General features: G+C 47.1%; 1 long non-coding RNA gene across 2 annotated transcripts; it reads right to left on the bottom strand.

The window, feature by feature from the left end:
- Nucleotides 1–2,311: 2,311 nt before the first annotated feature.
- LOC118628826 lies at nt 2,312–41,207 on the bottom strand. 2 transcript variants are annotated; one of them, XR_004959316.1, is made up of 3 exons: nt 41,066–41,207; nt 40,224–40,391; nt 2,312–2,980 (listed from the first exon to the last, which is right to left on the bottom strand). It is a non-coding gene; the product is annotated as an uncharacterized LOC118628826 (long non-coding RNA). The 2 variants fall into 2 exon arrangements; XR_004959315.1 differs by lacking the exon at nt 2,312–2,980 and adding an exon at nt 22,520–22,683.
- Between the last annotated feature and the right edge of the window lie 17,477 nt (nt 41,208–58,684).

Below are 58,684 nucleotides of genomic sequence, written 5' to 3'. Positions count from 1 at the left end.
AACCGCGGCACCCTGGGGAGCCCTGGGAACACAGCACGGGGTACTGGCTACCCCGAGGGGTTTTCAGGCCTTCCAGTCGGAGACCCCCAGCTCGGCTAGCCTAGAGCCAGGGCACCAGCAACTTCCTCTTGGCAGCAAACATTTCCGGAGGCTTCCGGGATCCCGTGAGTCGATGAGTGCTTAGTCATGGAACATTAGGGATGACAAAGCCCTTAATCTAACCATCCCGTTTTATAGGTAAAGAAACTGAGGCCCAGAGGGTTGACGTGACTAATTTAAGATGGCCCTGTGAGTCAGGGCGAGGCTGGGGCAGGAACCCTGGCTGCGACCAGCCAGCCTGGGGCTTTTCCATTACTCAGAGTCACAGAGCCCACCCCAGGACTCTTACCTAAAAAGGGCTGGATTCTGGGAGCCGGAGGGTGGGGGTGGGGGCTGCGACCGAATCCAAGGGCTGCACAACTTTGAAAGACTTGTCCAAAACAGATCATGGGCAACAGTGATGGCAAAGACACGGGGGCATGCTCACTCACTGCGTGCAATGAAGAAGGAACAGATTCCCCAACAGAATTCACCCCGTGGTCCCATTTGGATGAGCACACACACGTGCGCACACAGAAAAATGACAGGAAGGAAAAGTAAAACATACTTCTAGGAGACAGGTGTCCCTTTGTCTCTTCTTTTGTCTTATCCACAATTTCTCAATGCCGTACTTTGAGACTATTTCGTTTTGTGGCAACCATGTTGAAAGGATACACAATGACAGACCAGGGTCAGGGTCGCAGCACCCTCCCTCCTTCGGGCTTGGTTGCCGAAGCTCCCAGCACAGACGCAGCCCTTGCACCAGGCAGGGCGTTTTCTTCCCGGTGAAGCCGGGACGAGCTCAGACCTGAGGACAGGCAGTCACGCTGCGGCTCTGCTGCCGCCTGGGAGCAGCAGCGTGGGCTCGGGTGCTCCTGAGCCTCCAGTGCACCCGGGACCAAGGCCAGGTGCCAGCCGCCAGGCCGCCTGCAGCTGGCTCCGCTGAGCCTGTCTGAGTCTGAGGCAGAGGCCAGCGAGGTCCGGTGCGTGGAGAGTGGGGAAGAGCAACCGAAAGGCCAGATGGCCCTTCGGGGAACCCTCCCAGCCCCAGGCCGCACCTCCAGGAAATCTCATGGCCCAGTTTATCTTTCAGACATGCACATCTCCTGCCCTTTTTGTTGCTACTTGCCCACTTTGATGCCAACGTCCTTGAGACCAAGCCACCTTTCTGGGTCACCCCATGAGGGCCGTCTGCCATGTGGGCCTACCAGCCTTCTTCTTGCTGAGTACAACTCTGGGAGTGGTAGGTCTTGTCGCCATGGCCACGGAGCTCAGAAGGGGTTGTGCAGACAGAACCATTGCCCCATGCCACACACTAAGTTAGGACAATGGTACGTGCCCAGTGCCCAGATGAAATGCCATCCCACATTCAAGGGGCATCCCCATTGGACAGCTTACCCTGTCCCATAAGGGTGGATCTTATATCTTCACACGTGGTGACAAATGCAGAGGGACCCAAACACCCAGCCCCGAGGGTATCGTGGAGCAGTTGGGCAGAGCAGAAGAACCGAATCCCAGCGCTGCTGCCCAGTAGCCGGTCTCCCAGCCGGCTATGGGGCCCCCCGAGCCTCAGCTTCCTCCTGAGGGTCAGCTGTGCTGGTAGGAGTCATTGACTCTATCCCCCTCCATCTGGGGTCGGCAGACTAGCGCCCTGCGGTGCCTGGCAGGCCGCTAGGTTTCATATGCTTCTCAAGCCAAGAAGGGTCTTTACATTTTGAAATGGCTGACGAAAGTAAAAAGAAGAGTAACATTTCACAAAACAGAAAAACGAAATGAAGTGCAAGTTTCCGTGTCTGTAAATACAGCGTTAGTGGAGCAGAGCCATGCCCTTTTACTCACGAACTCCCTAAGGCTGTCTTTGCACAACAGATGGCGCGGCTGTGAGAGAGCCCAGATGGCCCCCAAGGACTGAAATATTTACTCTCTGGCCCTCTGCAAGGGAAAGTCTGCCGGCCCCGTCGAATGGGCTGCTACGTGGCAGGAGGTTAACATACTCTCCCTTCTCATCATCTTTTTTTTTTTTTATCCTCACCCGAGGACATTTTTGCATTTTTTGTTCAGACAGAGCGGGAGGGAGAGAGAGGAAGAGAGAGAGAGAGAGAGAGAGAAACATCGACGTGAAGGGACACATCGAGTGGTTGCCACCCGCACGACCAACCAGGGCCGGGGACAAACTGCAACCGAGGTACGTGCCCTTAGCGGGAACCGAACCAGGGTCTCTCTGTACCGCAGGCCGACCCTCCAACCGCTGAGCCAAACCGGCCAGGGCTCCCTTCTCATCATCTTTTAAACCCTGCCCACCGGCTGTCTTTTTGTCCTGTCTAAATGGCAAGAAGTAGTGCCGTTTGGGGGGATGGTGAATGAGGGGGATCCCTCCTCACTGTGGATCATCCAGCTCCAAGTTGGAAGATCACTTACAAGGTTGGATCTTCCTTCTGCCACCAACTGGTTCTGTGACCCAGGGAAGGTCGGTTCACCCCTCTGAGCCTCAGTTTCCCTCCCCTGTGAAATGGGGGAATAGTGACAGCTAACGTTTACCTACCACTCGTCATGTGCCGGGCACTGTGCCAATCATATCGGTCACGTATCGGGTCACAGCAGTTCTGCGAGGCAGGTACTGTCATCACCCCGCTTACGGGCAAAGAAAGCTGAGGCAGTCACCCAGGGTTTCTCAGTTGGTCCAAAGCCTTGGCACTTGGGTGCGTAGACATCTACGTGGCGGGGCCTGCGTGCTTCATAGACACCCCGGGAGATGGAGCTGTGATAAGGAGCCTGGATGCTTCTAGCCGGCTGTCAAGTCCCATAGTTGTGTAACTAAACGCTGCTTATCTTGAAGGAAGAGGAAGGGATCCTGTTTCCACATCTCTCACAAACGGTGGCATTTCAGAGGCCGTGGAGGCATCTGAAAGGAGAGGAGATATTTGTGGGTGACAACACGCCTTCCCTGGGTGGCTTCTAGTTCCTAGCTCTCAGAGTAGGAGAGACACGCCAGAGCATAAGACATGCCAGTCTTATTACGATCTATTCTCTTGATGACTAGAGAAGTCACCTTTCTCCTCGGGTGGTTGGGTAGCTGGTGGCCAGTCTGTCTGCCCAGGTTCTTCAGCCAGGGGTGCGGAACCCGCTCCTCTGTGTCCGCCCAGGCTGCTGAGCACACCCCTTTTCCACGGAAGTCTCCCAGCTCCCTCCGCAGCACTGCCAGCCTCTCACGCCTGCATCAGCATTTGGACGAGGGTGGATGTTGAGAGTTGGGGCAGGCAGTGTCTTGCCCTTTTGTCTACTTGATCCCTGTGACAATGTCTTGCCCATGCTATACACAGGCTCCTGTGTGGCTGGGAGGGTGGGACGCTGGCACTAAAGATGCACCCTGCATGGTCAGGGGTTAGTAGCTTGCACCTTGCAGTTGAAACTCCTTCACCACTTCCTGTCTATAGGACTTCGGGCACGTTGCTTAACATTTCTGTGCCTGTTTTCTGAGGAACAAAATGAAGAGGGCACAGACCATATAGGGCTGTTGTGAGAATTCAGTGAGATAATACATACAAAAAGCCTTCAGTAGTGCCTGGCATAGATTACTTGCTCAACACACAGGGGCCACTATTACTTCTCTCCCTCTCAGCAAGTACCCGAGCTTAAGGTACTTCAAGAGTGTGACCCAAGCTTTTCCACATGCGTCTGCAATGTTCTGCGCCATAGTGCATCCTTGATTCACCCAGTCTGTACTGAGGGCCTGCTAAGTGCACTGCTGTAGCCCTAGAGAACGCAAGGGTCTCACAGTCAGGGGAGGGAAGAGAGAGTCGTGTAAGCAGACACGTACATTGGAGCTGTGGGCGGTGGGGACAGACCCTCCCAGCTCTGGTGAGCAAGTGGTGGTGGTGGGGGGGGCATGGGTCGGGAAAGACCTGCCAAAGGAGTGAGAAACCGAATCACACGCTGGCCTTGGCAGGAGCCGGAAGAGCACTGCAGCTGCAGGAACAGCGGTGGAAAGGCCCAGCGCAGCATCCCGGTCCACTCAGACCCCACCACGAGCCTCCGTGAAGACCCAGCCTGGTGCCTGAGCTCAGTGCCCAGGTGCTGGTGCACGCAGGGAGCATGAACGTCCCTTTGGGCATCCATGTCGAGGCCACAGCTGCCAGGCTGAGCAGGAGGAGGAAAGCTCTGTGGATGCTGCAGCTGGGAGGAGTGAAGGAAAAGCGAAAGTTCAGGGCATGGCCAGGGCCTCGCCCCGCGGAGGTGGTTCCAAGCAGCTCCATCTTGAACCAAGGGACATGCAGCTAATGGCCAAGAAGGCCCAGCAGGAACTGAGAGCGAGAAGGAACAGGAACCAGGCCAGCCTTCCCAAGCCCTGCACAGAGGGAAAGGAACCAGCCGGGCCTGACTGAGAGGAGGGGATGAACCAGGCCAGAGAGGTGCATCCCAGCAGGCGAAGACGGGAACTCCTTTCTGAAGCCTCTGACTGTGGGGAAACCACCACTCTTTCCCGTTGCAAGAACTGGATGAGAGCAGGGCAGGGGGCCAGTCAGACCTGGTGGAGAGCAAGTCTGACTGCACCAGGGCCTGCAACCCTAGCACGTGCCGCCTCTCCATTCCTCCCTCCACCCGAGGGAGGCTTTCCACTCTGTCCTGCTCAACACAGGCAGCTCTCAGGTATCCACGCCAGGGTGGTACATGGCCCCGGAGAGGAGCGAGCACTGGTCTGGGAAGCAGAAGCCCAGGATCCTCGTCCAGTCCTTGCCCTTAACCAGCAGACTGGCCTTGGGCAAGTTTCAACCCTCTCTGGGCTCCTCCGTCCTTATCCACGTCACACCACACACTCGCTCTCCCTTGCAGTTTGCTCAGAGGAGTTAAATCGATGTGCGAAAACAACATTAAAGGGCTTTCACTGGGAATGGTGGTGCTTTCTGATCCCTACTCTAAATGTGAGGTCGGGGGAGGGGCAGAGAATGTGTGGGGCTCCTGTTGCACCCCAACACTGAGCACCTCTAGCATGCTTGGAGGGCCTTCTGCCTGAAGTGGTGAGAGTCGGGGGAATGATTTCAGGCTTCACTGTGTCCCTGTAACCTGCTCCAGCCTTGTGATCAGAGTGAGACTCGGTCACGAGCTACAGAGGGAACCATTGGGGTAACGGTGCAGGGTTGAGGAGTCAGCTCTCACTTCCTCCATCGACCCTGACCCCTGGGACCAACTGTCGTGATTGCCTCCCCTGTTGCCACTGGTCGCCTTTCCGACTGAGAGAAGTCCAGTTCAGTCTGAGCTGGCAGAGTTTAGAGCCAAGACTGATGTTTCTCACCCTCCTGGCATCTAGAGTACTCATGGGACAGTTGAGGCCAACGAGATAAGGCGGCACTGGAATGACACTCTGGAAAACCTCCAATAGGGTCATCTGGCCTTTTGCCATCCGTGTTTCCTCTTCTTACTGCCTAGGAGATAGGATTGATGCCTGGACATTTAGCAGCCATTTTGCAACCATGAGGACAAGATCCACCTGCTAAGGATGACTGAGAAAAGGCCTCTGAGCTGTCTAACTGCTGAACTGCCTACTTCTAGAAATATGAAATTTCCTAGTTGTTACCCCTGGGGAGAGGTTACGGTGAGGTGGGATCGGCTATTTGTAGAGAAGCACAATGATAACTAATACAGGCTTTCCTCCAAGGACTAAGTCAGTGCTACCTTGGGTGCTTTCTAAGATCCCACAAAGGACTTATCACACTGCTTTGTAAGAGCCCGACACATGTATACAGTCCCTACGAGACTGCTATTTTAGGGAAGCTAGGCTCTATCTGCACGTGGTGTGTGATCACGAGAGCGTCCCCAGAGTGTGACAATTCCTGGGAAACATTCCACACCCTGTGTGCTTTTCTTGAATCAATGACAAAAGAACCCTTTGAGTTCTGGTTCCAGATGCAGCTAACCTACCTTAGATCTAGGAACCAACATCCTGAGCCACTTTTGAAACCTCCGTTGACACATCTTAGAAACAGTCAGCTTTTAAAATTGGTTTGCCTGAAATACTCAAAGCCAGAGTGCGTGAGCTTTGTAAACAACTCTGCCTGCCTCTCACGGAACCGCTGCCTTTTCCTAACCCACCCGCAGCCCATCACGGCTGCCCTGCACTTACCTCTACGTGACCCAGAAGGCAGCTCATGCAGACCCTCCGGCAGGTTCTGGAGCCAAGTGACCATCATAGCTGAGAAACAGCCCATCCCCCCCCCCCCCCAGTGGGCTGGATGGAAAAAACATCAGTGTGTACATGGAAACATTTACACACGAATTTGTCAGGTAGTGTCCTGTCTTAAACACCTCTGTTATATTTAGACTTGTAAAATTACTTTCTCCATGACTTCCGCAAAATTGCACCGTCTCCTCCTCCTCCTCCTTTCCTTTATTGTCACTTGCTCCTCAACACCTGCTGTTTTCACTAGGTCCCCCAGACAGTCATGCTTTCTCTGTATCCAAGTCATCCAACTTGGATATCCAACTACTAAACTACTTCATTTGCCTTCCTTTTGAAAAGCGTGGTGACTCCATTTATTATTAATGAGAATGCAAAGTCCATGTATTTCCAACACACTTGGAGTTCATTTGTTCAAATGTGCGTTGACAGTCACTTGAAAGAAATCACATATAATGTATCAGGGTGGCCTGCTAAAGCCCGCTCAGTTTCTCCTTTTTTGGGTTCGCACCTTCTCCTGACATTGGGTGGAGCCACACGACCTGCGGTCCTTGCTGTCTCCCCTCACCCTCCAGCTGAACGGGGAAGACTCCGAGAGCTTGAAGCCAAGACGGAAGGAGCTTGGTTCTCCTGAGTGACCGCATGAAGCCGAGACCTGCAGATCTGCGTGGGGCTCATACAGGAGCCAGAAAGAAGTTTGGTTACCAAACCAGTGCTTTAGACCTTTATCTGTTACAGCGTCTGGCATTATTTACAGATTGCTCCTTACTTACCCACAGCACTTTTGCTTAGTGCCTTTATTTTATTTTATTTTTTTATTTTTTTATCCTCACCCGAGGACATTTTTGCATTTGTCTTCAGACAGAGCGGGATGGAGAGAGGGAGGAAGAGAGACACAATGAATGGTTGCCACTCACATGACCCCAACTGGGGCCGGGGACAAACTGCAACCGAGGTACGTGGTCTTAGTGGGAACCGAACCTGGGACTCTTTGGTCCATGGGCCGATGCTCTAACCACTGAGCCAAACCGGCCAGGGCTAGTACCTTTATTTTAAATGCTGTCGGTTTGCTTTTCATTAGAGCTGCTTACACCCATAACTATACCATGATTATACCCAAAGCAAGCATCTAGATCAACCTTGGCTGCTCATCAGAAAGTCTTTGGGGAGTTTTAAAAACTCCCACTGGTTGGGTCTCAAACCCAGAGACTGCGATTCAATGGGTCGGTGGTAAGACCCTACTTCTGCTATTTGGAAAGAGCAATTCTAAAGGGCAGCTGGAGTTAGGAGCCCCTGTCTAGATCAGGGGTTCTCACACCGGAGTGTGCACCAGAACACTGGACAGACTTGTTCAGACACAAAGGTCTAAGATCCACCCACAGAGTTTCTGATGCAGGGGGTTGGGATGTAACCTGAGAATTTTCATGTTGACTAATTTCCCAAATGAGGCTGATTATAATGGGGCAGGGACCATATCCTGACGGCCGCTGGGCCACCCCCTTCAATCCCCCACAGTAACAATCATATCACTGGTGTCACACTGAGAGATCACTAGTCACTCAGTAATTGAGGGTGTCACTGGATTGAAAACGAAGATGCATAGGCTTTAATACCTGATAAAACGTCGGGCTCTGTCCTGTGGCGAGCTGTTACAGAGGCAGCGCACCCCGAGCAGCGAGAATCACCCCTCCCAGCTGGGAACCGCACGCAGCGTGGGGCCGCAGGCTGCCAGCGCACTGCCCTGTGTCTGTGGGCCTCTGGGCTGCTGGAGCCTGAGCGAGCTCGGAAAGGTGTTAACGCTTAGCATAAAACTGGACAGAATTCAGTGTGTTTGGTATGATTTGGTCGGTTATTTTGGGGGTCTGGGAACACTCAAAGATTTTTCCATCTAAGTTCATGGTAATTGCTTCATCACTTTATGTCACTTCAGCGTATAAACTGTTTCACGGGAACCCTCTGCTTCCAGAAAGCAGGAGTAACCTGTACTCGCCTCTGCTGTCCTAACAGAAGCGCAGCCATAGGCAATATGCAAGGGAAAGGATGTGAACAGACTGGACCCCCAACCATAATTTGCCAAGCTCAGGACAGGACAAGCTGGGGGTCAGGGGTGGGGAGGATGTCAAATACAGAACCTGAGGACCTGAATGACGAGCAGGGGCCAATCGCAGGTCTCGGAGAAGAGCACTCCAAATGGGTGGTTTGCCCTTGAGCAGGCCCTGGGGGACGGGGGCAGCACCTCCCAGGGACACAGAAGGCTGGTGCACGTGGACTCGAGTGAACCAGAGGGAGAGAAGTGGGACAGGATGTCACCGAGGGAGGACGACTCTGAGTCTGGAGTTTTTCTAAGTGTGGCAGGAAGACACTGGAGGGTTTTAAGCAGAATGGTGGTCTGAGAGGCCTGTTTCTTGTCTGAGAGGGGAAAGAAAATACAATTTCCTTACTTACAGATACCTGGCCAGATGGAAGTCGCTAATAATGTCTTGAGTATCGTTGATAAAACACTGTGCTTTCCAAGCTTCATCAAATCCGGGAACAGGCAGGAATATAGAAACCAGCCAGCATATCTCCCGTGATTTTAAAGACGCGTACATGGAATCCCAGAGAGGTTAAATGTGCTGCCCGCGGTCACTCAGCAAGTTAGCAGCAGAGCGGGCCTGGACCCCTAAGGGGAGAGAGCGTGTCCGCAGAGAAGCTTGGCCGATAACAAGGCACCGATACTGGGAAGGGCAGGATGGCTCTGGATCCAGTGTGGTGATGTCACTTGGCCATCTCAGTGAGCCCAGCCCATGTGGCCTCAGTGCAAGAGTCCAGGGCAGAAGCAGGCGGTGAGAGACCCTGAGCAGCAGAGATGTGCAAGGCGACGGAGCAGCGTGGTGGCCTGCAACGCACGGACAGTCTCGGGTGTGGGCATTCCCCCAGGGGCTGTTGGCTGAGGAATTGTGGGTGTGGGACTCCCCTGGAAGAGGCCAGGGGACAAGAGGACAACAGCAGGCACCCAGTGGAGATGACAGGGCCTGTTTTTGAGTGCATCGAAACACCCCCGAGAAAGCTCAGAAACACTCGCGTGACCCTTTGAGAAGGGCGGGACCAGAGCAACGGGACTGTGGCTGTCAGCTGCGTCCCAGCTTTGCCGTCCTGGCTGGCACAGTCTCAGGAAACACAGGTCACCTTTCGAATTCATGTGAGAAGACACAAATCCATATCTCTCTCCATTCAGCAAATATACTGCCCCACCTTAGATATCTACAGGCTCTTCCAAATCATTGTTTTTTCTTGGAGCGGGTGCACATAGTATCAGTGACCTCGGACGTGTGCCCAAAGCAAGCTTTGGCAACTGAGCACGCTGGTCTGGGCAGGAAGGCGACAGGTGGAAGGGTCACACCCTTCGTGTGGAACACAGCAGGGCTGGGCAGCAGAGGGTCTTGAGTCAGATCTCAGGAGATGGGGCTCCTTCCGAAGTAAGGAGGTGGGGTCACACCAGGTTAAGACCTTGCTGACCTCCAAGCCAGGACAGGCTTCCATTCCTTCCTGGACTAAGTCCCCAAGTCCGTCCATTTGCACAGCAACGTTACCTTTCTATTTTTAGGGAGGAAAACCTGCTATGAAATGTACTTGCCAATTTTAGGGCTCTTTCCTGGGCTCTATTTCCAGTGACCGACTGGAAACAAATTCTCTCTTTCTGAGTGTACATATTTGAAATCTGGCCAGTGGCCTCGGAGTCCACTCCCTAGAGAGGGTTATCAAGAGACAACTGGCTCCAGACCATGACTGGGCCATGCTTTTAGGAGAAGGTCAGCCTGCATCATGCAGAGAAGATGGGAACCTCCGCAGCACCACCCCACTACCTTCAGCCACAGGAAAATTTGAGTCATGTTTTGTTTCTCTCAAAGATGGAACTATGGCCTTGGGGTTTTCTGTTGATGGAGATGATGAATCTTTAGGCTGAAGAAATAAGAAAAGTCAAAGTCCCCAGAAAAGAGTGCTGGTCCTTTTATGACTTTCTCCCAGCAGGTTCCGTTCCCAACAGGTAACGTGGACATTGCTAGAGGAAGAGCTTGGTGCTTTACTGTAAACAAAACTAGACATGGGAGGGGCTGCGTGGGTTCCGAGCTATATGCACTAGGCAGGGTCTAAGCCTGCATGGAAAGGGGTGGAGAGAAAGGAGCCATGGAAACCAGCATCAAGTGAAATACTGGGAGATAATCTTCGCAGAGGGACTGGTGACTCTACGGCAGTTAAGTGGGGAGGGGTCAGACTCATTGGCCCAATTAGTCACATAGCTGGCACTATTCGAACTGTCTGGGTCATGCTTTCACTCTTAGGGGGTAAACACTATACTCTTTCTGGGGATGGTGACTCACCTCTCTCCAGATAGGGGAACTGAGGTCGCCCAGAGAGACTATGGGACTTGCCCAAAGAATATGCAGGTGGAAGGCAAGAGACAAGTGTTGAGACTGAGGCATCTTCATCGAATTCTACGCTTTCTCCGCCTCACGCAGTGGGGCAGGTGCTCTGTTTCCCAGTCTTGTTTTCCTGAAGAGTAAAGGAAATTGAAACCCAGAGAACAAACCAGAGGACAGCTTTCCTGCCACCCTATCCAATGATCCTTCTCTCTAAACTTGTCCTGTCTGTGCCAGGTGACCGGATCACTGTGGCCCAGTGGGACAGTCTGGCAGGTGTGGCTCTGCTTGGGCCCCGTGGCTTAGGGTGTTGAGATCCTCCGGCTGGAGAACCGGCGCTGTCATAGCCAAGTGTAAACAGCCCTTGGCCAGAGCGCTTTGGCTGCCAGGATGCTGTTGGCTTTGGCTCGAACAGCTCCGGTTTCTCCTCCCCTGCCCGCCCCTCTCATCATGCAGTGTTACAATGGCCTGGGCCTCACATACACACTGGGCTTTGTCTGCAGTGACACATGCCAAAAGGGGCCTGGAAATAGGAACTGAGCTGCTGAGAAGGCAGCATATTCTTTTGGAAACATGAGCACCGCCACACGGCGTGTGTTCACAGGGCAGGGCGAGGCAGGGCTGGGGAAAAGAGGGACGACCCAGGCCCACAGGGAGCCTGTGCCGGAGCTTCTGGCCACGGGGAGTCGGAACCCAACACTGCTTTTGAGTAGAAAGAAGAGGCAGAAAGGAGATGAGGTGTGATCTGCACCTCAGGGATGCTGCAAAAGGGTCTGGAGCTTCATTGCTAATACTTATGGCCATCATTTATTGAGTACCTACTCTATGCCAGCCTTCCTATTGAGCACCTCCAATACTCATTCTGTTTTCACAAAGACCCTGAGAGGTAGGTCCTATTATCATTCCTGTTTTTCAGAAGAAGACCCCGAGGGTGAAGGCACATGTCTAAATTCACAGCCGTGGATAATGGCAGAGATTTGAGACCAGATCTTGCAGATGACAAAACCCATATTCAATGAAGTACTTATGAAGAACTCAGCCTTTGAGTTCTAGATGGCTCACCAAACCAGCAGACTTTCAGGAACAGGATAGAACAGTGGATTTTAAGTCTTCTCTCACCCCACAGTTGTCTGAGTACCGTGTGTCTAAATCTAGGCCGAGCTCCTCAGCGGGGCTCCTGAACAGGGTTCACGCCACTGGGAGCTACGCCCAGCAGTGCCCAGTTCCTGCCGACTTGCCAAGGCTGTGGGAAGATTAACCACATTCAGACTAGATAAATACAAGTAACCCAACTGGGTTGCATTTTCTTTATTTTGGGGTCCATGTAATGCCAAGTCAGTATGAGCTGGTAGATTTCAGGGCTTCTCTTCAAGGCTGGGTTACAGGCTCCCACACCTCCAAACCCTATATTCTTCTTCTGGAAGAAGGTAGAGTATTTTTTGTCACTGCCTATGGTTTTCTCATCTGCACCCCACGCCACACCATCCCCCTTTCCAACTTATAGGGGAGGAGCGGAAATAGATACAGAGAACATGTCATGCTCCTTTGTTTGTCGAAAAAGACTAATGCTAACACAGAACCATCTTCTTCAGCATCGGTTCTGTCCTTTGTCACTCAACCATGGCAGGAGGCGGCAGTGCGGGATGGACTTTACATATATTACATGGAAGTAGCCCAGTCCATGGGTCTACAACCAGATGTTATTATGGAGGAAGGACATAAAGCGAGGCCACCAGGATTATAAATAGGTGGCCAAAGCAGACATCACTAGTCAATCACACCTCTGAATCAGGATGTGACTTAAATGCTCCTCAAGAGAGTGTTCTAGGCAGCCATGACCTATCAATCAGAGAAAATAAAACCTATTTTTAATTGGGAACTTTATGAAAGCATTTGTCTCCCCTCAATGTAATCTAACACAGTGTCATCCAGATAGCCCTCAACGTTTGTTGAGTTCATAAATGAATGTAGCTATTTAGACGGATGTGAGGAAAGTTTTCTTCTCTTGCATACACTATCTTTGTTCTATCTTTGGCTGAAGTGCTGGTATCTTCTGGGTACCAAACTTTCTATCTGTGTCTTCCTTCAATTGAAATATTCTCTGCTGGTGAGTGAGCTTTGGCCTTGGTCAGTCTTCCAGGTTTTTCTCAAGGACCTCAGCACATGAAACAAAAATGGAGCACTTCCCTAGATAGTCCAAGCTGCTTTAAGGTCCCCAGTCACCTCTGTGTCCTGAAAGTCTACTTTTGTATCCACATGACACAGACAACTGGCTTCCTGTCATGTGCTGTCTCCTGGCTCCTGTACCAAGCTTGGCTGGCTCAAGCTGGGCACCCCTCCACTTGCTTAAATTTCCACATGTGCAGCTGTCATCATCTGGTGGTTTTGATGCTGTAGGTGTCAAGAGTGGGAGTGAGGATTCATTTTTGGTGCTTCCAGAAATTTGCTTCCTATTTGGTTCCAGGTTCTTCAGCCAAAGTAAGTTCTCAACCTCAACAGGGAAAACATTTGGAAAGCCCAGGCCGATGATATCTGTGGCAGTTGGACTCCCTTCACCCCCATCATGGAATAGCTGAGTCCTGCTAGAGATGTGGTCATTCTTGTGGGCTGGGCTAAAAGGCCCTGCAAGGATTATTGAATGCAGCAAGACTGCAAATAGGCAATCACCTTTTGGGGATCATCTCAACTGGAGAGATCTGAAAAAAAAATCAGTTCTTTGGCAGACTTTGCATTTTTTGGTCGGGTACCTGCTTCATGGGTGAGCAGTAGGGTTCTTAAGCCCTGCTCCCTGATTAAGAAGACACATGACAAACCTCAATTTCCTCTATCCTGTACCCATGAAAAAAACCCAAACCAATTCCAGTAACCTTTCCCATGAATCCAGGAGGTCAGTTTACGACCCTTCTCTATGCAGCACCCCAAGTAATCACTCCAACTGGTCAGAGCTGGCGACTGAAATGAGGAAGGTTTACCATAAGGACGGACCAAAGTAGAAAGGAGTGAAATGGATTGAATAGTGTTCCCCCAAAACTCATACACTGAAGTCCTACCCCTCAGAATGTGACCTTGTTTGGAAATAGAGTTATTGCAAATGCAATTTAGATGAGATTATACAGTTAAAATGTGAGGTTATGCTGATGCAATAAGACCCGAGTCCTTATATAAAAAAGAGAGAGATTTGGTTATACATGCACCCAGGAGAACAGCACACGAATGTGGAGAGAGTGCTATATAAGCCAAGGGATGTCAAAGGTTGCCAGAAAACTACCATAAACTGAGAAAGAGGCATGGAACAGGCTGTCACAGTCCAAAGGACGAGCCAACTGTACAACACCTTGACCTCGGCCTTCTAGCCCCCAGAACCGTGAGACAGTCCGCTCCTGCTGTTCAGGCCGTTCAGACTGTGCTGTTTGTTACGGTGGTCTCAGAAAACGAACACACGGGTCAGAGGCTCTTGCCAATGGAGCACAGATTACTTCTAGGAGGTTCAAAGAGACAGGCAATTGAAAACAGAAAGGCAACTTGGAAAACAGATTGACAACTTCCCTCCCCTCAGGCACAAATGCATTTTACAAATAAAGAAATCAAAACCCAGAGCAGTCATGGGGCTTCACGACAGTCGCTGGCCACCTGGTCAGAGCCGAGAGTTAAAGGTAGACCTTTGGCCATGTCTTTCCCGTGCCCGATTTCTATGCACACGATTTCTACGTTGTCATCTGCTTCCATGTATATCTCCTCTGATGTCTCATGACACCTCGAAAGCAGGGACGACATACCTGGAGTCTGACGTGGTGCCTCACATAGAGCAAGCCCTCAATAGTACCTGTTCATAATACCAGTTAACATTTCAGGATCTTCCTCAGGATAATCTTCATGTTGGCCCAAGAAATGGTGCTTTTCGAAAAGCAGTGTCAGTGGTAGAGAACGGGAAGCAAGGCTCTCTGTGTGTCAGGCTGCGGACAGCAACTCCCAACGGACAGATCAAGCCCTGTCCACAGCCAGCCTGGCCCAGCAGCCTGCAGCTGACAGCATGGTGCTCAGGGTGGAGTAGCCACTAACTAAGGCCTGCCGGGCACCCATGATCTTGGCCAGCTTCTTTCAGCAACTACGAATTTAGATCCCTTCCTCCACTCAGGGTCTTATATGTATCTTAGAGGCAGGGAGGGACCCTGTTATTTATCTCTACACCTTCTGTATTGCCCAGGGCCCAGGGTTCAGCTCAGATGGTGGCAGATGCCCAGTGAATGTCTGTTGGCTTGTTGGCTTGAACCAACCTCGCATGCAGCTGCCTAGCTGTTGAGTACAAGGGGAGGGACATTTACAAGGTGTTATTTTGCTAAAAACACACCTCCGAGGGAACCTCATGCCTTGTTATTTGCAACTCTTCCTTTCCAAAGCTGGAGGAGTGTTGAAAGAATCATTATCAAAATGATACTTCTCAACACTGAAAATGTCTGCCCCAGCTAGAGAACAAGGCTTCGGTTAGCCCAGTCTCTGGGGGGAAAGTCTCCCACCAGGCCCACTTCGGATGTAAATTTTACATTGTACTTGATTGTCCGTAATAAACACATGCTTGTAAAAGGTTAAGATGTGGAACACATTTTACACAGATACTAAGTTCTCAAGATCATGATTACATTAAGTCTTGAATATATCAAATAAATTTCACTCACAGAGTGACTTCATAGGGCTCATATCTTACTTTTATAATCAATTTTGGTGTTTTTATGGTCGGAATGGGTTCCAAGAAACAGAATACCATTTGTTTTTCATTGAGCTGATAGGAAATCGGGGTTGGCTCCCACCGGCTGTATTCATGACCTGGCTTGATTGACAGGAGGGAGTTGCTGGGGTACATCTGGTCTGGGACATAACCGAGGGGTCGAGTGCAAAATGGGAACGTGGCCGGGAAGTTGAGAATCGACCCTTTTTGCTGCCTGCTGCCTCAGCCCACCCTGCCCCCTGGGGGTTACAACCTCCAGCACACACTGGAGACACGGCTGGGGCAGGGGAGAGGCGCCCACCAAGTCAAATGCACCATGGCACTGCCAGCCCAGGGCAGGGACAGCACTACCATGATCCTCTCCAAGATGCTATGGGTGCACACCAGCCATGACACTCCCTACATCTGCTCCCAGGTCTCCTACAGGGAGAAGGCAGAATGGGGTCTTCCTGCCCACTGGCAAATTGCTAGTCAACCTAGGAAAAGGTAGCATCAGTCATGGAGGTCAGGTGAGGTTTGGAACACCAGGATGGGGTTGTGGGTGCAGGGCCACCAGTGAACTAGCTTTATTGTCCCATCGGACTTCAGTTACAAAAGGCAAATTCAAAGCTACATTAAGAAATGCAAGACAGCTATGCATTAAACCCTAAGCAAGGCCTGCTGAGCATGCGTCGTGGGCGACAGCCCTGGTGCTCATCCATGAACCCTTCCCCGCCTGGAGCATGCACAGGGTCTCAGTCTTTCATGTGGGTTTTAACAGATGTGCTGGTCACGGGTTGAGAGTGTGCTGCTCTGTTTGCTGCCATGTCATCGTTTCGCTAAAGTAGATCACAAGATGCTTGGGGGTCAACGATCCTTTTATTCTTGCTCCTCCCCAAGCACTTAGAATGGTGCTTTTGACACCCATGCACTAACAAACACCACATAAATCACAAAAGTCACAAACTGAGATGCTGGGAGAGAAAATATTCTGTTGCACACATGTGGAGCTGAATTACAGTTTTAATGATGGCAGCACAGGCTTCGTCCCTGACCACGGAGTTCCAGGCAGCGTTTGAGGCGGAAAGCGGATCATGTCAAGGCCCACTGTGAGAACGGGGAGCGAGGCGGGAGGTTTCTGAGAAAGACGTTGTTTACTGGCTCAGGGCCTCGGCTCGCATCAGTGATGCTTATGCATCATAAAGCAATTTGGACTCTTTGGGGAGAATTAGGTAATGATGTGCCCTTGGAAACTATAAGAAAGATGAAGACCTGCCTTAAATGTTGTGGTTAAAGGCTGGGAACCACAACCTCTCAGCTCCTTTCTATCGAGACTTCGGAATAACAAAGTCCCTTCCTGACTGTGCATAATGGCCTGGAAAAGGGAGCTGATGAGGCCTTTCCATCCTGCACGGTTCTGGTACCTACCGGGCTGGTCACTGGCTCCCTGCTAGTTGAAAGCTTCATGCCAAATGGCTGCTGGGAGAAGTCACGAAGCCAGCAGATGGAAATAGCCCTGCCTGCTGGGAGAAAGAGGATCTTGGAGCTCTCTCTTCTCAAACCTCACGCAAATACCAATGAAGCATTTTTGCACCTCTGCCAGTTGCTATGGAGACTGTGTGGGGAACACATGTAAATACTCGGCATGTGTGAGACAGGCTGAGGTCCTCCGGCACAATGTGCTTGGTTTCTCTTCTTGGTTTCTCTCGTTCTGGCCCAGAGCTACAGTTCACAGCCATAACAGTAAGCCCTGTGGTTTCAGGCCTCAGACTTGTGCGGCTCATTTTTAAGAAACTCATTTACCAGGAAGGACTGGGAAACGGCCACGGTTTGGGACACGAGACCCGGCTTTGAAATGCTCTCCTGTTGCTTTTGTAGTAGCAGCGATTTACTCCACCTCCACGTTCCCGTCTGTAAAAGGGGAGACGAGAAAGCCTGGAAATGGGCGAGCTTCGCAGAGAAGAGCGCACTCGCTGTGCCGGCAGCACTGTTCTGTAGTCACTGTACACTCTCAGGGGCTTGTCCAAGGGGCTTGATTAGACACTGGCATGTGGAACCGGGGCAGTTCGTCACCAGTTAGCAGTCAGACGGCACTGTTCCTTCTCGAGGTTTGGTGTGAGGTTTGGTGTGAGTGTCTCCATGCATCACTTTGCTCTGCTGAAGGCCGCGCTCAGCGGAGGAATCCGGCCGCGGGGCCTTGCTCCCGGCTCATCTCCTTCCACTATGCTGGTGCCTCCGTGGTGACCAAGGGCATCAGCCTGCCATCCAATGGAAACAGAATAGCTCAGTCGCCAATCTCTTCTGCCCCTTGTAAAACCCAGGTGTTTTCTTATGATACAAATACACACCTGAGGCTTAGAGAAGCTGGCGGATCCAGCAAGAACCTTCTCATCAAAGAGACGCCGAGACCAGAGCACCTGTGAGCAAGCCCTGGTTTGAATTCCAAGCTTCTTTTGGGGTGTGGAGGGAGGGGCGGAGCCAAGGGTTAGGGTGTGGTCCTGATGACTGCTGCCACCCACGCTCTGGAGGGCCTCTCCTCAGAGTGTGCCTTCCTATCTCCTTGGTAACCCGACACTGCGCTGTGGCGACAAGAGGATGTTGCAAATAGACTCAGCTGTGAGGGGCCGGGCCTGCTTGCTCCTTCCACCATGATTATCGTTCAACCAAAGGCACCAGCCACTCGGAGCTCTGGCTCTCCGAGGAAGCAGCTAGCCTGCATGCTTCCGATGCTGCACACTCCGTCAAGGAGGGACGCGGGGAGCCCAGCCTGCCGGCCCCAGCCACCCCAGCCCAAACCCCACCTCTGCAGAGCAGAACTCAGCAGGCAGGAATGTGACAAGTGTGACTCGGAAGGGCAGGGAGGATGAATGGGGAGCTGGGAGAGGGGCAGGGCCCTGTCAGGACAAGAATTCTCCAAGTTCTCTTCCCCTGATACTCCACACCCGAACCTCCCAAGGAAGATGAATACATTCGTATCAGAATTTCCATGCAGTTGGGAAGGGGAGACTGACCGCATCGTGTGGTATTCTGTCTGCTTGTGTTTGCTTTGCCAGGAAAGGAAGCCGAACTCAAGGGAGGCTGAGCGAAGCTTGGTGCTGACAATAACCGAGCAGCGGCCCAGGGTCATTGTCCCGTGAGTCAATACTGCTCGAGAATCCGACTGCCAGGCCCCGTCTTAGACGCTGGGGAGACAGCAGTAAACAAAACAGAAATGTCGGACCCCATGGAGCTTAAAGGCAAGTGAGAGAGGCAGGAAATAAAGATGACAAACTTACAAAAAATGACAAAATTACAACAAAATATCATGAGTAAGTAAAACGTATTGTGCACGCGCGCACACACACACACAGCAAGGACTGTGGAAGGGATCTGCCATGTAGGACAGAGTAACCAGAGGTGTCCTCCCTGCGAAAGTGACATCCAAATCCAGCCCTGGCCCACGAGGACGTGAGCTGTGCTGGTATCTGGGGAAGGAATATTCTGAGACTAATCAGAAAGCTACTGTGGCCAACACAGTGAGTGGGGGGTCGCAGAGAGGCAGTGGGGAGCAGCAGGTCAGCTGGAGACTTGAGGGTCTCTGAAGGTGGTTAGGTTTTCCTCTGAGTTAAATGAGGAGACATCGGAGGGACTTAAATAGAGAAGTGGTCTGATTTGACTTCTAAGGATCACTGTGGCTACTTCATGAAGAACAGATTCGGGGTCGGGGGGCTGCTGGTAACCCAGAGTCTGAAGTCTGCTCTCATTTTGTTGAAACGGGGAATTGGAAAGTGTTAGGTTGGAGGCAAGAACACCACCCAAACTTTCTGTTAAGTTTTAAGAAGGGCTGAGAGAAACTGGAAATGGGATACTGCGGGTGTGATTCAGTGTTAATTAACGGTGTCCCCACACAACCTGAAATCATCTTAGCTGTCACCGGTGGTTTATCTCCCACCTCTTGGAAAATGTGGTCTAGAGAGAAGCCAAGCATTCACCACACGTGGACGCTATAATTTATCCAGTCCACGAGGTTCTCGGCAGGCAGCTGCTATTCAGATATGACTTAAGAAACACGAAGCCTGGCCCTCCTTCGCTCCACAGCTTGGACAAAAATCCAAAATGTAAAATATTTTATGTAAGTGTGGTGGGGTCACTAATTGATTCGCACACTCTCAGACAGGCAGAGATAGGCAGCTCCTTTGTTTTCCATCAAATCTTCCTCGGAAGCCCCAACCCCATGGAGTATGGGGGAGACCGACTTGCAGTCGGTCGGCATATCTTGGCCTCTGCCAGCGTCCTCTGGCCTCCCGAAGTCAGCACCTGGGTCTCTGGTCGGCAGTGGTGTCATTACCACGTAGCTACGAGCATGGGAATCAGCCTGGTGACCTCTGGTCTCCACGTTCCCCTGCTGGGTGTTTAGGTCCTGTGCTAGTGTCCCCTGAGGTGCCCACTGGCATGCAATGGCATTCATAGCCATAGGATGCTGGCACCACCTCTGGAAATCAAGCTCCTCGATCTCACTGACCTCCGCTTCCCAACTTCAGGCCTCTGCGTTTCCAGTGATCCCTGAGCCTCCCTGACCTTCACCAGGGCACAGGGAATGTGGGGACAGGTACATCGCTAACTACCAAGGTCCCTCCATCTACCAATGCTGCACTGCCCCCCTCGAGCCCTGTTCAACATGGTGGGGCTCCTCCTGGTTGCTTTCAGCCCCCCTCAGGCCCTGTGCGGGAAAGGAGGCCACATGTCCCAGTAGCCCCGAGTCTCCCCCACGCTTCTGATTGCTTCTATAGTTCCCTCCCCCAGGCTTGGCCCCAAGAGAGGCGACGCCAGATCGTGCCGTGCGAAGTGCTTCTCCTGCCTCCACCTCGTTCCCCATCCCTGGACTCCCCTGAACAGGAGGGGGTGTGTGCCTTCCCCCCTTCTCTGGTAAGAACGTCTCCCTCCAAATTTCTTTTGTCCTTGCTAGAATGGCACCTGTCCTTGCCACTTCGCGGGGGTCACGATGGCTGTGCCAAGCGTGCCCTCAGAGAGGCAGGCGCTGAGGCAGGGTTGGGAGTGCAAGGGTTTTGCTGGGGGTGTAAAGGGAGTGCAATTGTGAGGATAAAAGGGAGCACGCAGGACTGGACAGGGCTCAGACCCAACGCATCCTGTATCTGAGTAGGTTGGTTAACCCAGTGGGGAATTCCAGAACCAAGATTGCTCATTAGAGGAGTCCCGTGTTGAAAAGAAATGTCGAAGCCCAGCATCCGCTCTGTGCTTTGGCCATTGGCTGGGGGCTGCCCCAGGAAGAGCGTGGCCTCAGTTCAAGGGCTGAAGCAGATTCTAAGGTGTTAACAGCTAGAGGCTGTAAGCCGACTGCACACCTAACAGCTGAACAGCAAGGCCTCTCTTGCAGGTGGACCAGAGGGGCGCCTCCAATACCGCCCCCATGATGGGAAGGTTGCTGAGGAAATGATTGATAGGGGACATAATGAAAATCACATTTGTTTAATATTTTTTGCATATTTTAGGTATTAGCCAAGCTCTTTAAGTCATCATAACATTAGCATAATATTAGCCCACATTCTCCTCACTGCAGGTAAGCTGTATGCACGGCAACCACAGCATAGAGCGAAACACATAGATTTGACCTCTGAACCTTTCCTACAGGGCTGGCATAATGCTTTAAAACCATGCGTGTGGCCTTCACCAAGCTTTCTGCTTCTTATCTGAGGTCTTCTATAATCCCAGACATGTCCGTTTGAATCCAGTGTTTGCATCCAGCTTGCGCCCAAACCCAAGGCTTTCCCTGAGACCATCTCTGTGCCGCCAGAGAAACTTCAGTGGTTTGTTGATAGTAAACGGATGGTGATGGATGGCTAGAAAACTCCAGCAAAGAGACTTCCTGTGAGTCAGAAACCGATCATCCAACTGTCTCTTCACCAGGTTTCCTTCCTGTGAGTCACTCTGAGATGCTTGACTTCTTCTTTCTCAGTCTTCAGCTCTCTTCTGGTTTAACCAATGGCAGCTGAAGCCGTATTGTAATTCTTGGAAGCGCTGATGGATGCAGTGGCCCTTGGAAAGGAAGTGGTGGAGAGGAGATGAAAGAAAATGAGGAAGGAATCTGTATGTGCAGGGAAGGAGAAGCAAAGAAAGAAAGAAAAGGAAAAAAACTGGAGGAGTCAACAAAGGACGTGAAACTTCTTACTGTTCCAGGAGTCAAAATACTGCTTACTTTAATCACAAAGGTGACCAGTATCCTGGGCTAGAAAAAATGCAAAATTGAACATTTAAATGCCAAATAACGATTTTTAGTATAATGCAATATTTCAGACATACTTATAGCAAAATGTTTTCTTTGTTTATCTGAAATTCAAATGAAACTCAGTGTCCTGTATTCTCATTTGCTAAATCTGATGATCCTATCCTGGAGACATTCAATCTCGTCGCTTTGGGTTGATGAGGGTGATAAGATATCACTCTGAAGAGGAAATGGAGAGGATAGCAGCATCCTCCTCCTTTCTAGCAGAACGATCCAGGTTATTTGGACTTGATAGTTCCTTCCTTTGGGGGCAACTTCTGCCTTTCCTGCTCTGCTGAGCACTGAGCACTTCAAATTGACCACTGCTTCAGACCCACCAGGAAGGTCACTGAAGTTAGACTTGCTGTCCTCGACTTGGTTCTTCCATGACTAAGATAAACTTGGATCCCACAAGTTTACTGAGACTCATTCTCGCCTTAATCCCCACCATGTTTGTCCTGTCAATAGGACTGAGCTTTTGCCTTGGTTTCTGGCTATACCTGAGGTCCTGAACCCTAGATCATTCAGTTGTGGCGTTGACATCCTGCCTCGACCTTACCATTTTTCTCTGCTCAGAGGTTCCCTTTAGCCCATGCCTAGGGTGTGTCTTCAAACCAAACACATCACCTAGGACCACAATGCTGGCTCTAAGCCTCACCATCTTATAGAACAGGGGATGCCAAACATTTTTTGTAAAGGACCAGATAAAAACAATTTTGGCTTTGTCACAACTACTCAATTCTGCCATTGCAGAATGAACCGACATGCGTTCCAATAAACCCTTATTTATAAAAATGGTCATGGGTTAGATTTGACTGACCCCTAATTTGCTGACTCTTGTTCTAAAAAATTCTGTGATCTTGTTCTTCCTTCCCAAAAGGCTCCACTTAGATATAGATGTTGGCCTATTAGCGCATGGGGGCCACACCTTCTCTGCTTGACGTGATGTTGACAGCTGCTCCATGCTCCCGGCAAGAGCCCATTCTATTTCACAAACTTGGTTCCCTGGTCTTGGGCCTGGCAGGTCCAGCTTTCTTCTTTCCTTCCACCAGTCTCTGAGGTCCCAGCAGGTCTAGAGGATAAGCACACTCAAATGATCCCACTTCTTTCTGCTTTTGTTTCCACACTATAACCAGGATCCACCCCCTTTCTTTACATAAATACTACCTTAGTTTAAGACCTAGCTGGTAATGCTTTGGACCAATTCTGTCTCCTCTGTGGATTTTTTCCTGAGGAATCTTCACTGGTCTATTACTGCTGCTTAAGTTGATGAGACTGCCCTCCAGAGCTGGGCATTGTGTGTCTTATAATAACTACAGAGTTAGAGAAAACCATCTCTCTTAGGTGATTAAAAATCCCAGCAGAACCACGTAAAGGCAGCCAGTGCAAGGCTCCAGGGCTACACATGTAGTGCTTCAGCATGAAGAAAAATCAACATTATCAATTGTACCGATGATCTTATTAAAAGTAATAATATAACCTTAGAAAGACCTTATTATAGTATGAAAATGCAAAGTAGATTTCACAAGCAACTGAATACATGTGTAAATAAATCCACTCATTCACCAGGGCAGGACTTTGGGACCTAAAAAATTAACTTCAAAAATAAAGTTTTAAATTAGAAAAGACAACAATTTTGAAAGAACTCCACAGAAACCTTTTCAAATAACATTGATTGACACTGACTACTGTTCTGGGTCAGTGTGACCAACTTTTTCTACACATGCTTTTTCTTGATGGGATACGCATTTCTCTCAAACGTCGAATGCATTTGAAGGTTCTATAAGCCAGACCCTATTTTAAATAGATAGAGCTCACTCTTTAATGTTGGAGTATTCCTTTCCTCATTTAAAAAAATTATTTTCTATTTATTTTCTCTCATGATAACACATTTCTGATAACAGTTATACCTCCAAATTGAAACTCTCTACAGTTGTTTAGGAAGAATGCTTTTGAATGATCTGAACTCCTTCAAACCAGTCAACTCTTCATAATTTAATTGTGTCAGAAGGGATATGCACACTTGCTTGTAATATAAAATCAAGTCAGGTTGAGATGAGGTCTTTGAAGAGCCCATTGAAACATGTAAGACTTTAACTATGCAAAGTAAGATATAGTTAGAAGCATGAGAAAGGCACCTGGGGTTCATAGGTCTCTGTGAAATATGATTACTCACCTCCCATCTACCAGGCAGAACTTTCGTTGTAAATTATCAAAGATCAAGAAAATAATCACATGTCCAGGTTGCCACAGATGAATGGTGGCTCTGGGTCCTAAGAAGAGGAACTGAGAAGTCAGAGGGCTTCATTCTCTAAGTCCAGGAAAGCAACAACATAACAAGAGAAAGTGTTACCCCACCTCGCTTCCTTTGGACTCATAACATCATCTCTCTCAAGGAGATAAGATGATCCACATTTCCTCCAAAGAAGTGAGTTTGGACCATTCTCTCAGGATCTGTCTCTGTCACAAAGACCTCCCCATGCATATATAAGAGCATGGAAAAGGGGTGGGCACATAAGGAACAGCTGTGGGGTCGATAACTAGTAGTGTCTGTTGCTGGAGCAATTGGGTTGTTCCTCTCCTAGGAGGCAAAGTCACATCACTTGAAAGGCATTTTAAGAGATGGGAGCTACCTTCATGAACTACCTTCATGAGATATGGATACTACTGGTGTTCTAGTTCAGGGGCAGGCGATTCCATTTTTAATCTTGCTGTGACTCTCCAAAAAAAAAAACATTTCCTAAGTTACATGTAAAAGCAAGTCGTTAAAAATTCAACTTGTGTTTATTTCTATGTTTAGCATGCAGTTCATCAAACCTCACCCTCTGGGCTCACAGCCCACAGATATCTCATACACTTACTAAAATGTGTAATTATTTGATTTTTTTTTATTTTTTTGCCTCTCCCATCTCTTTTACTGTAAGTCTCATCTGCCTTCCTCTCCATTCTTTTTAAAATCACACAACACCAAGCCTGAGACATAGCAGTTATTCAATAAAATATATTGAATGAATAGGTGAGCGGATGAAAAGCTTGGATGGGTAAACTATGAGGTGAATCTGTACAGCAGAAAAGGCGCCTAGTACTGTCAATATCTTCACCAAAAAACAAGTCATTAAAAATTCAACTTGCGTTTACTTCTATGTTTAGCATGCAGTTCACCAAACCTCACCCTCTGGGCTCACAGCCCACAGATATCTCATACACTTACTAAAATGTGTAATGATTTGATGTATTTGTTTATGTCTTTGCCTCTCCCTTCACTTTCACTGTAAGTCTGATCTGTCTTCGTCTTCATTCTTTTTGGAAGCACACAGCACCAAGCCTGGGCTACAGTAGTCATTCGCTAAAAAGATTTCGAATGAGTAGGTGAGAGCATGAAAAAGCTTGGATGCGTCAACTATGAGGTAGATCTTTAGAGGAAAAAACGTGCATAGTACTATCAATATCTGCACCAAATTTTTGTTGAGCACAAAAGATTATTTTTCATGCTTACCTATTACCTAACAGGGAACACCATGGAGAGGTGGCCCAAATCACCTTCCCATTGACCTCCATCAGTTTGCATAGGGAGTTTGGCTCTCCCAGCTACAAAAAATGGTGAACTGTAATTCATTTCTGTGTTCTAGAATGCTGGTTGGAGGGAAGAGAGAATTCTGTCTCTATAATTCTTCAGCGATCTTCAAGGATCTCGAACTCCCTGATTTTTATTGCTGGGTGCTGGATTCCCAGAGCTGACTCAGAGGGAGTCCCATCCTGAAACAGGTGGGCACCAGCTGCATAAACACAGCCCCCCAGTGTCAGGTTGTGGGCTCCTTGGACCACTTTCCCTCAAAGAGTAGAGTCTCGGCTGAATGGGAGAAGAGGGGAGAGTGGGAGGTCTTCAGACAGGCGTCAGCTAAGGACTTAGAAGACGATGGAATAGCTAGTCGTGTCTGTTCACTGCTCCTCCACCACAAAGGAGCAGAGGGGAGAAAACAAAGGATCAAGCTGAGAGAGGGAGGGGGTGTGTCGGGAAACCAAGTTAGAATCGTTCAAAAGCATGGCCACTATGGTAGGAAAATCAAGGCGTCCCTGGAAGGTGAGATGGGACACTGGAAAGTTTAGGTCAATAAACATCGCTTCTGCTGCCATTATTTCTCCAACTTCCCTCCTGTCCGTGGGTGACTTTCTTGGCTGGCACTCCCTCGGACAGGTCCTAGGGAGCTGGTGACAGTGAAGCAGAGGAAGGGAGAAAACTCGGAGGTATTTCAAGAGTCAACCCCCAAATCTTCCTCATTCCCCTTATAATCTAGTTTTAGAAATAAAGAGCAATCGTGGGACGAGATTCTGACTGCAGCTTTGCCCCATCAGCCATTTCTTCTCTCTGCTCAAACCTTAAAATCCTGTAGGGTGTTCATGAACTTGCTAGCAGGGGGCCTGCTCAGCTGATGATTCATGATAAAGGGAATTTCAGAAACCTTTAGGATCTTCAGTCAATGGGTAAAAAGTGTAGTACAGCTCCTATCCAGACCCTGCCACCTCAGAGGCCCCGCCTCCAGCCCCGCCTCTGGCTTAGTGGAAATGGTGCTCTGCCTGGTCCAGGGCAAACAACTCTGCGGGAGAACAGCCCTGGGCAGGACCAGCAGACAGGCATAGAGAACACCAGAGGGGAGGGCCATGGGTGCTTGGCAAACCAGTTCTAGAGTGGAGAACTAGTTCAAATCTGGGGAGAGGAGGGAATGTTACACTGAAAATGTTTGCTTGTCTGCCTCATTGCATGGTTAGTTTCCAGGACACGGTGTTGCCCCGTTTACCCTCACACCTGTAACAAATCAGCCATCTGGCACAGGTGACATGGGCCAGTTCCTCCAGCGTGAGGTTCTCTCATTCTGCAGTGGAAGCAGGAGTCAGGGCAGGGCTGATCTCAGAGGGCCGTTCCTTGGATGACATCTCTTTCCTGTCTATATCCTCTTCCTAGGTGATCTCATCCAGTTTTCTAGCTTTAACCAACACCCAAATTTACATCTTCGGTACCAACTTCTTTGCTGAGCTCCAGCCTCGTTATCTCCAACTGCCTCCTTACAATCTCCACTTGGGTGTCTATAGACATGGACTAAACATGTGCAAACAGTGTTTGGGAAGCTTCCGCCATGCCCATTCTACCCACATGTCAGTTGGCAAGAATTCCATCCTTCCAGTTGCTCAGGCCAAAGATCTTGACTCCTCTCTTTGTCTCACAAGCCACTTCCAAACAGTAAACCCTGTTTGTCTCTACCATAAAATATATCCAGTTCTCCCACCTGCCCCCCTGGTCCGAGGCACCATGTTCTCTCAGCGGTAGCACCGTGGCGACTTCCTGACCGGGCTCCTTGCTTTTGCTTTTACCCTTTTTCCTTCTATTCCCTCCCAACAGCCTGAGTGACTCTTAAAAGTTAAGTCATAGCATGTCCCTCTTTCCACTCAAAAGCCCCAGGGGTTTCCAGAAACTGTTCACATCCCAGGCTCCTCGGTGTGGAGCCTTCTTCTCCCAGGCTCCCACGTGGCCACCCCTCTTGTCCAGGTCTCTTACCTTTGGCTGAGGCCTTCCCTGACCACTCCCCACACAACAGTAAAACCTTACCCTTGGCACCTGCTACCTCACGCCCCTGCCTTGTTTCTCTCCATCGCATTTGCTCGTTTACGTGTGTATTTTCCATCTCCTCCAGAATGGAAGTCCCCTGCCAACAGGACCGTCTCTTCTGTCCACGGTTGTATTTTCAGTGCCTACAATAAATACTTGTCAAGCGAACGAATGCATGAACTTCTGATCCACTCTCACCCTCCGGTCCCAAGAAGACTTGTTCCCAGATTCAGCATTCAGCTTTCTTAACCATAAAAGGATTTGGGTGAGGTTTGATGATTTCAGTTGAGAATAGAGTTTTTTAATGACCTTACAAGGAAGATGTTAAACTTAAAAAAAAAATCTGTGAAAATCTATTAAATTTTTTCCATGGTGACTGACACATTTGGTAAGAACAACAAGTTTGCATACAGTGGGGAACCTGAATTCCCCAGTGGTGTCGGAAATGAGGTGGGAGAAACATTGTATCACCTATTAAAATGAGGATCATCTCTCCCATCGCATTTCCTTTGATAAACCATTTTCCCCCCAGTAAAGCATACCTACAGAAAAGTGCACAAACCCTGAGTGGATTATTGCAAAGAAAACACACCGATGCACCCACCACCCAGGCCAAGAAGTAGAAGAGCCCACCTCATGCCCCTCCCACTGCTCCCTCCTCACTTCTTAAAGGGACTGCCGTACTGACTTGTAACACCATAGGTGAATTTTGCTTCGTTTTGAAGTTTATATTTATGAAACCAGACAATAGGTGTTCTCTTGTAACTAGTTTCTTTCATTCCACCTTATATTTGTGAGGTTCATCAACGTCGTGTAGTGGTGGTGAATTCATTTTCATGTGTACAGTATTTCATTCTATGAATATACCATCGTGTGTTCATTTGTTCTACGCTTGATGAATATTTGAGTTGTTTCTATCTAGAGGATATTAGGACCTTTTTCGTGCCTGTCAGCTCTACACCCAGCAATGCATTTGACAGGTTTTGTACGCACTATGTTTAGGCTCAGTCAATAGGTTAAACTTTCCCCAACCGGCTGTTCCACTTTAAATTCTCACCGGCAGTCTATGAGAGTTCTGGTTGCTCCACGTCCTCACCAACACTTGCTATTATTTGTCATTTTAATTCTTTTCCTCCTTGTGGTTGATCAGTGATATCTCAATATTTTCATTTGTATTTCCCTGAAGACTAGATGAACACCTTTTATTGTGTTTATTGGTCATTCTATTTTTCTGAGAGAGGTGCCTCTTTAGGTCTTTTGTCTATTTATTTTCCATTGGGTGGTCTGTCTTTTCTAAGAGTTTTTTTTTTTTTTTTTTGTAACCTTCACCCAAGAATATGTTTCCACTGATTTGAATGAGGGAGGAAGGGAGAGAGTGAGAGAGAGAAACATTGATGTGAGAGAGAAACATTGATCAGTGGCCTCCTGCATGCACCCTGACCTGGGATCAAACCTGCAACATTGGTATGTGCCCTGACTGGGAATCAAACCCACCACCTTTTGGTGTATGGGCTGATGCTCCAACCAACTGAGCCACCTGGGCCAGGGCTGTAAGAGTCCCTTAGATACTCTGGATTTGAGGCCTTTATCAGTTCTGTGTGATGGGAATACCTTTCCTCACTCTGTACCTTGACATTTTGTTTCACCTTTTTAATGATACCTTTTGATTGCCTAATTAGTTTTGATAAGGTAATATCTTAAAATGAAATAAAATTCAGTACACAGATATCCTTCTTTATGATTAGTGCTTTTTGTGTCCTATTGCAGAGTATCTGCCTGCCCCACGATCAAAAAGCTATTCTTCTGGGTGTCTTCCAGAAGCTTTCAATCCACAGAGCATGTAAGAGTGATTTTTTTCCTGCGGTATGAGACAGGGGTTGAGTTTCATTCTCGTTTTTCCATTTGGATCTCCACTGGATGTGGCACCATCCACTGGATGCGGCACCATTTACTGCAGGCTGTCCTTGTCCACGGCTCTGAGGTGCCAGCTTCTTCAGAAGTCAAGTGCTTACATATGCTTGAGTCTAGACTCTCCACTCTGTCCCACCGTCTGTCTACTGTGCCCATGCCACACTGTCGTAATTACTGTCACTTTATAATAAATCTTGATATGCGGTTAAGTCCTCAACTTGGTTCTTCTTTGAGGTGGTCTTGGATATTCTTGGCTCTTTGCATCCCTGCCTTACTTTCTCGCGGAATAGGAAAGATCTTCAAAAGTAAAATGTCTTCCCATTTTGGTGGACCCTCACATCATCCAAGCCACCAACCCTGAGCTGACATCGTACGGTCCATATCCGCTCCTCATTTCACAAGTAGCCTCCAGTATGGTCCTCAGTGTCACACTTCTTCCCCTGTCTTCTTTCTCTCTAAATGGCACTCCTCGTGTGTGCGGTAGGTCAGTGCCCCAAATACCTTGCATGTTGCTGCTGCTGAGACCATCTCTTTTGTTTCTAGTAATAAAGTGTGTTGTGTGCTTACTATTATGTCAGGCACTGTGCTAAGTGCTTTGCATGTATTATCTTATTTAATCTTTTCTACCGCCTTGGGAAGTAGGGCCCTTTTTACTGCCCCTTAAACGCTTACATCATTTCCTCAAGGACCCTACCTTCCCCACTCACTGTTCCTCCTCTGTCAGCTTCAGCATCTCCATGGAACGTCACTTTTCTGAGCTAGTAGGGTTCACCCAAGTGGATGGGTTTGTTTGACAAATGAGGAAATTAATGCCCACAGAGGGAACTTACTTACTCAGGGCTTCCTCAGCTGGTTAGTGGCAGAAAAAGGATTAGAACTTCAGTCTCTTGACTCCCAGACAATACATTTCTCCCACATACATTTCCTGGTTACAGTACCCAGACAGAAGACGTCCCTGATGCTACCCAATTTTTTTCCTCTGAATTTCTATTTAAATTTCTCCAAAGACTTATCTATGATGTTAGCAGTTTCACTTCCTCATTTCCCTTTCTTTCCTTGACCAACTCCAATCCTACTTCCTTACTGAAGCTGCTCTCATCAAGGCCACTCACAACTTCAATGTTGCCAAACCTAACAATCTCCCCTTCCTGGACCGCTCAGCTGGCTTCTAGCCACCTGGTTATTCCCATATGTCTTGTGACCCTTTCCATTTTTGCCTGTATAACTATACCCCCTCAGATTTTCTCCTACCCCATTGACTAGTTCTCAATTCCCCTCAGCTGGATCCACCCCGCCCCTGCTGAAACATGAGATTTTAAGAGTGCCCTAGGTTTGCTCCTTGACCCGTATTTTGATCTACCCTCTCTCTCTAAGAGACTGCATGATCTTAAGACCCTAAATACTACATATGTGATATTTCCCAAATTAGTAGTTTCAATCCTGACTTCTCCTCTGCATTCTAGACTTCAACTATCTATTTGACCTCTCTGTTTGGATGTTGTCTTAATTGGGTCCTCTATAGAGCAGAGCCTGAAGCAAGGATTAAGATGCTAACAGTTTAATTGGGAGGAGCCAAGGTATTGGGTGTAGCAGAAAAGGGGGAGGAGACAAAGGAAGGTGTGATATAATGTCAAGAGCTGCATTACCATCTGGTTTCCACCTCATAGAGAGTTCCCCAGGGTCCCAGAAGGTCACTCAGAAGTTGTGTCAACTCAGCACAAGGAACGTCTCTGGAAGAGCTGCTTGAAGATATTGTACCTTAGCATCGTCCACAGGAGAGGGAAGAAAAGACTTTATTGTCTGGCTCCCACTGAACTCCCATTTCCCGTCATCCAAGGTTCACCCTCAGGTTGCTACCTCTATGCTTCTGGAATGCAAGCCTGAACCCTGTTGGCTCACAGGAAGCCACCTTGCTGGGTGGTGCTCCGTTCACGTCCGAAAGTGGAAGACTAACTCAGAGCTGATGGAGCCCTGGCTGGGGAAGAGAGGCAGAGGCGGTACCATGTGCATGACCCAATGCAACTGTCTGCTGCACAGATCAAAATGAACAGGACTAGACAGGACTCCTGACCACTTTCTCCCAACCAAACTGCTTCCTTCCTCCTCCCTCATGTTCATTACCAAACCACAGTCAAGGGAAGCATCACTTTAGGCATGGGCCATGGAAATGGCCTACAAACGGGTCCCCTCATTCCCAATCTAACTTCCTTTTGATGCATTCTTCATGCCACAAGTGGGACCATCTTAAAGGTGATGCAGCAATGATCTCTTCCCAGCTCTTAGGCTGGGGGCCATCATTTAGCTCTCAGACCAGCTCACCCACGGAGAAAAGTTTTCCTTGCCTCCCCTGTCAAAAGAGGCTCCCCTCCCCTAGCACAGTCTACATCACCCTGTTTTACTGTATCCTCGGTACTGACCACTCTTTGAGACTATCTATGTGCATGTGTTACACATTGTCGGTGAGCTCCACTCGGTACAGACAGTCTGTTATCTGTCTCCCTGTGTCTCAGCATGTCCTATAGTCCTGAGTACATAGGCGGGGCACCCAAACTGTTCACTGAGTGAATGAGTGACAGAATGAACAGCAGGTGGACTGAGGGCCTAAGTGGCAAGGGATGCGTCTGCCTTTCCATCTGGTTAGGTCTTTCTGCAGCACAAACTCTTTGAGAGCAGGGGATATGGGAAAGTTGAAGGGCATTATTTAGGTTCTCTAAGAATTTCAGGTGAGTTAACTGTTTCCTGTCTCCATTTTTTAAAGTTAAGCTTTTATTTTAAGATAATTATAGATTCACATCCAGTTTTTAAAAATGATTCAGAAATCCTTTGCACCCTTACCCAGTTTTCCCCAATTGTACATTGAAAAATATGGTACAATAACCCAGTCATGATACTGATGCTTCTGTAGTCACGATACAGGAGAGTCCCATCACCAGCAGGTCTCTTCACATTATCTTCTTATAGCCGGAGCTATTTCTCCCTGCCCCACCACCTTCTTAACCCATGACAACTCCTGAACTGTTCTCTACCTCTAACTATTTTGTCATTTCAGAAAGATTATAGAAGTGGAATCATACCCATCTAATCTTTCAGGCTTTTCTCAGCATAATTCTCTGGGGATTCACCAGGTTGTTGCTTGTATCAATAGTTAACTCCCTTTTTACTGCTGAGTAGTATTCCATGGTGTGAATATACCTGTTTGTTTACTCATTTACCCATTGAAGGACATCTGGGTTGTTTCCAGTTTGGGGTTATTACAAACAGAATTGCTATAGGCATTTGAATATGGGTTTTTGTGTGAACATTAAGTTTTCATTTTACTGGCATAAATGGCCAAGAATGCAATTGCTATGTGGTATGCTAGTTGCATATTCATTTTTTTTAAGAAACTGCCAAACTCTTCTCTAGAGTGGCAGTACCATTTTACATGCCCACCAGCGATGTACGAGTGGTCTAGTTTCTCTGCATCCAAACCACACTTGGGGAAATTGGGTGGGGGAGGGACATTCTTGGGATCCTGCTAGAGTTCCAGGTGAGTTTGGGGATTCACTAACAGCCTTTCTCCGGCCCCAATTTTTAAAAAGGTTGATGCTCTCTCCCTAGTTTGGCTCAGATGAGGATTAATGATCAAAGCCGACTGCCATCCAGATATAACAGCCCACCAAGCATTTTCCTTTAAGAAAGGATGACAGGGATGGAAACTCACATGTTTCCTGGCCTCCCCAGTCCATTTTAAATGTCGAAATGACAACCATCCCTGGAGGTTTTGGAGGAGTAGTCTGTGGCTGGATTTCAGTTGAGGCCTTGATAAACCACAGGCAGTCACACACTCAAGCCAGATTAGGCAGATGGGGGTAGGGGACACCTTGACAAGTCCTTTGTAAACTCCAGGTAGGGAGATTCTGCAGGTGGAAGCGACAACAGCAGAAATGCATGTTTTGATGCATGTTACCTTGCCTGAGCCCAACTTGGATTACAGGCTGCTTCTAAGAGGGGGAATTTTAGCTCTAATGTTTGGGAATTTTCTTTAGTTGGGAGCTTGACAAGACAAAACCCAGAAGCATGATGTCTGTGTTTGGCTCCTCTCATGATTGCCCATCATGTCCCACCCTCCTCCAGAGCCCTGCACCTCTTAGCTCTCCCTCACCTCCCCACCTTGAAATCATCCGTTTCTAACATCACCACCATTTGTATTTGATTTAACACATACTTATACCGTGGGTACAATTGCCCCGGCATTGCTTTATGGTTTTATATATAAGCTTCACTAAAACTCCTTACCATCCTGCGAGGTAGGAATCAGTAATGTCCTAATTTCACAGAGGAGGGAACTTAGATACAGAGAAGTCAGGTAACTTGCCCAAAGTCACACAGCACATAAACAACAGAAAAGAAATTTGGATCTGGCAGCCAGGCTCCATGCTCCAAACCGGAACACTATGCTGAGTTTATTTTATTGACAAACATAGTTCAAATGATTTCTCTCTCTCTCTTTTTTAAGACCATTGCTATTTCAGTAAAAGAAAAAGATAAAGAGGCCGGGAGTGCGGCCAGAGCGAGGCGCAGGCTGTGGGGCTGGCCCATGCCCGCACGCCATGCCCGGTTTCGACTACAGGTTTCCGGAGAAGCCCAAGCGGCGGCTGCTGTGCCCCCTGTGCGGGAAGCCCATGTGCGAGCCTCCATGACCAACTGGGATTCATCCCAGGGATGCAAGGCTGGTACAATATTCGCAAATCAACAAATGTGATACACCTCATAAACAAAATTAAAGATAAAAATCATATGATCATATCAATAGATGCTGAAAAAGCATTCGACAAAATCCAGCACCCATTTCTGATAAAAACTCTCAGCAATGTGGGAATAGAGGGATCATATCTCGACATAATAAAGGCCATATATGAAAAACCTTTAGCCAACATCATACTCAATGGGCAAAAACTAAAAGCATTTCCCTTAAGAACAGGAACAAGACAGGGATGCCCACATTCACCACTCTTATTTAACAAAGCACTGGAAGTCTTAGCCACAGTAATCAGACAGGAAGAAAAAATAAAAGGGATCCAAATTGGAAAGGAGGAAGTGAAACTGTCATTATTCACAGATGACATGATACTATACATAGAAAACCCCAAAGACTCCATCAAAAATTTCCTAGACTTAATAAATAAATTTGGCAAAGTAGCAGGATACAATATTAAAGTCAAGAAATTGACGGCATTCTTATACACCAATGATGAACTTACAGAAAGTGAAACTTAAAAAAAAATCCCATTTACCATTGCAGCAAAAAAATTAAGATACCTAGGAATAAACTTAACCAAAGAAACAAAAGACCTATTTGCATAAAACTACAGGTCATTGAAAAAAGAAATAAAGGAAGATATAAAAAAGTGGAAGCACATACCTTGTTCATAGATTGGAATAATTAACATCATTAAAATGTCCACACTACCCAAAGCAATCTATAGATTCAATGCAATCCCCATCAAAATACCAACAACATATTTCATAGAACTAGAAAAAATACTTCAAAAGTTCATATGGAACCAAAAAAGACCCCAAAGAGCCACAGCGATCTTGAAAAAGAAAACAAAGTTGGGGGGATCACATTACCAGATTTCAGGTTATACTACAAAGCTGCTGTAATCAAAATAGCCTGGTACTGGCACAAGAACAGGCAGATAGATCAATGGAACAGAATAGAGAACCCAGAAATGGACGCAAGACAATATGCTCAATTAATATTTGACAAAGGTGGCAAGAGCACACAGTGGAGTAAAGACAGCCTCTTTAATAAATGGTGTTGGGAAAATTGGACAGCTACATGCAAAAAAATAAAACTAGACCATCAACTTACACCATACACAAAAATAAACTCAAAATGGATAAAAGGGTTAAATGTGACTCATGAATCCATAAAAATCCTAGAAGAAAATGTAGGCAACAAAATCTCAGACATCATATGCAGCAGAATTTTCACTGATACATCATCACCTAAGGCAACTGAAACAAAGGAGAAAATGAACACATGGGACTACATCAAACTCAAAAGCTTCTGCACAGCAAAAGAAACAATCATCAAAATGGAAAGGCAGCCCACTGTATGGGAGAGCTTAATTGCCATGATACATCAGATAAGGGGTTAATTTCCAATATATATAGAGTGCTCATACAACTCAACAAAATGAAGACAAAGAGCCCAATTAAAAAATGGGCAGAGGAACTAAATAGACACCTCTCCATACAGGACATACAAATGGCCAAGAGACATATGAAGAAATGCTCAACATCACTAATCATCAGAGAGATGCAAATTAAAACAACAATGAGGTATCACCTCACACCTGTCAGAATGGCCACCATCAACAAATCCTCAAACAACAAGTGTTGGCGAGGATGTGGAGAAAAGGGGACTCTAGTACACTGCTGGTGGGAATGCAGACTAGTGCAGCCACTATGGAAAACAATATGGTGTTACCTCAAAAAATTAAAAATGGAACTGCCATTTGACCCCGTGGTTTCACTTCTAGGAATATACCCTAAGAAGCCTGAAACACCAATCAGAAAGAATATGTGTACCCCCATGTTTGTAGCAGCACTATTTACAATAGCTAAGATCTGGAAACAGCCCAAATGTCCATCAGTAGACGAATGGATAAAAAAGCAGTGGTATATATACACAATGGAGTACTATGCAGCTGTAAGAAAGAAAGATTTCTTATCCTTTGAGACAACATGGAGGGTCCTGGAAAGTATTATCCTAAGTGAAACAAGCCAAACAGAGAAAGACAAGTATCATATGATCTCACTTACTTGTAAAATATAATGAACATAACAGTCTGAGGAGTGGGGTAGTCCCAGAGACGTTGAAGTGAGGTACAGACTGACAATCCCCAGAAGAGAGGGTTGGGGAGGGGGAGATAAACCATAGAACTTATATGCATGTGTGCATGAATGATGGACATGGACAACAAAGCTGGGGACAGGGCGGGGAGGGCGGGAGAGGGGGGAATCAGTAGGGGAAAAAGGAGAAACATCTGTAACAAAAATAAATTAATTGATTTAAAAAAAAAAAGAAAAAGACAAATAAATGAAACATTTAAATGTGGATTTCAGACAGCTATTGACAGGGATATTGGGGGGTACCACTGTCTTCCACATGCTCTTTATCTATGTCATATCCCGGCACCCAGGCTTAGGGACATACAGGGCCCAAACATTGTATATAACAGCTTTATCTTGTGCAGATTATTTCAAAGAGCTGCAACTAACATTTAAGAAAAGGAATTTTACCATGTGCAGGAGACTGGCTAGGAGCTGTTCGTACACTCCATCAACAAGAGCAGGGCAGACAACATGAGCTCCCTTTTAGAGATGAGGAAGTCGAACATCAAGTGGCGGTACGTCATGCAACCTGACAACAGCCGTCCTCCGTCTGTCTGAGCCCAGTCTCAGGTCTGTCTGGCCTTTTTTGACTACACAAAAATGACTAAAGAGTGAAAGCTTCTAGTTTTGTGTTCTTTATTTTTGGTCATGGTGCCAGTTTTGGCAAATGAGAAGGTAAGAATAGAACCTTCCATTTCCCTACCCATGACGCAGTTACACCCCCCCGCCCAGATTTTGACATGGTAGAATATGATACTCCACTCACCTCGGAACTCAAATAAAAAACCCAGAACTTGGCTTTTACTTATTCCCCATCTTACCTCCTTTATACAATTTACCAGCAAGTCCTGGCAATTCTATCTCTAAAATGCATCCTCAGTCCATCTGCTTCTGTCCGTCTCCCTTAGTCCAGGCCATCCATCCCCCCACTGCCCTGACTACATCAACAGTGCCTTCCTGTGTACACCCCACTTCACCCTGCAATCTGTCTCCAAATAGAAGTTGTTTGACCTTCTGAAGGTGTGAATTTGATCTTGACCTCTCAGAAATACTCTTCCAGCTGGGTTGGATCCCACTTTCTTGTTTTCTCACTGACCCTCGCTATGGGAAACAGGTCATGCTCACCCACACTGGCACCCTCCCCCCACGTCAGAATCGTCCACCGCCACTCTTCCCGTGGCTGGCACCTCCTCAGAAAGGTCAACTGAATCTGAAGCAGACATCCTTCCTCTGTTAAGATTAAACGTATCAATCATCCACTCAAAGTCTCAGACTAGCTCATGGCATACAGAAAGCATTCAACTAATGTTTGTTCTTGCTATTGTTTTGATCATCGTTGTTCTAGTCGAGACTCTAACAGTGCCTGTCCAGGTGATACGTGAAGTAGGAAAGAGGAATAATATTAATATCTGGGCCCCCAGGAGCTTTTATGATGGGAAGGTTAGATCTTTTTAGGGGAAAAATAATGTGTGCTTGTAAACCCTTTCTCCGTCTTAAAAATAGAGTTATTGCTATCACAGTCACACACAGTTACTACGTGCCTAATGAAAGCATGTTTTACCATAACGATGTACATAGTTGGAAAAACCATACAAACTCAGTATAGTTTTAAAGCAGTGCCTAGACCCGTGTGATTGGTGTTCCAGAATAAACTTCGCCTTGGCTCTCACAGTCTCCCATCAAGTCTGTTCTGTGACTTAGCAACAAGTACCTAAAACAAAGTATGGCCTCTTTTCCATATTCCAGTATCCTTGCTCACAATCTAGGCAATGTCTCCCAGAAACATGGAAGAAGAAAAAGAGGGAAGAAAAATGAGAGTAGAATAATCTATGCACTGGATACTCCAACCTCGTCCAATGAAGAGCTGCTTTTTGACAGAGATCAAGGCGACAGGTGGAGACCTCGCACCCAAGGAGCCCCTTCTTCCACGGACGGTGCCCTGGCTCGTGCACCGAGGGGCCGGCCACAGCGTTATTCACACCCTTCACGTCTGGTGCCGTGGGCCACGCCAGTGAGCTATGGACTATCTGATGGGCTATTACAAAGCCCCTCAAATGATACTGGCAACGCAATGTTAAAACACGGGGAAGGCCTTACACTATAATATGAAGCGAGTAAAGGAAGTCTGTGAATGACATGCATTGAAACCTGTCCTTGTCCTAGCTGCATGGATCACATTTTACTTTATTTCAGACGGCAGTCCCAAGCAAGACAGGGAATGGGGGCTTGGAAATGACTCATGGCAGCCCCTTTGATTCCTGGGCTCTCCTTCCTGATCTAAAACCCAGGACGGGAACCACAATATTAATACTGCACAGCATCGCAGGCTTTTCTTGGCTCCTCCGGATTTTTCAAATGTTCTAACACTTTTTAAAAAACACTTTTGTTCTCTTTCAATGTTTTCCCAGAAACGTCCACAGGGCAGCTGCTGTGGGCTCACCGCGCGCCCCTCCCCCGCAGACGTGCAAATAAAGAAACACCTCTGTGTTTAACTTACAACGGCTCAGCTTTCTCCTGTAAGCTGATACTCTGACCAGAAGCCTGTGGGTGGCATGGGTGTTGTGTTTTTTCTGTCCTAGCTCCTTTCGGCTGATAAACTAGCACTTAAGTGTTTCCCTTTTCCAAACCCCCAAATGGCAAGCGTCTTTGCGGTGAGGTGGCAGTGCAACCGTCGTCACCGGCACGAACAGTCCTGGGGACACTTATTTTTAGTTTGCTGTCTAAGCAAGAACGAGGCTGGGAAACTGGGGGCTTTGGGGCCCCAAATTCCAGAATCCAGAGCACAGAGCTATCGCAGAGAAAGGGAGAAGCCTCCAGACCTCCTCAGGAAGGCCCAGCACCTCTCCTCTAGGGGCCGGAGAGACAAGGCAGAGAACTTGTCTGGGGGAGAAGCCTGTAATCCTCGTTTTACATGGTCTCGGGTCATCAAGGATGCTATGAAACAGAAACGTGTCGACTCCATTTGGATGAATGTAAATCCAGGCAGTTTGGGGGACTGATCACAATCACAGGGTTGACAGTGATGAACAGACTGGGCAGACATGGTTCTAGGGCCTGCTCAGCATCCGTCCTCCCTCCCAGCAGAGCCGGGAGGAGGGTGCCTCATCTGCTGATCAAGTAATTGGCACGTTACTAAGCAAGGCCAAGGACCTCTCTGCAGGAGAGACCCTGAGTGAGGTGATGCAGGGATTCCTAGCTGATGAGAGTCATCGGCTTCTCCTGCCCGGTTTCCTGCCCTGTTCAGAGCCAGAATCTAGCTTTTTATTTATTCTGTGAGCTACAGTGTGTCCTAATATGTATGTGTGTGGTATGATACGTGTGTGTTTTATTTTTTTGTTTTGTTTTTTTGTTATTGCGTCTTCCATTTATTTGCAATTTAGTATTTCACCATTGATATTAGTTTACTTTGTTTTTGTTGTTGTTTTATTAATTTATTTTTGTTACAAATGTTTCTCTTTTTTCCCCCCATTGACTCCCTCCTCCCAATCCCGCCCCTGTACCCGTCCCCAGCATTGTTGTCCATGTCCATGGTTATGTATACCTGCATATAAGTTCTGTGTTTTATCTCTTCCCTCCCCCTAGGTGTGGGTTTTAATTTATTTATTTTTGCTTAAATTAACTAAAATGGGATTTATTTATTTATTTTGCTTGGAACCAAACAACTCACCCTAAAATGAGAACTCAGACATTTACATTTATATATATGCAAATCTCTGCTTGGCTCCAGATAGAAGGGCAATTTCTCCCCCTTTCCCCACTCCACACTCACCCAGACCCAAATATTTTCAATTTAGGAGAAAATGAGTTTTCCCTCTTAAAGAGGAACTGTAAGATGCTGGGTTTAATGAAAGCACTGGTGACTTTTTTTCTTTCTTCCTTTTTCCATGAATGCAAACCTCTTACCATCTATGACCCAGGGGCAGCCAAGTAATCCCACCCCGGAAGGGACCCTCCAGACAGGAGAGGGGTGAGGCCCTGCCCACTGCCCAGGTCTCGTGCATGGCCACTGTGGGGCCTGGCTTTGCTCCTTCTGTGGTTCTTGAGCCGGAAAGCAGGCTCTGAACCCCATCGACCTCTCAGAGACTGACAACTCCTGATGGGAGCACCCCTGTCTGCATGATCGAAGTGTTGGCCATCGACAAGCAATGTTCTGTTCAAGGCAGTGCCCTAAAAACTAGCCCGACCACCCCAACAAAATCCGGCTCCTCACTCACAGTCATAGGCAGAGGCAGGATCCACACAAGTTGCAACAGGAGGAGCAATGACACTCTCCTTCCACTACGGCTGCTGCTGCTCTGACGCTGCACAGCATGGGCAGTATCTCCTGGCTCCGTAGCGTTCATCTGTTTGCAGGGCATTTCTTACTTCATGCGTCACATCTCCTATTCCAGGGGGGAAAGAATGGCACCATCAGCCCCAAGTGTGGACAGGGAAGCCCATGTACATGTCGGTACATCGCATTGGACGGTGTGGTATTGCTATTGACAATGACAGTACTAGTCATAGACGTCCAGCTATCAGACCTCTCTCCCAAAATCTGTTTAGAGCACAAAAAAACAATAACAGCCCAGAGTCATTGAGTTCTCTCCATGGGCTTCAATACGGAAGTCGATGGAAGTGTCCTTCTTTTCAAGTTAAAGGAACTGGGGTTCAGAAAGATGAAATAACCCGCCTACAGCCACACAGTTAGGAAGTGGTGAAATCAGCCTCTGAACCCCAGCAGTCTGACTCCAAAGCCATGCAGCGGGGGCCAGAAAGCCACACGTCTGTCAGCCTATTTCTGAAGAAAAAATCTACTAGAGTAAATTGGCCAGCCCCTTCGACTTCATTGTGCTCTAATCTGACCCCCCTTTGTAACACCTCAGTTCGAGAGTAAACACCCCGTATCCGTGGGGGCCAGAAGTGGCTCTTCACTGATACTTTCAGCTCAGAGGGAAAAGGTGGAAGAACTCAAAGGGGGAGGTCTAAGTCCATCCCACAGACCCAGAGGGCTTACCGCACTTGGGTAAACACTCAGCTCCACAATGCTAGCAAAGCTCCCACCTGTGCCAGTTACCTCAGTCCACGTGTGCCAGGCCACCAGAAGCAGTAGCCTAGAAAAGGACAAGGATCTAATAAGTCAATTTGTGCTCAAACCAAGCCCGACTTCCTTCCCCGAGAAGGCATCTCTGCCCTGCCGGTCTGCACAGCACAGCAGACACCGAAGTGTGGCAGGAAACCAAATAGTCCGGGCCAGCAACTTGCCATTTTCAAAGCGTGTGTGTGTGGGGGGGTGTTGGTGAGAAGGGAGGGCAGCAGACTGGAGACAAACATAAGATCAAAGGTTTGATAAGACTTGATGTCATTCAAATGACACCCACAGACATTTGAAAGATGCTTTGCTCACCTGGGCAGTTGGGACAAAGTGGTGAATTCAAGGACGTTGGTCATGGGTCGCCTCTACCGTCTTTCTGTGCCCTTCTTCCCTTAGAAGGTCTTCTCCCTCAGACACTCACTGCCCTCAACTACCACCCAGCTCCAGGGCTGGGGCCTCCCGAGAGTCTCCCACACAGCTCTGTCCTGCCCGGGCAAGTCCCTGGGCTGCTTTTTATTAAGAAGGGATCTTCTTTGCCCAGCCAGTGTGGCTCAGTGGTTGAGCATCCACCCCAGGACCAAGAGGTCACTGGTTCAATTCCCAGTCAGGGAACATGCCCAGGTTGTGGGCCCGATCCCCAGTGCAGGGGCATACAGGAGGCGGCCAATTGATGTTCTCTCTCATCAATGTTTCTCTCTCTCTCTCTCCCTCTCCCTTCCTCTCTCTAAAATCAGTAAAGAAAAAAAAGAAGGAATCTTCAAGTGTATTTCCCCCATTGCTGTCCATTCCTTCAAAGTATCAGTAACAAAACCAAAACTGACAAACTCATTCATGACTAATACGCTCCTGGGTGACAATGGGTATTAATAAATTAATACTGTAAAAGAACTTTTGAGGTTTACCTTAACAATAACTAATGAAATTTCCTGGTGCTCTGGGAGGCCGCTGTGATAGACATGTTTAGTCCTTGCTATTCTCCGTTCTCCTCTCCTATTAGACCAGCCAATGTCACCATGGCCTGTGCGCTTATTTTCCAGCGAGAGTAGAGTCCAGAATACTCTTCCTCTGTTGTGACTTTGGCTCAAGAGTTGCTCTTGAGGTGGAAGTCAGTTAGCTACCCTCCAAGTAGCTGGGCAGGGAGTCCTTTCTTGAAGGTTGATTGGAGTGGTGTATTTCTATCTGACACACCCCACCTCCTCCCCTAATTCTAGAAAGAGATTTGCCCCTCAAGGTAATTCACAAAGATAACAACTTCATAAATGACAGGGTGAAGTGTCCTTGGGAAATTAGCCATCTCTGAGCTAGCAAGATTGGAAAGAAAATTATGACCATAATTTTCTGCATGAATTAAAGGGTGAGGTGTGCCCAGAATATGGAATTGCATTTAGTTTAAGAAAAATCTCTAGCCCTGGCCTGTTTGGCTCAGTGGTAGAGCGTTGGCCCAATGACCAATGGGTCCCGGGTTTGATTCCAGCCAAGGGCACGTATCTTGGTTGAGGTTCATCCTCGGCCCTGGTCAGGGTTGTGTAGAAAGCAACCAGTCAATGTGTCCCTCTCACATCAATGTTTCTCTCTTTCTCCCTCTCTCTCCCTCCCACTCTATCAGAAGATAAATGGGAAAATATCCTCTGGTGAGGATTTAAAAAATAAATAAAGGAAAGAAAAGAAAAATCTCAAATTGCAAGCCTGAAGTAAGATCAGAGGTGCTTGCAGCAGAGATCTGGTCATACTCTGCAATGAGCAGGGTGCTCAGGGATACACAGTACTGACCGTCCAGCTGGGAAGTCACTGCTGGAGCACGAGCAGCAATGGGAAGGCGGAAATGGCCTGGGAAAGGAGGCTTCTCTTCTGAGGAGGGAGGGGTGTCAGTCCCTTCTCCGCCTGGGCTGCAAGTGGGTGTTTAGCACTTTGTATAAAGACAAGACTGGCATGGATCCAACTAGTGGGAAATCTCTACAAGATCAAACCTGAGAACGGGGCTGTGTCCTGTCAGTCTGGTTTCAGACAGAAGCCAGTTCATCTTCAAAGATGTATGTTTCATAAGCTACCATGGTGGTTCCCAAATGGGAGGTGACGTAGACCGGGGACAGCAGCAGGGAGAGCCAATGGAAGGGAAAGCGTGGGGCTGGACCATCCCCACCCCGCCTCCAGCCCGCCTTCAGAAGAGCAGCCCACCTTCACCTGTGTCACGTGTTAGGATTCTGTGTGAGGTTACCTTTGAGAAGTTTGCTCAATGAAAATAAACGACTCACTTAACGATGGTTTCCTAGGTCTCCCCTGAAAATGACTGAAATGAAATCTCTCGGAAATTTGTAGTTCCAAAAATGCTACTCAGTGTACCTCCTGATAGAAGGCTAGATAGATAGATGAAATGAAATAGATGATAGGAAGACAGATAGATGGATAGATAGATAGATGATAGATGATAGATAGATAGATAGATAGATAGATAGATAGATAGATAGATAGATAAAACACATTTACCAATATAGTATATTATATATACAAGAATAGAACATTTGAAAGGGTGAGAAATAAATATAATAGACTCTAGTATTTTCTTCTTGCACCCAAGGGATCATCTTGATATTCCCTGATGTAGGCACGCCCATCACTGGGGCATCTGAGTCCTGTCGGTGATAGAAAGACTGTGGAGAACAGGGGATGACCTGCCGTTACTTACAGATCTAAGTCTGTCTCTGTTTTTAATGGTCTCTGAGTCACTGAGACAGTGATACTCCCCACCCCAGCCTATTTCCTCCCCTACCTGGGCTAGGGCCCGGAAGTAGAGAGGATAGTGATGGTAGTTGTTTACTACCAGGTGGGAAAAGGTCATGTGTCTTTTTCCAAAGCAGATGCAGTCCTTTCAAGCACAGATGAAATGCAATTTAAGCAAATCTGGGGTTTCAAACTAGCCCTATTCAATCGCCAATGTCTAGAGCCATGAGTGGAATGGTTGACATTTTAGTTGATGCAATGCCTTATAGCTCAACTCTGAAAGTCAGTCCTCCATATACCTACAGCCAGTGACATCTGGTAAGATAACTAGAGAAGGACCAGTCTGGGGGATCGTCCCTGAGCCAAGTGGATGCCTATCATCAGAGAGGAGACCTCCAGGCCTAAGCAAGCAAAGGCACAGTTCATTAACACCCCGGGGGACCGGGAGGTCTGAGACAGGCTCCAGATATGTTTGCGTCCCTTCTGTGACTCAGCTTCTATTTCAGCTACTGATAAATAAAGGACTGTTTCCAGGTATGCTATGTTTGGTCAACCCTAAACTGGGACATTAAGTATAGTCCTAAGTCACCAAGGCTACACTGCTTGAAACCACATTTACTTCACACGTATCGAATGAAGAAGAAATGGAAATGAGAAGCATGCACACAACCAAATAAATGTCTCTGGGTTTCCCACACCATCTGCAAATCTCCCTTCACTATCAGCTCGGCGCAGGAGTTCTGCTTCTGATTTGACGGTTCCTCCCGCCCCGGGGACCTGCTTTCAGGACTGCTTCCCCAATGTGTTTTCCCATCTTTTATTCATTCATTCTGTCCCCCAGCTCCTCTCCCTCCAGACTCCCATGTGCCGATCTGCCCTTCACCCCCACCTCCAGGTACAAGTACAGGCTTTGCCCCACAGCCTCCCCAGTGAGCAATCTATTTTTCTGGGGAGAGTAAGTACTGACTCATTGCCTCCTTCTTACCACAGTTTCCAAAACACAGTCTTATTTCACCCTTGTCTCTACCCAGATCTCTGCCGGTCTGGGCCACTGTGTGTGCAAACAGACTCGTCATGCGGGATCCCGTCCTTATCCTCCGAACACCTCTGTCACTACTCTGGGGCCCAATCTTCAAAAGTTCGGAAGAGAGCAAGCAGTGCTCAGGAACTCCAGCCCTTGGGACCCATCCTCCCCTGGACCCCACTGTGGGCTGACAAGAGGAAGCAGATGTCTACGTGAAACGAAGGCGCCAGGTCCTTAGGGGAATGGCCCGTCAAGTGCAGACTCCTGCAGTCAGTTCTGTCTTAGCTTCACCGCCGGGGGGGGGGGGGGGGACAGGAAAGGTGAGCCCCGATTTCCTCTGAATTCAGCGGCCGAGTTTTACTTCTGTTGTCCCAGGCCCAGAAAGCAGCGGTATGAGATTTGCACATGAGGGGTTGAAGATGAAAGTCCTCAGATTTTGACGTTAGGTGTAAGTGTTTATCCCTTTCTCAGATCCGTGCAAGGCAGCACCTTGAAGACTGACGTGAAGGTGGTCACCCACGAGGAAGGTGCTTCAGCAAGACCAGTCAGACTGCTCCCCCAGCGAGTCCTGAGCTCCTGCCATGAGCTGGGTGTTCCTCCCTCCCTCCACTCTTCTCTCTCGATCTATTCTTTAGATTCTTCCCCAGCTGGAAAAATCAGTTTCCCGGTGAGTCAGAATTAATTTGGAATACTCCGCCACACTCCTACCTCTCTGGTCAAGACCAAGCCTGTTCTCGACGGGTTTCCAGCTTGACCTCTGCACACCCTCAGGTTTCCCGTCTGCCAGACCTGCATGGCTTGGGGATTTGGGAAGCAAGGAGAGCAGCCTGTGCCCTTAAAACTTCCCAAAGCTGATGATGCTCGGTGCCAGTCTTCCTGAAGGGATTTACAGAGAAATTCTTTAGTCCATGTTCCAGAAAAGGGAATGTCTTGTTGTCGTCTGGAACTTCTCTGTGTCTTGACTTGGACTTTAGAGAAAATGCTACCTGTGGTGTTTAGAAGGGACGCCCATGCCTGTCCATTGTAAGACTACTGAAATAAAACAGACCAAAGAAAAAGAAAAAGAGGGGGGTGGTGTAACAGTCCCTTGAGAATAAAAGGATGCCTCCACCTGAAATGAAGATGGTGGAACTATTGTGGGGACAGGGCCACTGGGGGCAGTCTGTTCACCGCAGGTCTCGAAGGAGAACGTGCATTTCATGTGGCTTCCAGATGGTACACTGCAGATCGTCTAATGTCTTGCAAAATGTTCAGTCATATTTGGAAATTAGTTTTTTAACTCGGGAGAGTTCTCAGTAGTACAGAAGCCTGTTTCAGGTTGATCCAGGAATATGACGTAAACCCAGTGCTAGACCATTAAAATGATTCACATGCAAATCCATCCATCTTCTGGGTCTTCCTTCCAGAACCCATCAAGGAAGCGGAGCTTAAGGAATCAGGACTTCCAGGATCCAAGTCTACTCTGCATCTCAAGGCATTTATCGGATAAACAGTATTCTGGGCTGTTAATTAAGAGTTTGAGGCTCTTTGTTAAATAGTACCATAATGATATAGATAAGTAGGTACAGTCATTTGCAATTTATGTTCTCCACCTGGGAAGGAAACTCAAAGATGAGCCAAATTTTCTCTGAAGAAAGAGTTCATGCATTCATTGTCTCACTCACTCATTCATAATTCTATGCAAGAAATTACTATTATGTACGTAGTCATGTAGATCTGAGGACAAAAAGTCATCTTATTTCCTTGGAGAACATAGATTATATAAATCCCTCTGTAGCCTCCCCCCCAAACCAGTGACTTAAGTGTGCCTTTGAGAATGTCTGTATCCCATACAGAAGACTTCTGGGGAAGGTCAATTCGCCTCACCTACGTAGTATGACCCAAAGTCCATAAGTATAAGAAACATAAATCAACCCTGGATTAACTGAAGTAGAAAAGTTTATTGGAAGGGTTTAGGGAAATTCACAGAATAGACAGGAAGGCGGCAGAGTGAGATTTGGGGAACAGTAAGCACTGTCAAGACCACGTCTTAGGAGACATGCTGCGGCTGCTGCCAATGATGCAGCTGCTGCCTCCTTTTGACACATTGTGAACAGTTCAGTGGACCCTGGAGACCAGTGTGCACCTTGCTCTCCATGTGGTGGCCACTCCTCTCAGGACTTCCCAGGACGGGGAGGCCGACAAGGACGGCGGGGTCAGCGTGGGCGCTTGTGTTCTCTGGGTGGTGAAGGCGGTGCTCTGGGCTGACAAGTGAGCTTTCAGGAAAAGGGCTCATGGGTGGGTTGGGTCACAGGTATTCCGGGAGGCTGACTGTGTTCAGGAGAAGCAAGCACTAGGCCAGGGAAGGAGGCGGGAGTCATGTTGGGGACAGCGAAGGAGGCTGAGGCAGGACCACAACAAGGGGCTGGAAGAGGAACCCCTGCAGCCAGCTCGCGGTAGGTAAGTGACGTCTGAAACCAAAGAAGCCAACGGGGCAGGGAGGTCAGAGGGCAGGGCTGGGATTCCGCCTGAGCGCACCCTGCTGCCCATGGCCCTGGCCCAGCACTGCTCTCATGGGGAAAGCTGGAAGGGCCTCCTACAGGCTGGCTGAGCCTAGGGCACCACACGGCAGTTCTGAATCACCATCTGCATATTCTCCTGTAATAAAAAAAAATCAAATGTTTTCTTCTGAAAGGAACCTTCCAGACAGTGAGATAGGGTAGAAGAAAGCCCGGAGTGGTGTTTGAATCCAGCTCTTCCATTGACTGGCTGGGCCGCATTAGGTAAGTCAGATTCCTCGGGGCCTCCGCTTCCTTCAAGTGAGGAGGATGAGCTAAATGTTGCCTAAAGACTCTTCCAGCGTTCGATATGACTAGTCCACTTCATGGGCTCGAATGCACGCACAGGCGTATGCACGTGTACACGCGCGAGCACACACACACGCCCCCCCCCCCCAGGGGATAGTACTCCAAGCGAGGCGCAGAATACTACCCTTGCTGTCTGTCCACCTCCCCTCCTCCGAAGCTGACCTAGGAGAGCCAACTTCCTCAAAAACCACAGCTGTTGAAACGGTCCCAAAAGGGTTATAATTAATTTCTGTTTCCTAACATCCTGAATGTGGGGCCCAGGAGATCTGATAATGGGGTACTTCCCCCAAGTTACTAACCACAAACTGAAAGGGGGAAACCCATGCTGCCTAAGGGCTCAGCCGGGAGCGGGCCACTGGCGCCAGAAACAACAGGCCTGACCGGGAGCGGCCAGTCCCCAGCCCAGGAACGCGCAGTGGGAACCCAGCGCGGATCCTCTTTATCCCAAGACGACCATGTGGGCTCTGATTATGCTCCTGGTTACGGCTGGAGTCCCCTCGGCTACTCAGAGCATTACTCCTGCGTTCGCATTACACTCCGCCCATTCGGAGGGCTTCTGGGAGTCTGAAATTATTCATCCATTCTAACAGACTGGCACTTACCTGCCTCTCCACCGAGTGATCCACGGAGCATCTCCGTGCCAGGCCCTGAGCCCGGGGTCAGGAGCAGCACAGGAAACAAGACTGCCAGGACCCGGGCACTCATCAGTGTACACCTAGAATGAGCGACATGAGAAAGAAGCAGAGCGCAGCGCAGTGACGCGGAATCATGGGAGGGAGCCCAGGGGAACACATGTGCAGAGTAATTAGAAAAGGTGACTTCGTGAAGGTGGCATTAGAGCAGAGGCCTAACAGATGGCAAGGAGCCAATTGTATGAAATACAGAGTCAGGCTGGAGTAACACGTGTGGTATGTGTGCATGTGTGTGGTGTGTGGACAGGGTGTATTTTATGTATGGAGTGTGTGTGGCATATATGTGGGTTGTGTGTGGGGTGTATGAGGTATGTGCATATGTGGTGTATGTGCATGTGTGGGATGTGTGTATGTGGTGTGGTGTGTGTAGCAAGTGTGGGAGATGTTTGGAGGTATGTGGTGTGTGTGTATGGTGTGTGCACTGTGGGAGGTGTGTGGTGTGTGCTATGTGTGTGCACTGTGGGAGGTGTTTGGAGGTATGTGGTGTGTGTATGGTGTGTGCACTGTGGGAGGTGTGTGGTGTGTGCTGTGTGTGTGCACATGTACATATGCATTGAGCAGAGGAAGAAGCACTATGTTGGCAGAGGGAAGAGTGGGTTGGTAGAAAGCTCAACTAATTCTAGTGGCTGAAAAAAGTCCTCTGTGGGTGGGGCAAAGGGCAGACAGTGTGATATGGGACTGGTGAATTTTGGCAGAGGCCAGAGTATTCAAAGCCTTTTTAAAATCAGATATGTTTTCTTGGTTTTTTGTTTTTGTTTTTTAATCCTCACCCAAGGACATTTTTGCATTTATGTTCAGAAAGAGTGGGAGGGAGAGAGGGAGGAAGAGAGAGAGAAACATCAATGTGAGAGAGAGACATCAACTGGTCGCCACCCACATGACCCCAACCAGAGCCGGGGACAAACTGCAACCTAGGTACGGGCCCTTAGCGGGAACCGAACCTGGGACTCTCTGGTCCACGGGCCAACGTTCTAACCTCTGAGTAAAACTGGCCAGGGCCAGATCTGTTTTCTTAAACTTTTTCTATAAATTCAGTAGGAAATTATTAGGCATTTCAGACATAGGAATAACAATCTTATTTCCATTTTCTGTTTATTTTGTGGATAACAAAATAAAGGTAGGGACAAAATTTGAGGCCAGAAAGCCAGGTAGGAGACCACTGTAGTTCAGTGTAGAGACAGAGCAGGACTAAGTTAGTGGTTCTCTGCCTTCCGGGGACACTTGGCAATGTTTGCAGACATTTCTGCTGTCCTGACTGGGGTTGCTACTGGCATCTAGTGAGTAGAGGCCGGTGATTCCGCTAAACATCCTAAAACTGCACACCACAGCCCCCACGACAAAGAATGATCCAGCCTCAAATGTCAAATAATGCCAAAGTAGAAAACCTGGGTGAAGTAGTGGTAAGAGAAATGGAAAATAACTGAATTCAAGGTGAATTTTTTAAGCTGAAATGACCAGGAATTCCAAAGAGCTTAAATGTGGAAGGAGAAAAAAAAAAGTGGCTTTCAGATTTCTGCCCCAAGTAACACTTTGTGAAAGCATGTTGGATAAATAGGTATCGAAATTTCTGTGTAGTAGATCCAGCTGCTTAGCTTAAAACTCCACATCTACTATTTATCAATTGCGGGTTGAAAGATGCACTAGCACTTTGTGCCTCAACTTCTCCATCTGTAAAATGAAGTAACAGTGCACCCGCGTCAGAGGTATGTGATGAGGATCTGTGATTCAGATAGGTCTGGCATGTGGTGAACAGTCCAGTGGTAGTAACTTTTGTTGTGGGTATTGTTATTCTTGTTGACATTATTATTAGAGTCAAGACCTCCTAAGAGCTTTCAAGGTGGGACGTGTGAATTTGGGAGCCATGAGCTATGCCAACAAGATGGCCTTGGAAGCTTTGAGATGAGCGTCTAGACATCGAGAGAAAATGTCCAGGACTGGACCTTGGGCACTCTGTCGGTAGGATATTGGGGGATGAGAAGAAACCAGCCAAGGACACTGAGAAGGATCAGACAGTGATGTAGGAGGAAGTCAAGACCGGGAAGCATCTCAAGAAGCGGATGTTCAACTGGGTTGACTAAGAACAGGACGAAAAAGTATCTCTTGAATTTCAAAGTCATTGGTGACTTGGATGAAAACAGCTTTAGTTACGGAGTGGGATGGAAGCCAGTCTGGAGTGAGTTGGAGATTAAATGGGAGAAGCTACAAAACAGAGTATCGCGTAAGGAGAGCAGAACTGGTAGAGGACTGAGCTCATGAAGGGCGGGAATGTTTTTCTCTTCATGTTGTTTTTCAAGGTCAATCCAATCGCCTTTTATTTATATAATGATGGGAATACGTGGCAGGAAGGAAAACATTAGAGATATAGGAGGGAAAGAGTATAGGTAAAGTATCGCGTCCTTGAGAGGAGGAGAGGAGACAGGGCAGAGTGGCCGCGGGTCCGATGAGAGGCACTTTGCTTCAAAAGAGGAGGCGGGTAGCAGATGGATATCACACAGGCAGGCTCGCAGTTTTTATTTTAGGGAAACAAAAGTAGTGAAATAAGGTTAGTGCGTGTGTGGTCACTTTTATTTCCTTAGTGACACACCCGAGGTGGCACGCCAGAGACAAGTAGAAGATTTTGTGTTTTGAGCACAAGATTGTCGCCTTGGAAACTGGGAGGCTGGACTTCGAGGGCGAAGTGGTGTGACCGCTAGACAGCTTTTGAGACTGATGATTATGAATTTTGACAGAAACCAGTGAACTTCATTCTTTGATGTTTCTCCTGCAATGTCCAATTGTTCGGGCGTAAGTGTAGAGAAGACAGAAGGTAGAATATTGGATTCGTTGGGGAGCTGGGGTTTTGCCAGGTGAACAGGACATAGGAGGAGACAAGGGAGTTGAGGGTATTTTCAAGAGAGTGACGATAATGTAGGCCATGAGATCTATGCTGGGACAAGATGGGATGGGGCAGAATGGTGGGGGTCAAAGGTTTTGTCTCTGCGCTAAGGTCCAATGACAGAGGAGCTGAGATGAAGACAGGCGATGACGGGCAGGGGAGGGGTGTGGGTATCTGGATTTCAAAGGTGGCACACTTTTTGGTGATGGCAGTGTCCAGTGAATGAACAGACGTGTGGGTGGCTGAGGGAGAGTGGGGGGGATTGTCATCGGACATGAGGGGATCAAGGGACCAAGGAATTAAGGAGCTGGACAGCTGTCCCCCTGGAAGTAGAATCACTGAGAATGACACAGGATTTGACTTAGAGAGAAAAACAGGGGTTTGAGTCCTCAGAGAATGAGGTATGGCCACAGGCAGGGCACTGAGAGGGGGTGGGAGAGGGACAGGGGGGAGAATAGTAAGCAAGGGAGCTTACACCTAAAGGGCCAGGAGGGACCAGCAGGACCTCCTCCTCTCCTAGACCTGCGGTTCTGAGGGTGTGAGTGAACAGAGGCCCTGGTGGAGAGACTGGAGGGGAGTGGTGGACTCACAGGCTGCCAGGTCCTAGTAGAGCAATAAGGTGCAGTTCAAAGAAGAGGTCACCTGCCACCTTCAACCCCCATCTGCCACCTTCATCCCCACTGGCACACCACAGTCTGTTACACAATGTGAGGTCCCAGCCTGCTTGGTCAAAGCCTCTTCCCTCCCCACCCCGTCCCCCCCATCCGGTACAGAAGGAGGCTTTTCAAAAGTCTGCAGACTAAAAATAACCACTGAACAAGCTCATTGGTTTAAAATTGGCACAGTGGTTTAAACAAAAGCCAACACTTAGCGCCAATGTGGATTAGGTGGAGGCTGTTTTCATAAATCGACATTGTTTTTGAGACCATCCCTCCCTCCCCAGCATTTAGGTTCAAAACATACCTTTAAGTTTTGTTTTAAATAATCGAGACTAAAAACACCTTATAGGTACTGTCAGAAAAAGAGAAGTTGTCCAATTTAACCTCATGGTTGCTATGGCCTTTCAAATCTGATCTTCATGCTTACATATCATGGCTACCCCAAAGCTGTTCAGGGCAATCATCCAAGATCCGGGACAGCACTGTAATTAATAATCGTTTGCATTTACTGAATGCTGTCTGTGTCCCGGGCGTTGTTCTAGGGAATGTCCCTTCATTACTGCATTTAATGTCCACAAAATCTTTATGGGTTTTCATCCCATTTTACAAATTGGGAGAATGAGACACTTAAGAGGTTCGGGACTCGTGCAAGGTCTCCAGCCATAGCGGGGGGTGAGATGGTCTGTAGAGTTTGTGGTCTGAACCATTTGGTGACACCACCACAGGCTGCAAATAGCCAGTGTGCTGACCTTGCCTTTGCTGCTCAGAGCAGACCCCGCTGGTCCATCACTGAACTATCTCACTAAGCATGGCCCCTGACCCTCTGCTCTGGGAGCTCCGATCCATTGATAAGTGTTAATGCTAGAAAGGAAATCTTTTTACTTTTCACAAGTTTGGGTCTGCCCTACCCTCTACCCTTGGCATATGGTCTTGGTCTCTTTCAAGTTTGACTCAGGCTGAGATTTGCACCCAGGTCCCTCTGCCCTTCTCATGGTCCCTTCTCATCTGCACCTCATAAGCTGTCTTGATGAGTAGTTCAGCACATGTGGACGAGGCATGTAAGGTGTGGAGGTAAAGGAGGGACGATAGGGCAGCAGGGGAAAGGTCTCAGTGCAGATTTACCCCAGGATCTGCTCTGAGCCCTCTACGAAAATATCTGTGTCAGCAGTACGATACAGAGGTTTAGAGGTATCATCTTCTGGAGATCCTGTAGTTGGAGACATGCCACTGGATCATACATCCGTGTCTTTGTTTGTTTAATCCTCACCCGAGGATGTTTTTATTGATTTTAGGAAGAGAAGAAGGGAGAGAGAAGCGTCTGTGTGAGAGATGAACATCGGTGGGCTGTTTCTGTAAGCTCCCTGACCTGGGTACGCACCCTGACCGGGAACCAAACCCGCAGCCTGGGTATGTGTCCTGACCTGGAATCAAACCCACAAACTTTCAGTGTACAGGATGACGCTCCAACCCACTGACCCACACTGGCCAGGGCTGTCCACTACTTTTAAAATGACCTTAAAAAGCCCCTCCATTTTAGTAAACTGAATTGTAAACACAAGGAAACCTTTCAATTTTGGAGGAAAAACTTAAATATTTGCTGTACATTGAAGATACCAATGGGGGGTTGAAAAGCAGTGGGTTCTACCCAGCTGTGTGATGCTGGAAAATCTCTCGGCCTCTCTGGGCTGTGGTTGGTCTGTGAAGTGTGCTGATTAAAGGCAGGAACTCTCAGTTCCTTTCCGTCCAGCACTCGGCGTCAACGTAGCCTGTGTCTCAGAGGTTCTTGTTACCTGCTTTGCAGGGCTACTAACTGCCAGCAGTGTCTCCCCAGTTACTCCCAAGAGTCCCCAGGAGGTGGCCCACTGCACTCACAGGAGTCGGTCAGTTTCCACAGGTCAGATGACATCTTCTCTCTCTTTCCTGCTCTGGCTCTGCCCTCGATTTCATCCACCGCTACTGCCTGTGATACTCCCTGAGCTGCTGGTTCTGTGGCATCCGACGTCGATCAGCATCACCACCATCTCAGCCACGGGTAAACACGTCCTCGAGTGCCGAAGCTCCTCAGGATGTGTGCACTTCAGCACTGAAACCTAAAGCAGGACCGTCAGCCCCCACCACCTGAACCCTGAGCGCACCTGCTAAGAGGCGTTGTCACATTACTGTGAAAACTTCAGGCACCACTCAAATTCTTGATGGTACCTCAGTCTCTTCTCCATTTCCACAAAGAACAGCTCGAGTTCTTTGCACCACAAAATAGAGAACTGATCTAATCTGTCCCTGGAAACCATTGAGACACCGCCATTATCTGAGAAGCCAGGACAGTTATAATTAGGACCCCAGTGAGTCACAGCTCATGGGAGTTAGCTCAGAAGCTCACTCATAAATTGGCACACCAGTTTGACATCCACAGAGGCTTACTCTGGGCATCAGAATTCGGTCTCGTACAAGGGATGAAGGAATAGATCAGAGACAGGTAAGATTCATGGAGCACAAGGATATTCAGACTGGGCCCAGAGTCACCATGAGACAGAATATCAGATACAGGAAGTACAGACAAAGTGATAACAATTCACTAGAAGAAAATTTCCTGTCACCAAACACAATTTCTCTTTAATTTTTTAAGGTGTTGTAATTGCCAATTTAAGCCCTTCACATACTTTCCCAGCAGTGAATTTAAGACTTTACTGTACATCCTTCCATGCCTGATGGACTCAGAAAGAACATGAGCTTTAATATCCCAGCTCTACTGCCTACATACTGCCTATATGACTGTGAATGAAACTGTCAAACTTTCTATACCTTAGTCCACCTTATTTATAAAATGGGACTTTTATGAGGATTAAAAAACCAATAATGTGTGCAAAGCACCAGGCTCATGATCCCACACATGACGGGTGTTCAATCAGTGTCAACTTGCTTCCTTCCGACTAGAAGTCATCAGATGACTCTTGCTCCAAGTTTTCGGTCAGGCACAGAGCACACCCTTCAAAGTGCTAATGTCAGTTCAGCTCAGCAGACACCTAGTCTCAAGAAAGCCATTAGAAACCCCCAAAGTACTATATTTTTCTCCTGCTAAGTAGCTCACTTCCCACAACTTTATATTAAGTGAACCCAACAAATGAGTCACACTAGTTACAAAAGCAAATTCAGGAGCCACACCCAAAACAGAGGCATCTTGACTTTTCACAAGAAGCTGTTAGTACCACCAAAAGAAGGGCTCAGGGGACCCATAGTTAAAAAAAAAAACAAACAAAAAAAAACCCACCAAACTTCCAAATTACCTCTGAATTCATATGCAAAGCCAAGAGCTTAGTTAATTTTTTTTCAGTCAATTTCTATTCACAGTATTAAATGTCAGCTGTGAATCATCGGGCAACATTCAAACTTTTCCTGAATGTGCTGCTTTGTGTGGGTTGCTGTAGAGAAGTCTAGGGAAAGTGGATAGAGCAAGATTGTCCAATCACTTTCCCTCTTAGGTTAATGGGCAATACAAAATTAAACTTAAAATAACCCCCTAGTCAATGGGCAAGTCAGAGGTCATAACTTACTTATTGAAAGTATCTACCATAGCTTTTAAAGTATGACTTTGATTTTCATAAAAATTTTCAAGAAGTTATTTATTATAAAGGTACAAAAGAAGATAAAGGAAGCCTGCTGTATGCCAAGGTCATAGGTGAAGAAAAAAGTTGCACTTGAGATATAAACCATCTAAGTCTGTAGAAAATACAGGTGTGGTGATTGAATTTATACTGCTTGTGTTATATGAAAATTCTACCCAAGAAATTAACATAAAATTGGTATAGAACCATTGAAAACCCTAGAAGCAGAAATTAAATAAAACATTTCTTTATAGACTTCTAAAATCCAGAGTACATGGGCCTCCTGCATCATCAAAAGCAGTACATTGACAGTAAATAAACTACTATAAGAAAGAGTCGTCAGGCATCAGAAACAAAAGAGTTAACACCATAGGAGCTGGATCTAGTACAACAATCTATGAGACAACAAAATAAGTGATTCAAATAGTTAAGGAGTTTTAAGAAAGTATAAAGGATAAATAAGATCCATAATAAAAAAGAGGACAGTACAACAAAAGAGAAGACAGATCTGAAGAAGAACCAATAGGAAATGCAGTCAGTAAAATAAAGAATTAGCAGGATATTAAATATAGCTGCTGAGAAAATTAGTGAAATGAAAGATAAAATTGAGGAAAATACCTAGAATGTATCACAGAAAATGAATATATATAAAATATGGAAGCTAGATTGAGAAAATCCAGCAGATATATATATATATTAAAAAAAGCTGTCACGTTGTACAATTCTAAAGATTATCATTCATAAGGGATATAATGTAATGGTGTTTCTAGGATTTTTACATTTATTGAATGAGAATTCTAGAATGTGAAAACAGAAGAAGAGGATAAAATGATAGTTTTCTAAACTAAAATTTATTGGGGTGGCATTGGTTAATAAAATTATATAGGTTTCAGGTGTACAGTTCTATAATATATCATCTGCATATTGTATAGTGTGCTCACCACACCAAGTCAAGTCTCCGTCCATCACCATTCATCCCCCCTTTTACCCTTATCTACCTTTAACCTCCCCACCCCGTTTTCTCTCTAGTAATCATCATACTGTTTATTTATTTATTTATTGCTTAATCCCTTTACTTTTTGCACACAGCCCCCTAAAATTATATATATATGTATATTTTAAGATAATGGATAAAAAATTACAAAATTGAAGAAACACACAAGTTATCAGACATAAAAGAGTCCTGGTCAAGTTAAATATAAATAAATGTACACCTAAACATTTCATGAGAAAAATATAAAAACCTTCAAAGGCAAAAATGTTAAAAACAACCAGAAAGAAAAGAATTATTTGAAAAATAATGAGCAATCAAAATGACTAGAGACTTGCTATCAGCAACAATGCATGCAATAGAATAAAATAATATATTCAAAGTGCTAAGGCATAATTCTGTCACTTAAAAATTCTAAACCACCCAGCTGATGTGGCTCAGTGGTTGAGTATCGACCCATGCACCAAGAGGTAGCCAGTTCGATTTCCGGTCAGGGCACATGTCTAGGTTGAGAGCTAAACCCCCAATGGGGGGCATGCAGGAGATGGCCAATCAACGTTCTCTCTCATCGATGTTTCTCTCTCTCTCTCTCTCTTTTCCTCTCTCTCTAAAAATAAAGAAAACAATTTAACAAAAAGAAGAAAATTAAAAAAAAATAATTCTAAACCCAATTAAATTTTCATTCAACAATAAAATGTTTCATTCACACAATGGAAGTTCACCTTGGAGAGAACATCATAATATATTAAGAGAAAAAAAAAGATACTTTGGTGTTAGGAAATAATACTGTGTGTTTGTGTGTGTGTGTTTGTGTGTGTGTGTGTGTGTACACATATATATATATTCCATTTATTTATTTATGTTTTTATTTATTTTATTGTTGAAAGTATTACAGACATCCCCTTTTATCCCCCATTGACCCCTTCACCCCATAACTACTCTGCAACAACCAATTTGTACTTCTTAATCCCTTCACCTTCTTTTGCCCATTCTCACAACTCCCCTCCCAACTGGAAAACCACAAAAAGTTCTCTGTATCTATGAGTCTGTTTCTGTTCTGCTTGTTCATTTTGTTGGTAGATTCAATTGTTGATAGATATGTATTTATTGCAACTTTATTGTTCATATTTTTATCTTCTTCTTCATTAAGAAGACGGTTTAACATTTCATGTAATACTGCTTTAGTGGTGATGAATTACTTTAACTTTTTCTTGTCTGGGAAGCTCTTTATATGTCCATTGAGTCCAAATGCTAACTTTGCAGGATAGAGTAATGGTTGTAGGTCCTTGCTTTTCATCACTTTGGATATTTCTTGCCATTCCCTTCTGGCCTGCAAAGTTTCTTTTTAGAAATCAGCTGACAGTCTTGCTGATTTTAAGATTCTCTGTTTGTTTTTAACCATTTGCATTTTAATTATGATGTGTCTTGGTGTAGGCCTGTAGGATTTATCTTGTTTGTGACTCCCTGTGCTTCCTGGATATTTATGTCTGTTTCCTTCACCAGGTTAGGGAAGTTTTTTATCATTACTTTTTCAAATAGGATTATAATTCCTTGCTCTCTCTCTCTTCTCCTTCCAGCACCCCCTAAAAAAAATGGAGACAAGCAATCTACTAGATGCAGAGTTCAAAATACTGGCTATAAGGTTGCTCAAGGAACTTAGTGAGGACCTCTACAGCATTAAAAAAAACAAACAGTCAGAAATGAAGGCTACACTAACTGAAATAGAGAGTAATTTACAAAGAATCAACAGTAGAGTAGGTAAAGCTGAGAATCAAACCATCGATTTGGAATATAAGGAAGCAAAAAACACCCCATCAGAACAGCAAAAAGAAAAGAAAAAAGAAAAAAAACTGAGGAGCCTCTAAGAAAACTTCTAGTGTACCAACATTTGCATCATAGGGGTGCCAGGAGAAGAGACAGAGCAAGAAATATATATACATTCAATTTATAGTAATTGTATGTAAAATAGTGGAAGACTACCCAAAGAATGAATGTATTTGGTTACCTGTGGAGAAAATGAAGAACTAAATTGAAGATGATAAGAATGAGAGCAAAAATTCTTACTGATTATACCATAGATTATCCCTTTAAATTTTTTGTTTAATGGATAAATTCCTAGAAACATACCACCTACCAAAACTAAATCATGAAGAAATAGAAATTCTGAACAGACCTATACCTAGAAAGGATATTAAAT

The sequence above is a fragment of the Molossus molossus genome, unplaced genomic scaffold (genome assembly GCF_014108415.1).
Source record: "Molossus molossus isolate mMolMol1 unplaced genomic scaffold, mMolMol1.p scaffold_m16_p_13, whole genome shotgun sequence".
NCBI classification, from domain to species: domain Eukaryota; kingdom Metazoa; phylum Chordata; class Mammalia; order Chiroptera; family Molossidae; genus Molossus; species Molossus molossus.
Note: the sequence above shows the minus strand (reverse complement) of the source record. Positions and strands in the feature narration are given on the sequence as shown.